We start from the raw sequence: 64512 nt of genomic DNA, 5'->3' as shown, positions 1-64512 counted from the left end.
ACTTAGTACCTATGTATCCTTGGGTGAGTCACTTACTCTTCCGGCCTTCAATTTCCTCATCTGTAAAAACTGAAGTAGATGGCCTTTGAAGTCCCTTCCAGCTTTAGACTTATACTCCTATGATCTCAAAACAGAAATGACCATTAAGAGACTCCTAGCCCTCTGGATACAAAGGCTAGCAATATGTTACTAAGAAAATACATTACTTTATAAGGAGAAATTTCTTTTCATTGACCCTTCAAAAAGCATAAGTCCCATGGTGCACCTCAGCACTTAATTTATACAACTAGGGTACATTCTTTCCAAACCACTATGTTATACCCCTGGATCTTAGCACTGTTTGCTTAAGATGATGTTCTTTTACATCTCTGACCTTTAAAGAGACATCATGGAAAGCAACTTTCATTGAAGCACAACATGATAGAAAAAACATAAGACCAAGAGTTATACCTTATATACAACAGACACTTAATGTAATAGATTCTAGTCCTAGCTCCACTACTAACTTAATTTTAGCAGGTTACTTTACATCCTTGGCCCTTAGTTTTTCAAGATTTCGGAACTAAATCAACTTTCAGGTTCTTTCTAGCTCTAAAACTTTAAAGTCTGATGCACTCAGGTGAAGGCAAAAGTTGCCTATTACTTCAGCTAAACTCCACATAAACTGTTATCACAATGATACCAGATTTCCAGAAAATAAAACTAAATTTAGATATTTGGTACTGAGTTTTCTTTTTAGAGCTTTATGATTGCTCCCTAATTTTTCTTAACATTAAACAATTACTTCCTTTCTTCATCTAAAAAAAATTTAATACTATGTACCATCTCTTTCTCTCTTTAGAAAGAATAATTCTACTCTTTATGTGCTAGTGGAAAGTTGGCAAGCAACTTATTAAAGGATATACTACAACAACATTGTAAAGACAAACAACACTGAAAAACTTGAGATCTGATTAACTGCAATGACCAACCACAATTCTGGAGAACCTATGATCAAACATGTCACCCTTCTTCTGACCAAGAAATGATGGATGCAGTGCTGATTGAGACAATTTTTTTGGACATGGCTAATGCAGGAATGTGCTTATGGAGGACATTATGCTGACTATATCAAGCTCTAAAATGTGGGCAGAGCTTCCTAAAAAAGATCTGTATTCACTCAAAAGAGTTTGGCTTGTCTATCCCCATGAAACCAATAGGTAAATAATCTCTACTGCCCAGATCTGAAAGTACATAATCTAGTCCCCTGCTACCTTTCCTGCTTTATTATACCTTCCTCTCTAACATACTCTTCTACCCACTGACACTGGCCTCCTTGTTGTCCCATGAACAAGATACTTTATCACTTAGCTCTGGGTATTTTCTCTGGCTATCTCTCATGCCTAGAATATTCTCTTTCCTCATCTGTGCCTACTGCTTTCCAAGACTTCCTTCAAGACCCAACTAAAATCCTGTCTTTCACAGAAAGTCTCACTCCCTCTTAATCATAGTGCCTCCCCTCTTTTAATTATTTCTTATTTGTCCTGTATATAGCTTTTTTGTACATATCTGTTTGTTTATTGTCTTTCCCTTTAGACTGTGAGCTCCTTGAGGGCAGGGACTGTTTTGTTTTTTGTTTGCTTCTTTTTGTATCCCCAGTGCTTAGCATAGTATCTGGCAAATACAAGGCACTTAGTAAATGTTCACTGACTAACTGATATTTGGATGTATACTCTATACTCCAACAGCATACATCTTCGAAAGGCAGTACTGATGGAGAATAAGCTGGCCCAGAGTTGAACAGGAGAAAGAAAAACACAGTGAATTGCTTTCAGGAAGTTGTAAAATTCTTTTACTAACCACAAGCTTCCCTTAGAAGCAAAGGGCCATGTTTTCAATACTAACATTTTATCAGTGTTGCTGGAGGACAATGAAAGTTCAATACCACTGTCTCTGAAGGACTAAAGATGAGCATCACAGAGATGTGGATTATGGCTTAGAAGGTTAACATCTAACAGGGAAAAAAATCTTTGCATCAAGTTTTACTATTAGGGTCTCATTTCCAAGGAATAGAGGAATTGATTCAAACTTATAAGAACTATTCCCCAATTTTAAAATGATCAAAGCAGATTTTTATTTATTTTATTTTATTTTTTATTTATTTCTTTTCAAAGCAGATTTTTAAGGAAGAAATTCGAGCTATCAAGTCACGTAAAAAAGCTAATCATTGGGACAGGAGGTGGTGCAGTGAATAGAGTACAGGCCCTGAAGTCAGGAAGACCTGAATTCAATTCCAGCCTCAGACACTTGATACACTAACTGTGTGACCTTGGGCAAGTCACTTAACCCCCATTGCCCTACCTTCTCCCCTCTAAAAACAAACAAAAAAGCTAATCATTAATAAATGTAAATTAAAGCAACTGTGAGATTTTACTTCATGCCTATCAGACTGAAAAAGTTGATAAAAATGTGAAGTGAAAACTATTGTGCAAAAAGAAATGATGAATGGGACAGTTTCATTAAACCCAACAAGAAGTCATCAAGTAGGAGGCGTAACCAGTGGTGGAGAAAAGCCAAGAAATTGCCTATGTTCTCGGTTTCCCTCAAAAACAACATTAAATCAAGCCTTTAAAAGAATTCTGGAGTGACAGAACCTGCAAAAAGATGGAGTGAATTTTACAGGCCAGGACAACTTAGAAAGACTTCAGGAAAGGTCTGTCTCAGATAAAAGGGAAGTGCAGCCCAGTGTAGGCGATGTCTGGACTGGCACCTGGGCAAGCCAGCCGGAGACTCTTAGCCATAGCACAGAGCAGCAACTGAGGCCCTGCAGTCCTGGCTCAGTAGGCCAGCTGTGAGGCCCAGAGGCAAATTCCCAGCCTTGGACCCAGAGCACAATAGGCACAACTAGGCTGGGCCACCCTAGCACAGTGGCAAGCTGCTAGCACCAGAGGCCTTGGCTCAGAAAGCCAGTGAACAGGCCCCTGGCCCCAAGGAGAAGAAGCTTGGGACAGTGCCCTCTGGCATCCTAGGAGCAGAGCTCAACTTTGAGTCAAGAAACAGGCTAGAAAATGAACAAAAAAACAAAAAAGAGGCCTAACCATAGAAAGCTACTATGACAACAGAGGAGATCAAAAGACAAACTGAGAAGAAGACAACACAAATGTAGAAGAGGACAACAATGTAAAAATGCTTATATGCAAAGTCTCAAAGGGGAATATGAATTGGTCTCTAACCCAAAAAGTCCTCTTAGAAGAGCTCGAAAAGGATTTTAAAAATCAAATAAAAGAGGTAGAAGAAAAATTGGGAAAAGAAATGACAGTTATGCAAGACAATCAAGAAAAAAGAGTCAACTGTTTGGAAAAGGAAGCATAACAATTAACTGAAGAAAAGAACCCCTAAAAAAACCAGAACTGGCCAAATCGAAAAAAAAAATCCACTGAAGAAAACAACTCCTTAAAAAGTTGAACTGGCTAAATGGAAAAGGAGGTACAAAAGCTAACTGAAGAAAATAATTCCTTAAAAATTAGAATTGGGAAAGAGGAAGCTAATGACTCTATGAGACATCAAGAATCAGTCAAACAAAATCAAAAGAACGGAAACAAATAGAAGAAAATGTAAAATACCTCCCTAGAAAAACAACTAACCTGGAAAATACATCCAAGAGAGATAATTTAAGAATTATTGGACTTCCTGAAAGCCAACATGAAAAAAAAAAAAGAGCCTAGACAGTGTCTTTATAGAAATTATCAAGGAAAACTTCCCAGATATCCTAGAACCAGGGGATAAAATAGGAATTTACTTATCACCTCCTGAAAAAGATCCCAAAATGACTATCAAGTCAAGGGGAAAATACTGCAAGCAGCCAGAAAAAAATGTTTTAAATATCATGGACCCACAGTCAGGATTACACAGGACTTAGATGTTTATACATTAAAAGACGGGAGAGCTTGGAATATAATATTCTGGAAAGCAAAGGAGCTTGGATTACAGCCAAGAATCAACTACCCAGCAAAACTGAGCAAAATCTTCCAGGCAAAAGTGGACCTTCAATGAAATAGGTGATTTTCAAACTTTCCTGATGAAAAGACAAGAGCTTAGTAGAAAATCTGATCTTCAAATACAAGACTCAAGAGAAGCATAAAAAGGTAAACAGGCAAGAAAAAAAATGTATTATTCAATAAGATTCCAGGGATGAGGAACCTGAAGCCTCGTGGTCACATGTGGCCTTCTAGGTCCTTATGTGTGGCTTTTTGACTAAGTTTTACAGAACAAATCCTTTTATTAAAGGGATTTGTTCTGTGAAGTTTAGATTCAGTCAAAGGGCTGCACTTGAGGACCTAGAGGGTCACATGTGGCCTTAAGGCTGAAGGCTGCCCATCCCTGGAACTGTTAAACTGTTTACATCACTACATGGGAAGACCCTTAGGATTTCAGCCAGAACAAAACCAAATGCTATTTATACTCACTCTGAGCCATCAAAAGCCAAAAAATGACCAAGGGAGGCTTGGGCTTGGATTTATGTTGGCCAATCAATTGAGAGTCAGAGTGATTTGGATTTAAGGTATAGTCACATAGTTCAATTGGAATCCCAATGGGCTTTATCAAAACCTAGTTGGTTTTTTTTTCCAGTGCTGTATTTCAAGAAATCAAAAATAAAACTATGTGGGGCAAAAGGATTAATTGTCCTAGTTTTTTTTTTTTAACGATAAAATAAATAAGTAGGAAAGAGGAAACAAAAATATAGCTCACAAACCTCAAGATACCTTGTAAGGTTTCAGTGATTAAACTTTATAATCCTCTGGGCTGAGTCTCCGAAAGAGTTAATTATGATAAATGTGAATGGGATGAACTCTCCCATAAAACAGAAGCAGGGACCAGAGTGGAATTAAAAATCAAAATCTTACAATATGTTATTTACAAGAAACACATTTGAAGCAGAGAGACACACACAGACTAAAGTAAAAAGCTGGAGCAGAATATATTATGCTTCAGTGGAAGTAAAAAAAAAAAAAAGCAAGCGTAGCATTCCTGATCTCAGACAAAGTAAAAGCAAAAACAGATCTAATAAGAGAGACAAGGAAACTATATCTTGCTAAAATGTACCATAGACAATAAAGAGATATCAATACTAAACATATATGCACCAAATGGTATAGCATCCAAATTCTTAGAGGAGAAGTTAAGGGAGTTACAGGAAGAAATAGACAGCAAAACTATACTAGTGGGGGACCTCAACAGCCTCTACTTGGAACAAAATAAATTTAACCACAAAATAAAGAAGAAGTTAAGCAAACAGAATTTTAGAGAACTTAGACATGATAGACCTCTGGAGAAAACTGAGTGGGGTTAGAAAGGAATATGCCTTTTTAACCATGCACTAAGGCATAAAAACCTCACAATCAAATGTAGAAAGGAAGAAATAATAAATGCATTCTTTTCAGATTATGATGCAACAAAAATTACATGTAATAAAGGGTCATGGAAAGAAAGATTAAAAATTAATTGGAAACTAAATAAGCCAAGAGAATGAGTGGGTTAAACAACAAATCACAGAAACAATCAATGACAACAATGAAACACCATACCAAAACTTACGGGATGCGGCCAAAGCAGTACTTAGGGGAAATTTTATATGTCTAAATGCTTCCATGAATAAAACAGAGAAAGAACAGATCAATGAATTGGACATGCAATTAAAAAAAACCAACACTACAAAAAGAACAAATTAAAAATTCCCAATTAAACACCAAATTAGAAACTTTGAAAATCAAAGGAGAGATTAATAAAATTGAAAGAAAACTATTGACCTAATAAATAAAACTAAGAGCTGGTTTTATGAAAAAAAAAAAAAAACCCCAATAGAATAGATAAACTTTTGGTTAATTTGATTTTTAAAAAGAAAGAAGAAAACCAAATTACTAGTATCAAAAATGAAAAGGGTGAATTTACTACCAATGAAGAGGAAATTAAAGTAATAATTAGGAGGTATTTTGCCCAATAAATCTGACAATCCAAATGAAATGGATATTTACGAAAATATAAATTGCCCAGATTAACAGAAAAAGAAACACTGAACAATCCATCAATGAACTCCCTAAGAAAAAAATCTCCAGGACTAGATGGATTTACAAGTGAATTCTACCAAACATTTAAAGATTAATCTCAATATTATATAAACTATTTAGGAAAATAGGTGAAGAATGAGTCCTACCAAATTCCTTTTATGACACAAATATGGTGTGTGGGACCTAAACCAGGAAAAGATATAACAGAGAAAGAAAATTATAGACCAATTTCCCTAATGAATATTGACACAAAAATTTTAAATAAAATATTAGCAAAGAGGTTACAGCAATTTATCACCAGGATAATACAATCAAGGGAGGATTTATACCAGGAATGTGGGGCAGATTCAATATTAACTATCAGCATAACTGACCATATCAATAACAAAACCAACAGAAATCATATAATTACCTCAACTGATGCAGACAAAACTTTTGACAAAATACAGCACTCATTTCTAATAAAAGCACTAGTGGTGGAGGAGCCAAGATGGATGCTGGAAAGCAGGGACTCGCTTAAGCTCTCCCCCAAATCTCTCCAAACACCTGTAAAAATTGCTCTGAACAAATTCTAGAGCTGCGGAACCCACAAAATAGCAGAGGAAAGTAGGTCTCCAGCCCAGGACAGCCTGGATAGTTGCTGGGAAGGGTATATCACATTGTGCTGGGAGTGGAGTGCAGCCCAGCATGGGCTGTGCCAGGACAGACCAGACTGGGAGCCCAGCGGAACAGGCTGTATTGCCCTGAATCACTGAGCTTTAGCAGTTAGCAGACTTCTCAACGCACAAATGCCAAAGACCATGGAGCAGGTTAGTGGATAAACTGCTGGATGGGGGTGAGAGTGGTCTGGCCCCAGTCCTGGGTATGGCAGAGGTGGTGCGGCAGTAGCAGTGGCAGCAGCAGGGAGCTCCTGTGGCTACTTCCAGAGCTCCAGCATCAGCTGCTTACAGAGTCCCTGGCCCACATGGTGGGAGGAATCAAGCTGTGGATTGGAACAGGAGTTCAGGGAGATCTTTGCTGGTGCAGAGGCAGGGTTCTCTTGCTTTGCCCTGCTTGGATCTGGGTCATGGTCCTGGCTAGTGGTTTTTGGGGGAGGAGGAGTGCTGCTGTGGCAGAGCTTGTGGTGATGGAGGAGTAGAACTAGCTCTGAAAACAGCAGCACAGCCAATAAAGCTTGAGACAAAGTACTCTCTACAAAAAGTCATACCCTGACAAAAAGCTCAAAGGTCAAGTAGTTGGCTGGGAACATGACCAGGCAGCACAAAAGGACTCAGATTCTAGAATCTTTTTTTTTGGTGACAAAGAAGATCAAAACATACACCCAGAAGAAGTCAACAAAGTCATAGAGCCTACATCAAAAGCCTCCAAGAAAAATATTAATTGGTCTCAGGTCATGGAAGAGCCCAAAAAGGATTTGGAAAAGCCAGTAAGAGAAGTAGAGGAAAAATTGGGAAGAAAAATGAGAGTGATGCAAGAAAAACAAGTCAACGTCTTTCTAAAGGAGACCAAAGAAATACTGAAGAAAATAACACCTTAAAAAATAGACTAACCCAAACATCAAAAGAGTTCCAAAAAGCCAACGAGGAGAAGAATGCCTTGAAAGGCAGAATTAGCCAAATGGAAAAGGAGGTCCAAAAGACCACTGAAGAAAATACTACCTTAAAAATTAGATTGGAGCAAGTGGAAGGCAGTGACTTTATGAGAAATCAAGATATTATAAAACAGAACCAAAGGAATGAAAAAATGGAAGACAATGTGAAATATCTCATTGGAAAAACCACTGACCTGGAAAATAGATCCAGGAGAGATAATTTTTATTTTAATTGGGGGGGGGGGTTGGGCAGGGCAATTGGGGTTAAGTGACTTGTCCAAGGTCGCACAGCTAGTACATGTGTCAAGTGTCTGAGACTGGATTTGAACTCAGGTCCTCCTAACTCCAGGGCCGGTGCTCTACCCACTGCGCCACCTGGCTGCCCCAGGAGAGATAATTTAAAAATTATTGGACCACCTGAAAGCCATGATCAAAAAAAGAGCCTAGACATCATCTTTCAAGAAATTATAAAGGAAAACTGCCCTGATATTCTAGAGCCAGAGGGTAAAATAGAAATTGAAAGAATCCAACGATCACCTCTTGAAAAAGATCCCAAAAAGAAAACTCCTAGGAATATTGTCACCCAATTCCAGAGTTCCCAGGTCAAGGAGAAAATACTGCAAGCAGCCAGAAAGAAACAATTTGAGTATTGTGGAAACACAATCAGGATAACACAAGATCTAGCAGCTTCTACATTAAGGGATCAAAGGGCTTGGAACATGATATTCCAGAAGTCAGAGATGCTAGGATTAAAACCAAGAATCACCTATCCAGCAAAACTGAGTATAATGCTCCAAGGCAAAATATGGATTTTCAATAAAGTAGAGGACTTCCAAGCTTTCTCAGTAAAAAGACCAGAGCTGAATAAAAAATTTGATTTTCAAACACAAGAACCAAGAGAAGCATGAAAAGGTAAACAAGAAAGAGAAATCATACGGGACTTACTAAATTTGAACTGTTTTATTTACATTCCTACATGGAAAGCTGATGTTTGTAATTCATGAGACCTTTCTCAGTATTAGGGTAGTTGAAGGAAATATACATATATATAGACAGAGGGCACAGGGTGGGTTGAATATGAAGGGATGATATCTAAAAAATAAAATAAAATTAAGGGGTGAGAGAGGAATATATTGAGAGAGGGAGAAAGGGAGAGATAGAATGGGGTAAATTATCTCACATAAAACTGGCAAGAAAAAGCAGTTCTGTTGGAAGGGAAGAGGGGGCAGGTGAGGGGAATGAGTGAATCTTGCTCTCATCTCATTTGACTTGAGGAAGGAATAACATACATACTCAATTGGGTATCTTACTCCCCAGGAAAGTAAGGGGAAGGGGATAAAAAACGGGGAATGACAGAAGGGAGGGCAGATTGGGGGAGGAGGTAATCAAAAGCAAACACTTTTGAAAAGGGACAGGGTCAAGGGAGAAAACTGACTGAAGGGGGACAGATTAGGATGGATGGAAATATAGTTAGTTTTTCACAACATGATTATTGTGGAAGTGTTTTTGCATATGGATACATGTGTGACCTATGTTGAATTGCTTGCCTTCTTAGGGAGGGTGGGGGGGGGGAAGAGGGGAGAGAATTTGGAACTCAAAGTTCTAAAAGCAGATGTTCAAAAAAAAAAGTTGTTTTTGCATGCAACTGGGAAATAAGATATACAGGCAATGGGGTACAGAAATCTATCTTGCCCTACAAGTAAGTAAGGGGAAACGGGACTTGGTGGAGGGGGAGTGGGGCAACAGAAAGGAGGGCTGACTGGGGAACGGGGCAATCAGAATATATGCCATCTTGGAGTGGGGGGGAGGGTAGAAATGGGAAGAAAATTTTTAACTCAAAATCTTGTGGAAATTAATGTTGAAAACTGAAAATATTAAATAATAAAATATGAAAAAAAGAAAAAAACACTAGCAAACATAGGAATAAATGGAGCTTTCCTTAAAATGTTAAGTAGTATCTATCTAAAACCAAGCATTATATGTAATGGGAATAAGCTAGAAGCCTTCCCAATCAGGGTGAAGCAAGTATGTCCATTATCACCACTATTATTCAAGACTACACTAGAAATGTTAGCTTTAGGAATAAGACAAGAAAAAAAATTGAAGGAACTAGATAGGACGATGTTTAATATGGTTGCACACATGTATAACCTCTATCAGACTGCTTGCCATCTTTGGAAGGGCAGAGGGAAGGAAGGGTGAAAAATTTGGAACTCAAAATCTTATTAAAAATGAATACTGAAAACTATTTTACATGTAATTGGAAAAAGTAAAAATACTATTTACAAAAATGTCATCAAGTGTCAGAGTTTATGTTGATTTGCTCGGGAAAGTCTTCTTGAGTTCTTCATAGAATTTCTCTGCCAATTCATCTTGAAAAACCAATGTTGGTGAATAAGCTGCAATTATTTTCACAGTGGTCTTTTTATAAACTGTACTTTGTAATGACCAAAACCCTCCACAAAGTCTTCCTCCAATGGAGGTTATGTTGGATTCTTGTAAGCTGTGCCAGGAGAGCATAAGCTCTGTGAGGTATACCATGCTGGAAAGGTTTTGAGTATGTCAGCTGTAACAGATCTAGTCTGTTTTCCAAGACCCAATCTAGTTAATCACAGAAGCATGTTACCAGTAAGCTGGTTACCTGATGAATTCTTTTGGACATGAAACTCATGAAACAAAGAAAAATAAAAAAATTTCCTTGGCCCCTTTTTGATTCAGCAGTGATTGTGGTAGAGAAGCAGGAAAAGGGTCCTAAAGTCATACAGTTGTTGACCATTAAAAAACATCAATTTGGTACTCTAAATGTGAAGTCTCTGTTCAGTATGCTCAGTATAGTAGGGATATGAGATGATATTTTTGTCTGTATATAAAAGGACTAAATAGAAAGGCCTTGGCTATTTACTTTTTTTTTTGAGGGGGTTAAGTGACTTGCCCAAGGTCACACAGCTGGTAAGTGCATCAAGAGTCTGAGGGCAGATTTGAATTCAGGTCCTCCTGACTCCAGAACCAGTGCTCTACTCACTGCGCCACCTACCTGCCCTAGTCATTTACTACTTTAACCAATAGTTATTCAGTTCATAAGGATCAGCCAAGTAGATTCAAAACAGATTTGGCTTTCTAAAAATTCCTAATAGTTTAGTAGAAGTGATTTTAATTAAATTATCAATGCCAGCAGAGTAACTATAACATAATTGAATGATTAAATTAAAAAAAAAACACAGAAAATACCGAGGTTCATATTTCTTAGGCAATATCTGTCGCAAGTACTTTCTTGACTTTTCTATAGAGATCCTGACTGTGCTCTGGCCTCAGCCCAATTACTTAGGAAACAAAGGATAGTATCACTTCAGTTTTGCTTTATTTATTGTCTAGGATTCTTATCTTCCCTCAAGTCTTAATTCCCTTTCTTACATTAAAATGCCTTCAACTGGCTGTTATAATTTTAATATCACATCAATAATAACTTAGATTTATTTAGCTAACTGAAGCTCTTTCCCCATTTGAGAAATGATATAGAATCTGCTGCCTACCAGACTTATTATAAGGATCAAATGATACTTATGTGTGTGTGGAAATCTCTTTGAAAATTACAAAGTGCCATGATCTGTGTATTTATTTCAAAGTTACTACTCAGCTCTGGTCTTAAATCAGAAATGCTTAATAGTGCTCTTAAAGATGTTGATGTTTTTCCCAGTAGGATTATACTCAACTTGTTTCCTGGCTGTGTGGCTTTGGGCAAGTAAATCAAGCTCTCCTAGCCTCAATTTCCTTATCTATAAAATGGGGATAGCACTGACCTCACATGACCATTGTGAGGATCAAATGAGACATTTGTAAAGCACTTTGCAAACCTCAAAGTGTTATATAAATCCTAGCTATTGCTGTAAGCCTGTCTCTTTTGCCTTTTGAAATAATTGTAGTCTAAGGACTGCTAACATTTATTGGAGAAACTGCTAGGGCTTGTGTGATTGTGACTGTGGTTCCTTGGTTTTTCAACTCTTTTCCAGATGTTGAAGCTAATTTTTCTGCATACATAACTACATTATGTATGCATTTCTGCATTGCATAACTACAAAAAAACTTTATTACAAAAAAACAATTAGGTGTTTTCGAGATACTTAACCTTTGTCTGCCTCAGTATCCTCACGTGTAAAATGGAGATAACAATAAAACTTATTTCACAGGGATAACATGAGAATATTTGTGGATTTTGCTTATGATAATTCTTGGGACTTTTCCTTTTGGGCTTTTCAGAAGAAAGAGGATTCTTTCTAGTTTTACTCTGCCCTTTGGTTCTAATAGATCTTGGCAGTTTTAATGATTATTTCTTGAAGTTATAATTATCAGACTTTTTCCTTTAATGTAGTTTTCAGGTAGTCTTAAATTATCTCTCCTTAACCTATTTTTCAGGCTACTTTTTAAAAAATGCCAATTTTCTTCTTTAATCTTTTGATTTTGTTCTACTCTTTCTTGCTGCCTCAGGCAGACATTGATTTCTAATGGTCTGCTGTTCTCAGGGAGTTCATTACTTGGGTAAGGCTTACCACTTCCTCTTTTAAGTTTTCTATTCTCCCAATTCTTTCTTCCAGAGCTTCTATTTCATTTTCCAATTTGTTGTTTCATTTCTCCTAGGCATCCATTACATCCATGTAATCCTTATGGAAAATTCATTTTTTCCCTTTGAGTCACTGCTTGCAGTTGCTATATTATGATTTTTTCTTTCTCTTAGGAGTTCTTTAGAACTACAAAAAAACTTTATTACAAAAAAAAATTAGGTGTTTTCGAGATACTTAACCTTTGTCTGCCTCAGTATCCTCACGTGTAAAATGGAGATAACAATAAAACTTATTTCACAGGGATAACACGAGAATATTTGTAGAGCTACTTGTAAACCTTAAAGTACTACATAAATGTCAGCTATTTTTATTATTCGTTATTATTATTTCTCCAGCTTTAATTCCTGAATTGAGGCTTTGTGTTGGATGAAGATGTACTAGAGCAGTATATACAAAGTCTGGGTTGGAGGTAACAATTTTAAAGAGGTTGAGGGAGTGATTCTCAAGATATCTGAAAGAGAAAAAAAAGAAAAACACTAGGGAAAAACACTCAGATGTTAGCTTTTTAAAAAAGTCAATCAAGAATGCCAATAACTACAGATCCCTATGTCTTTTTCATTTGTATGAAATCTTCATGATAATGATGATGATAGATAACATTTATATAGTGTTTACTATATGCCCAGGCACTGTGCTAAGCACTCTCATTTTATCCTTACAATAACCCTGGGAGGTAGATGCTATTATTATCCCCATTTTACAGGGGAGGAAACTTAGGGAGACAGTGGTTAAGTGACTTGCTCAGGGATACCAGTATCTGAGGCTAGATCTGAACACAGGTCCAGTGCTCTATCCAGCGGCCAATTACTCACAAGAATAACTGACACACAGAGGGCAACCCTGATTAAAATATGACAAGGGAACAGGTAGGTTTTTGCAAATGACATTCTCTAATAGACTATATCTTTACGCTGTACATTTAAAAGGCACAAAACATAAAAATTTCATTGTGCTTATTTTTTTGCTGGCTATGAAAAAAACATTTGGTTTGGCAGAGCAAAAGACAGCCTCAAAGGTTTTCTGTCAAGGTGTTTTGCAAGCTTAAGTCAAAATCACAAAAGATTATTTAATAGACATAATAACAGAGAACTCTGTCCCATGACCTTCTGTCTCCTCAGCAAAGCATAATAAACAAGTCATAAAATCAGGAAAATATATGCTTCCTAAAGGTATTTGACACTTTTACAGCTGTCCTACAGTGAATCCAAATGCAAATGATTCCCCAAATGGTAAGATCCTCCAAATGCTTCTGTCTATAGATGACACTGCTGCTTACATCAAACCCCGCAACACTAGAATGTCTACTAAATAAGAACTATAATCAAAAGTTTACTGTAACTATTTATTAAAAAAAAGTCAAGTGGATGAAAAACACCTATTTCATAATACAATATGCAATTAATAATAACTCACATTTATATAGTGCTTTAACTTTATATAGTGCTTTGCTTAACTCAAAGCCAACCCTGTAAAGCAAGGCAAGGAAAAAGACTAAGAAGCTAATTAAGTGACCTGTCTATGGAAACACAGCTAAAAAAGACATTAAGTAGACTCAAAGTCAAGATTTGACTGAAAAGTCTAGCTCTACTGTGCTATGTTGCTTCTTGATAGAGCTAGCTTATCAATGTATTTTGTACAGATGCTGTAGACAGTGGTGACCTGGGCTTATAACTGAATAAGAGAGCTACAGTAGGCTGGATTGCGTTTTGGAAATTACAGTGATTTCAATGGCTCCAACCTTCTCATTGAAATAAAATGCCATCTTTAAACACCAGTATTCTTCTGGTAATTCCATATAGTTATGAATGATGAAATTTGACAATCTCTAAAGAATCCTAAGTCCCATACTCAAAGGGCAATGGAAAGAAGCAGAGTGGGCATATATAGCCACTGCATATAACTAACAAACTATTAGCAAAAATCAGTATGACTTGACCTCAAAATACAAATGGCCAGAAAAGCCCTGGGAAGTCACTCTCTGAGCCTCAGTTTCTTCATCTGTAAAGTAGAGACAATAATAGGGTTGTTGTGATGGTAAAATAAGGTATTTATAAAGTTCTTTGCAAACTTTAAAAGTGCTATATAAATCCTAGCTGCTATAATAATAATTATTATTCCATTCAAGGCATGATGAGGACATAGCTTAAGGTAGTGGTTATATGAATGAAGAGAAGGGAAGAGATGTTATGGAGGTCTTGACACAAGTCTTGACAACTTAATGAATGTAGGTGGTGAAGGAAAAAACAAGGCTAACACTAAAATTACAAACAGTGATCGGAAAATTGGTGGTGGCCTCAACAGCAACAAGTAAGTTTGGAAGAAGTTCAAGTTTAGGGAAAAAGAGGATGATATCAACTTTGGATATGTTGAGTTTGTAGCACTGATTGGGGCATCCACTACAGATGTCCACTAGTAAACTGGCAAAGCAGGATTGGTATTAGTGATACAGATTAGGGTTGTGTATATATAGATTTAAGGATCATCTGCACAGAGATGACAATCCACGGGAGCTGATGAGACCAGAGAGGTGGTTATCAAGAGCAAAAGGGAAGAGGGACCAAGATGGAGCACCGGAGGACCCTGACGGTTAGGGAGCAGGAGATAATTAATGATCCAACAAAAGAGAGAGAGTAGAAATAACCAGAAAGGCTGGGGAAAAAACCCAACTACTCCAAGTCAGTATCATAAAATCAAGGGAGGACAGAGTATATAGCAAGAAATAGTGGCCAATGATGTAAAAAACTGCAGAGAGGTCAAGAGGGATGAAAACTGTGTAAGGGCCATCAGATTTATTACTTCAGAAACTACTGGTAACCTTGGAGAGAGGTTTCCAAGTTAGAAACCAGACTGCAAGTTAGAAAGATGTAAGGAAGAGAAGACAACAACGATGACGACAGTGATAATAGCAGCTAGCATTGATACAATACTTTGAGGTTTGCGAAGAGCTTCATAAATATTACCTCATTCAATCCTCACAAACCTGTGAAGTAGGCAGTACTATTATTATCCCCATGTTATAGATGAGGAAACTGAAGGTAAGAGTGGTCAAGTGACTTACTCAGTTCACATAGACAGCAAATGTCTGAGGCAGAATCTGAACTCCAGCCTTATGATTCCAGGTCCTGCAGTCTAACTATTGTGCCATCTAGCTGCCTCCTCAGAAGAAGCCTCTTCTAGAGTATAGAGAGCTTCTTCCAGGACACTGGCAGTGGAAAAAAAGGTGTGACGTGAGTGGCTTAACAGGCCATAAGGGTCAAGTGAAAGATTTTTTTCTCCTTCATAAAAAGTTTATTGATGCCTATTGCTTTTATAGCATCTTCCAATATATTTCTTTTTCTCTCCTCTTCCTAGCTAACCTGGGAGTTATCCATAAAATAAAAAAAGAAACAACAACAAAACAGCTGAACAAAATCAACCAACACACGGGCTGTGTTTGGCAGCATATGTAGTACGCCACAGTCTATCTTAATGACAAGATGGAGGTGCATTTTCTCATCTCTTCTCAGGGGCCAAGTGTGGTCTTTACAATTACTCTGTGTTATTTCAAATGACATCACCACACTGTTCTTTCCATTTATGTTGCTGTTGTGGTCATTGTATATCATATTTTCCTGGTTCTGTTTACTTTAAATCACTTTATAAGTACTCCCACATTCTCTGAATTCCTCATATTCACTGTTTCTCATGGCGTAATAATATTTTGTTACATTCACATGCCACAATTTTATTACTCATTCCATTCAAGTGAAGTTTTGGGTTTTTTTGTATGGATCTGGGACTCCTGAGTGTATCTTTAGGAAGCCGGGAATATGAAATAGAGATGAGAGAAATGAGAGGCTGATTGAAAGGGCAAGCTCCTGAAAAAGATGGAAGAGGTGGGAGGTGAAAGAGAGAAGTGGAAGGACTAGCCTTCATCAGAGACTGTACAGCACCATGTAGAGGAATCAAGGTATGAGAGCCAGTTAGGGAATGGGAGAGAAAAGGGAGCTCATAAGAGGTAACCCATATTTTCTCAGTAAGTTAGGAGTCAAGGTTCATTCTCTGCAAAGATGGAGGGGGTGGTATGGGGGTTTTGAGGAGACAAGAGGTTTGGAACAGCTGTTGTGTGGGATGGGATAAGCCAGTTAGGAGAGAATAAGAAGACTGCCATACAACAGAAAGGGCCAGTTTGAATTGGATAATTTTTTAATTAGTATAAGATTAAGTCTGTAAGTTAACTTTGGCAGAATTGTCATTTTAACTGTATTAATTATATTGGGACAACTTAAGCATAGCAGTTGTTTCTGTTTTGGCCAGAAACCCTGAGGATGTTCCCCTCTCAAACTGATCTTTTTTTTTTTCTTGGACTAGGTAAAGAGGTAGTTCTCTGCCTCATTTCTTACCTAGCCTTAATCATTGAATGGGCATTGCCGCAGTCAAACTGACCTGTTGTAGACCTTAGCTTAAAAAGGCAAGGGTGTCCCACTATATCCGGGCAATCTCCAGTCATCCTGATCTATATCTTACCACTGGACCCAGATAGCTCTGGAGGAGAAAGTGAGGCTGGTGACTCGGCACTACCCTCCCTCATTTAAATCGGATTCACTTGCATGTCATGGCATCACCTCCCTAATATCATGGTCTTTTTCAAAAGCAAAGGACAAAAAACAACAACATTCCTCTAAGCTCTTTTTAAAAATTTAGGTAGCATTTTATAACCAAATCTATACAAATTATTAAGTGTGCTTTGGTAGACTGACTCCCAAATATATTATGCATTTGTAGTTATTTTGAATGAGATTTCCACTTCTATTTTTGCCTCCTGGACTCATTATTATGCAGAAATGCTATTGATTTCTGTGGGTTTATTTTGTAGCCTGAAACTCTGCTGAAGCTATTGTGTCAATTAGTTTCCTGATTCCCTAGGATTTTCTAAGTAGATCATCACTTTATCATGAAAGAGTTTAATCTCATCTTTTACCTGTCATCAGGAAACAGAGTTTTATCTCATCTTTTGCCTATCTTTATGCCTTTAATTTCTCTTTTTTTTGTCATTGTTATTGTCAGCCCGGTTGTGTGATTTCCTTCACGGGTATTCAGCAGCACTTGAGTAGGAGTAGAAAAAGTAGATGGTGGGAGTGACCAAGGGTTGGCATTTGGCAAGGAATTAGTAGTGAAAAGACAACATAACAAAGCATTCAGAGGGCAGAAGAAAATTTATAGTTTAACTGGTCAACTCTGTCCTACAGACGTAAGAAAGTCAGGCCAGAGCAATAGCGATGGAATTACTAGGTGAAGTAAGGACACAGAATAGCCTATAAGAAAAATGAGGCACTGGGAGATGAAAGAATAGAAATATTCTGGAAGAGAAATCTACACTTTCAATTAAAATTGACCCACTCCTTACCTTTCCTGAAGAAAAGTTTTCTACCACATAGAAAAATCCCTTTTTAATGATGACATAAGGTTAAGCTCAGTGTTTTCCCACTGTCTTCATTCCATTACATAGTCCATAGATGAGGTATGCTGTTATTGCAGAGGTATTCATCTTCAGAATAACCCAGCCAGAATGTCTCAGGGTTATAGAATCATAAAACTGGCACAGGTAGTAAGTATCCTGTAATACCACTCCCTCTGGCTACTCCCAATACTCAGAAATGTTTGAGGTCCAACTTCATGATTCAATGATTGTGTCTCCCTAACTACTTAAGAGAAAAAACTCAGAGCCATTCTCTAAAGCAGGTGTTCTTAACCTTTTGTTAGTCTGATGAAGCCTATGAATCCCTTCTCAGAGTAAGGTTTTTAAATGCACAAAATAATTAATGATGATGATGGCTTGCATTTATGTAGCACTTAAAGGTTCACAAAGTATTTTACATATATTATCCTCACAACAACCCTGGTGTTGTTGTGTTGTTATTACCCCATTTTACAGATGAGGAATCTGAAGCTGAGGGAGGTTAAATGATTTGCCCACGGTCACCCAGCTAGTTTATGTTTGAAGCAGGATTTAAACTCAGGTCCTGACTCCAGATTTTCAATGCTCTATCCACTGCATCTAGATGCCTCAAAAAAGCTAGCATTTACATAATGATTTTACATTTTAAGTATATTATCTCATTTGGTCCTCACAACAATATATTATTACTATCCTTATTTTACAGATGAAGAAACTTGAAACAGAGATTGAATGACTTTCCGAGGGCCACACAGTAATTGTCTGAGGCAGGATTTGAACTCAGGTCTTTTGAACTCCAAGTCCATCAATCTATCAACTGCATCTAGATACTGAACAAAGGAAACCCACTATATTAATTAATAAAATTACAAATATTAATTACAAAATCACAATTATCAAAATATTTTTAAAAGTCTGAGGATCTCAAGTTAGGAACTGCTGCTCTAAAGATTAAGGAGGATAAAGAAAGAAGAGGGTGACAAGTTTAAGTAACCCCCAAATTAAAATATTAGCAAAAAAGCATAATATTACATAAGCAAACAAAAATAACTTTCAGTAAGAACCTACTTACATTATTGTAATTGCAAAATGAAAGGCAGGATGGGGCAGCAGAGGACAGCCTTGGAGTAGGGGGAGTGGAGACAGGGATATTGGTTCAAGCCCTGATTCTGACCTACTCTTACTAGGTATATGACCTTGGACAAGTCACTTAGTTCCACACCCACTGTGGTCCTCCCTCCCCTCCTCCCCCCTTGAAGACTGGAAGTTGCAGATCTGCATCTGTACAGGATGATTTCATATCCACAGCTTCCCTGAACCCCAAGGAAATTGCAGGTCTGCCTCCTCTCATAATTATACTTAAAAATATACAGATCATAGAATGAAAGGGCAAAGCTATAAGGGACTTCAGAAGACATCTATCCCACTCTCTTTAATTTAACAGAGGAGGAAACTGAGGCCTATAAAGGTTGAATGATTTACCCTAGGTCACAGAGGTAGCAAGCATCAGAGCTGGGATTCCCCTGGTCAGGCCCACTGATTTTTCCACAGTATCACCAATTTCTTTGTAATCTGAAGACTACTTGGGCAAAGTTTAATTGAATAAATATTGTATATAGATGGAAGGTTTCAAGCTTTACAAGCATACGATTAGTTTCAGATATAGTTGTACTGTTTTATTTGGGGTATACTTTAGCTGAACAGTTTATAATAACCCCACTCCTCTTTTCCTAGAACTCCAGATCCTGTGCAACTAGGTAAATCATCTAAGATTCTCTAATGAGTTAGTAAGATTGCTAAGGGTGGAGGAAAACAGTTAAGTGTCAAAAAAAAAAGTCTCTTGAAGCTGCTTTTTAAAGTTTCTCCAAAGATAAATACTGTAGACCCTGTGTCATGGGATATTAAAGGTCTTGTATATTTGGAACTAGCATAAGGTAAGAGGGCACAGAACTCTCTCCTTGGGTATCCAAGGAAATCTAACCTTCAACATGTACTTACATAAGCATAAATGCTTTAAATCACCCTTCATCACTTCCTACATGGACTAATATACAACAACCTTCTAATTGGACTTTCCAGCTTCCAGTCTCTCCCTTCTCAAGTCCATCCTCCACACAATGACAAAATAATCTTCCTAAAACACAAGTCTGACTAAAAGTCTCTCCTCAGCTCAAGAATCTTCAGGGGCTTCCTATTGTCTATAGAATAAAATACAAACTCTTCAGCTTGGTATTTAAAATCCTTCACAATCTTAACTCCAGCCTACCTTTTCAGATACTGGGAACATTACCCCACCTGACACATGCCACCTTCCAGCCAAACTGGCCTACTTGCTGCCTTTTACTCAACTTGATACTTTCTCTTTGTCTTTCACTCTCTCCAGATCTCCATGTCTTTGCAAAGCAGTCCCTTATGCAAAGAATACACTCTTCACCTCCCCCTCTTAGAAAAGTGGCTACTAAGGTAGGGGCTATAACTTTACCCTAAAAGGTGCTATCCTTCCCACCCGGTGGCATCTTGTTCTCCCTATGATGACCAAATGTGGGGCTTGTTTCCCATATAACTAAACTTAGCTACTCTATCCCCTAACAGTTTCTGTCTCCCCTCTTCTGAGCCAGGCATAGTTCTTTCAGGACAGTTTTAACCTAACCACTACTACCTAGATAAGCAAAACAGAAGCTGCACAGGTGCTACTGGGAAAAATAAAATGCTCACCGTTCTCCAGATCACCTGGTGGCTCCACCCCTTTAGGAGGGCAGACTCTACACTCCAGGACAGTGACTCTGAGTAGGAACCTCCCCTTCCCCACTTTTCTTTTTGGGTGGAACAAAGTGAGCTTCATAGGAGAAGCCAGCATGCAGACTGTGTGACCTACAGTTTAGATCTCCACCAAAATCCACCATACCTCTTCCAAATTTCTCTATTTCTTTCAAGGGCACCACCATCCTTTCAGTTACCCAGGTTTACAATCATGGTGTTATAACCAAAGCCTCACTTTTGGGGGGGGGAGGCAGTTGGGGTTAAGTGACTTGCCCAGGGTCACACACCTAGTAAGTGTCAAGGGTCTGATGCCAAATTTGAACTCAGGTCCTCCTGACTCCAGGGCTGTTATTCACTGTGCCACCTAGCTGCCCAAACACCTCACTTTTACTCCCCCCACATATCCAATCAGTTGTCATGTCTTGGGTTTCTACACACACATTTTTTTTTCATCAGTCTCCTTTTCTCTATTCACACAGCCACCCAATTTCAGGCTCTCATCTCCTTTTGCCTGGACTACAGATAGGAATAGTCTCTTGTTCTCCCTGACTCAAACCCCTTTCCAATCCATCCTCCACATAGCTGCCTAAGTAATTTTCCTAAACTCCTCAACTCAAAATTCCAGTGGCTCCCTACTGATTTTAGGATCAAATATTATTCCATCTTTATCTCATCCATGGGCTGCTTGTGGCATGCCAAAGGATTTCCTCTACATACAAAGGATGTTTTCCTCTACATTTTTTGAAGGCTGCCTGAAATCCTTTGGCAGGCTCCACGTTATGCAAGCCTGCTTTAGTTCTTAACACATTATCTTGTACATAGTAGGAGATAAATAAATGCTTGTTGGATTGGACCAGACATTTGTGACACACCAAGAAGACATCTTCAATTCTGGCATGAACTGGGAAATAATGTTATAAACTAGTAAATGAAGCTTTTACTTTTTGCAGTTATATTCTGAAGGTCATGATTTAACATGATATGTCCATATCTGTATAATAAGCTATGTTACAACAGCACTGTACTATCTACGCCACTTGTGGTACTAATATACCACCATTATGGGATTTTGGTTTTACTATTGGTTTACTGGATTATTAGTTCTATGTGAGAAAGCAGACCAGAAAAAAGTCCCTAAAAAATGGAAGAAACTGGTATTTGTTTATGTATTGGTTAGGCAACAGAGGTGGAAAATTATGAAGTACAACAATTAAACAAATAAACAAGGAAGGGAAAAGAGACAACAATATCTAAAAGAGAAAACCCAGATACAAGTGAAAAAAGACACTACCAATTTTTTTGCACGGATTTTTTAGTATTCTGTTCAGCTACATACCCAAACCATTTGTCTTCAAGTGAAAGGGGAGAACTTGGGAGAATGTAATGTAACTGGCTAATTACTATACATTGCTAATAAGCTGGACCATGTTCCTAGTAAAGTACTTCAAAATGCAAAATTTAAAATCATTTAAGGACCTAAAAGCTCCTACTCCTAGAAATGACATATAAGCTGAACTTTTACATTCCTGCCACAGAAAGTGTCTGTAAAAGTGACATTTCATGTTTGGGATAGAGATGGACTAAGATGGAAAGGGACTTAATAAAGAGAACCATCACTTCATAATGAAAAAAATTTTAAAATACCAATCTAATGTGATAAATTTCAACTCCAAAGCTCTAATTTCAGTGCTGATGCTGCTATAGTTCCAAAATATTTTTCCCTCCTGCTCTTGCCCAGAAAGACAACAAACTACAGGCAACTGAGTTTTGTCTCTCCAAAATAATATATCAAATATGGCTATTTTGACTAGTTATTCTGGAATCCAAGTCTAGACAATGTCAGTAAATGGAATAATTTCTCAGTTAACCACATTTCCCAACTTTCTCACAACTGCAGAATTTGTTGGAACACTGGAAGGAAGGAAATGGTCTTTGTCTCTCCCTACTTCCCCCTTCATTCTTTTTCTTTCCCCCAAAGTCAAACCAGCTACGCATCTACAACTATTAATTCCTACCACCTTACAGAAAATACATATACTTTTCTATGCCTTTTCTTCTCATTATTTACTACTATTTCCACTTGGTCAAGAAAATCGGCAAAGAGTACTCAAGAAATCTAAGATGTCAGACACTTATTTTTTTTTTAAGTAAACCATCCAAAGGAAAATGTTAGATCTCAGGGAAGTAACGTGGTACAGTAGAAAGAGCACTGTCTTTGGAATATTGGGACTTGGATTTGAATTCTGGCTCTTCCTTTTACTACTTCCTCTGCAACTATGGGCAAGTCACTGTCTGGATCTTGATTTCTTCATTTGTAAAATTTGGGGGGTTGGAGGGAGGTCCTGAACTAGATGATCTCTAAGGTCCTTTTTGTTATATATTTATTTATTTGGCCTATCAGAAGTGGTTGGATAAATGAGTTAATGAGAGGAAAGAAAGAAACTTGGATTTAAATTTTGCTTATTTCTCTGACTGGATCAAGATCTGTCCATCCCTTGTACGCCACATCTTCTCCCCATTGTTGTTTCCTACACCTCTTATACTATAATTCCATTAAGATCCCTTCTCTAATTACTCCAAGAGGGAGGCATGAGCAAAAGTCTACCTGTCCTTGATAAATCAAGGTAATACCTCATATTACTTCTTTTGGGGTAGGCAAAAAAAAAAAAACAAACCCTAGCTTTTTTCTCCCAACTCCTCTTCTAGTGATCCACTCAATTCAGGATCTGTCCTTGGTACTCCGACTTTCCTTTAATCTAGCAGAGCTCATCTAGTAAGATTATTTTATTTATCGATTCCAGACTAATTACTCCCAAACGTACATCTTCAATATTAAACAATCACCAGTGCTCCAGTCCCATATTTCCAACTACCTAAATATTTACTCTTGGAAGTTCCTCACCAAACCGAACCAAAAGGGAGTGGAAAAAAATGTTTGACCAGGAGTTAGGAAATTGTAATTCCAACTCTATTAATTAGCTTTGTGGCAAAGAATTGGAAATGAAGGGGATGCCCAACAATTGGGGAATGGCTGAACAAGTTGCGGTATATGAAGGTAATGAAATACTATTGTGCTAGAAGAAATTGGGAAGATACTGAACGTCCTAATAACCTGGAAAAACTTACACGTATAATGCTGAGTGAGCGGAGCAGAGCTAGGAGAACATCATACACAACCATATAAACATTTTTAAAGGAAAAAAATGTTCAGCAAAACATTAAAAAAATGTAGTATCAAACAACCAAAAAATATTTATTGTGTCTACTATGTGGTAGGTGCTGTGCTAAGTACTATTTCTTTTACTATGCTTAATGAAGACGTTGCTTCCAAGTTACCTACTGAGTTTCTGTCAACATGTATGGGCATCTCCCAGGGGAATTAAGCATTTCTTATTCAGACCAAGAAAGAAACATTGTACATCTGGTTATCTAACTTCATAAACTTTTCAATCTGCCTTTTTTTTCCAAAAGCAATGGAACAAACTGAATTGGTTTTGACAATATTTGGGCTAAAAAGAAGGAAAGGACAGCAACATTTTCACAGAGTCCTAGTTAGAAGGGACCTAGTTAGAAGCTTCTGGTTTAACTTCTTTGCCCGATGCAGGATTTCCTCTTATTATATCTGCCAGCCCGACGCCTTTGGTGTAAAAGGCCCGGGAGTTGATAACATTTTTTTTCCACTATCTGATATTTTAAGATCCTCTTGCAGTAGAAAAACAAAGTACCTCAACAGGAGGGTGGTGTTATGGAAAGAGAATTGGACTGGAGTCAGAGTACCAGGGGTTGTATCCCGGACCTCCACCAGTGACCAGTTACTCACCTCTCGGTTTAACCACCCGTAAAATAAGGGAGTTGAACTAGATGGTCCCTTCCGTTTCTCCATCCTATGATCTATGCCTATCTAGAAGCGCGGTTGGGAATTATGTTTATTCGGGGAAGTTGTGCCTGTGTGTGACTATAAGAATATCCTCATTTCGGGAGGAGGGAGACGAGAATTTGGAGGTGAGGTTAACAACTTCATACAGAGTAGAGAACCAGTTGATGTGTTTTCCTGTTTGATTGCGGGGTGGAAAAGCAGAAAAACTGGGAAATGAGGTCTGAGGAGAGGACACGGGAAGGGAGGCAGGGCTGGCACCCCGGACCCGACTCAAGGGGCCCTCAGGTATCCAGGAGGGGAAGAACTGGCGACATCCCCGGGCAGTCCCAGTTACAGACAAAGGGGCGGGGAGTTTGTGAGCCCAGAGAAGGCTTCCCGAAGGTATCCCCGAGCGTCTGTGGGCGGGAGGGTCGGCGCCGAGAGGTTGCGGTTCCTCAGGGGTCCGCGGGCTGGCGCCCTCGCCGGGAGGGAGAAGGGGTCCCCGAGGAACGTTGGCGAGGGTCGCCAGGGAGGGAGCGGGGGTGGGGAGCTGTTTTTAAGTGGGACTGTCCTCCAACAAGTAGTGCCGAGAAAGCAGTCTCAGAGGATGGGAACTCCGGGCCCCAGAGGGCGAGCGATGCTGAGGCGACCACCGGCGCACTTCCCCTGCCAGTCCCCAAAACCGACTCACCCGAGTCGCCTCAGTCCGTCCGTCAGCCCGCTGCTGCCGCCGCCGCCGTTCTCCAGCTGCTGCTACCGGCCCGCGCAGCCGCACTGAGCGCTGGGCGATCCCACGTGACAGAACGGCCACCGGGTCGGCTCCACCCACCACCCGCCTCATTCTTTCCCACGTGACTCTCTGGAGCTCCCCTTCATACCCCCGCACCACCCCCACACCGCCTATAGTAGCCTTCGTTCCCTTCCCCCCCCGCCCCCCCACAGATAAAATGGCGGCGTCCGCGAGGAGTGTGCTGAGGTTCTCGGCCTGTCATACCGGCCGCATTTGGGGGCGGCACTTCTTCCTCGTAGCCAAATGCCTGTGTTCCGCTACTGCCGCGGTTCGGCCTTCGAGTGCTCAGCAGCTAGCGGAGAAGGTGCGAGCCCAGAAGCAAGAACAAAAAGCGAAGGAGAGGGAGGTGAGGGCGCCGAGACTACGATTCCCAGGAGGCAGTGCGCGCACCTAGCGGGAGCAGAGGCGGGGGGAGGTGGGGGGCGGTGACCCACAGGGTTCCGGGATCCGGGATCGGGGGTTGGGGTGCTGTGGCTCAGTTGGCGGCTCTCAGTGGATTGGCCTCGGCCGCTGTTGGGCCTGGCTCTGGTGCTTTAGCACCTGGCGGTCCCTTCTCCGTTTCTTTTTATTTTTAAAAGTAATTTAATTGTTATTTACCCGGAGGCACTGCCTTGGGGTATAAAGAGCTGTAGCCTTGGATTCAGGAAGACCTGGGTTCCAGGTCGGCGGTGGTCACACGCTGACTGGGTGACCGCGGGCTGGTCGCGTCACTTCTTGGTGCTCTAGGCAACTCTTTTAACATTAAGTTACCGAGTTCTCTATCCTGATAAAATCCTACAGGGTGTTCCTAAAGTCTGGACACATAGGAAATGTGGAGTTATTGCATCGAGTTCACGTCAATCTTGCAAAGCACATCAACCTTTGCATCACAAATGATGGAAATCATATCGAAGGTGTTATTTGTTAATATTCCAATTAAATAAAATGTTGTTGAAAATTTCATTCATTTCATTTCTTGAAAATACGCATTTTTGGCTATGTGTCCAGACTTTAGGAACACCCTGTAAGTCACTACCCCTAAACATACCTACAAACATGCCAAGAAACATGTTTAAAATGAAAAATTTTAATGAAATCAAATTTCATTTGAAGTGCAAATGAAAAATAAAACCATAATATCCAAACTATATTTTAATTTCAAAAACATATTATTGATAACATTTGGACCAGAAGGGAGGAAATGTATTTTATACATTTTGTTTTGACACAGCAGATAATTCCCAACAAACACCCAATCAAATCCCTGTTTAAAACATATCCAAGAAAACGGTTTGATCACCCTTTGTTAACAGAGCGGATGACTGTCTTGGGCTTTGATAGTATGGAACTAACACTGACCATCCTATGTTTTATTGCCTCTCTGTAATGATTTTACTTACTTTGGTTTAGTTGGTTGGTATGCTGTTGTGCTGCTATGAGTCCTATCTGTCACATCATACAAGTTTTGCTTGCCATGTTTCTCTGACCTTTTCCTTATGGGATAGCAGCATTCCATTACATTTGAATTGGTTTCAGAATCACACATTGATTTACCTGAGTTTGCTCACCCATTTGTCAATTGTTGGGCTCAAATTTTCTTCTAGTTTTTTCTTAACTTAGTGCTGTCATGAACATTTTCAACATATGGTTCTTTTCTTATTGTCAGTCACCTTTTGGGGCTATACCACCAGTAGTGGCATTTCTGGATCACAGGGTATGCACAATTTGGTAATTTTCTTGTGTAATTCCAAAATGTTTTCCAAAACTGTCAAACTAATTCACAGCTCTACCAGAAATAGGGTGCCTCTCTTCCATCAAGGAGTTTTCATTCAATCAATAAACATTTATTAAGTGCCAATATATGTGCCAGTTATCATGCTAAGCACTGGGGATATAAAAAAGGCAAAAGACAGTTCTTGTCCTCAAGGAGCTTGCAGTCTAAGGGAGGAGAGAACAGGATAAATAGGAAATAATAATTACTAGAGGAAAGGCATTAGAATGAGATTTCACATCTTACACATTTTTGCTAGCTAAATGGGTGTTCCATTCTGATGAAGACATCTTCCATGTATACTTCCATACTTCAGAGGATTTGTGATCCCTATGTAAGTACTCCCTCAAACGACACTGATCCCAACCCATCCATGCACTCTCATTCCACATAATTCTTAACCATCTCCTCTCATAAATCCTCCACAAGAGGTCCACTCAAGATGTTCAGAGCCTTCTTCTAAGTCTCTTGATATTGGCCTGTTAGCTACTCATCTGTTAGCCCATCACTATCTTTTTGTTCCACTAATACGTCTCTTTGACCTTGATTTCCTCTATAAAACGAGAGGGTTAGACTACATCTTAGGGGCCGAACATGTGACCACAGCACTCCCTAAGGCAGCAGGAACTAGATTAAAATGTAGTTCCTACCAGATGGTTTTCTAAATCAATATGTGGCCCTCAGGGATCCTTATATACAATTTAGTGGTTCCCATTTCTTCCCATAAATCCTCCACAAGGGAACTACTCAAGATGCTAACCCTTCTAAATATCTTGACAGTAGCCTGTTAGCTACCCATCCTGTTGCCAGTATTGCTTTGATAAACCCCAACCATAGGTTATTCCCATCTTCTACTTCCTTTGTTCCTATTCATGTGCTGCTAAATGGAGCTATGGAAAAGTCATGAAACTATGGTGCCTGGGTCACAAATTTAAATTTCACAATCTCAAATGCCTTCACTGCAGTGAGGCAGTCTCTTTTAAACCCCCCTAACCAATTCATTGTTCTACCCAACCAACAGTGACTGTTACAGACCTTTTCATCCATCTTCAAGTCCAACATAAGCATCCCTCCCCCACCCTCTCAGGGTTATACTTCACTAAAAAAATTGAGGCCATTCATCAAGAGCTTCCTCTTTTCATTTCTTCATTTCAGACATCTTCTACTACCTCCTCTTTCGCCCTTGTCTCACATGGAGATGTAGCCTTTCCACTTGCCAAGGCAAATCTCTCCACATAGACCCTTGATCCCATCCCCTCCTGTTTTCTCCAGCAGATTGTCCCCCTCTGTCATCCCCACATTTTCTTTAATCTTCCATTTTTTTCCAACCTATGGGCTCCTCCTCCTCTGCCTACAGAACACATTCAAATTTCCTGCATCTTTAAAAAAAACTCCCATTTGATATGACCATCTCTACTAGCTACCATCTTACATCTAAGCCCTTCTTGGCTAAACTTAAGAAAGTTGTCTATTGTAAGTGCTTCTGCTTCCTCTTCTCTTACTTCCTCCGTGTTTTGGCTTTTGACCTCATTCAACTTAAAGTTTCAAAATTATTAATGATAACTTTTAAAAAAATTTCGGCTGGGTCCCCCTATCTTGCCTGGATTGAAAGTATAGTGGCCACTCGAGGGCCTGACCTCACTATTGATCAGCACAGAAGCTTTAACCCACTGTTTTCAGCCTGAGCCAGTTTGCACCTTCAAGCTGTCTTTGGCTCCTTGTTCCTGAGAACTTATTGTAATGATGAAGGGCTTAGTGTAGACATCCAATCAGCTTTTGTCTTCCTGAAGTTCAGAACTCTGGAACTCAGGCAATCCACCAGCCTCAACCTCCTTTGTAGCCCTGATTATTATCATGTGCCACCATATTCCCGTACCAGTGATATCTTAATTGCCAACTCTAACTAGATTTTCATACATTTTGACCTTTCTGTGCTTTTAACACTGTTGATAATCCTCTCCCCCAAATATTCTCCCCTTTCTAGGGTTTTTTTTTCCCACAGTGCTCTCTTCTCTTCATATCATTTGATTGCTCTTTCTTAGTCTTTGCTAGTTCTTTATCCAGATCATGCCCACTAACCCCTAGTGTTCCCCAAGAGTCTGTCCTGGGCCCTCCTTTCTTCTCCCTGCTTATTATCTCACTTGGTACTCTCATAAGTTCCCCTGGGTTCAGTTATCATTTTTAAACAGATAATTCTCAGGTGCATATATCTAGTCTTAGTCTCTTTCCTGAGTTCTAGTCCCATTTCACTGGCTTCCTTTGGATATCTTAAACAGGATGTCCTATAAGCATCTCAAACTCAATATATCCAAAACCTACTCCAGACTCTCTCCACTTCCTGACTTTCTCATTGCCATTGTACTCCCAGTCACCCAGACTCACAGTCTCAGTGTCATCCTCAGTTCCTCATTCATACTTATCCCACACATGCAACTTATTGTAAACTCTTGTCATTTCTACTTTCACATCTTTTGTATATATGTTGTTCTCTCTGCTCCCACAGCTCCAACTTGTGCAGATCCTCAAAACCTCATACCTGAACTATTCTAATAACCTCTTCCCATGCTAATCCTGCCTCTATTAAGCTGACAAAGTAGTTTTCCTAAAGCACAAGTCCGACATGTCAGCGCCTTACTTAGTAAGCTCTGGTAGTTCCATATTTACTTTCAGGGTCAAATGTTAATTGCACTGTTGGGCTTTTAAAGCCCTTCACAGCTTGGCCTCTACCTACCTTTCCAGCCTTCTTACGTTTTACTTCTGTTTATGTAGTCTATAATCTAGCTACACTGGGCCACTTGCTGCTTCTTATACACAACACTCTATCTCCCAGTTCCATGACTTTTCCCTGGTTCTCCCCGTGCCTGGTACGCTTTACTATGGGGATTAAAATTGTCCAACCTACAATAAAAGAGACTGAGGCAGACCTCTGAGCCAGTGGTACTTTATTAAAGGGTTTATGGTTCTCTCTAATGAAGTGGACCTCATATCTTCCTCACTATCTGAGATGCCCCTTTCTTCTGAGACCTTGTTTTTATAGGATTGGATACCCAAATATGCAAAAGAGGCAAAAGAGTGCCCAAAATGACATATTAGCAGTGCAGGGGGGCAGGTTACAGGTTGGGTGAAGTATGAGGCATCTCCACTGACTAAATGGTCATGAGATGGTCATGAGATGGTCACCTGTTGGTGATGGACAAGAGATAATGGTCTGGAGGTATTGGAATTTCTAAAGCATCAAGGCATCCCGCCCATGCTGGGTTTGGACATGGAATTTGAATAAAACAGATTGGAGATATCTTTGTTAGCATTTTCGTGGTGGTGCAAGGGAAGCTCATGACTTGGTAAACAAGTGGTGGATGTCACATTAAAGTTTGAGGCCCATTATAAGAACCTATCTATCCCCATATGGTTTATGTAGAATATCAAACTGATTGGAATAGAGTAGGGGTACAAATGAATTATTTCTCACATTCCCTTTTACTTCCTGGCTTCCTTGGCCTTCTTTAAGTTCAAATTCTGTCTTCTGCAAGAGGCTTTTCCCATCGCCTCACTACTAGTGCCTTCTCTGTGAGATTACCTTCATTCATACTGTATATATCTCCTATGTACGTAGTTATTTATCTCACCCATCAGTGTGTGAACTCCTTAAGGCAGGGGCCATGTCTTCTTTCCTTATCCCCAGTGCGTAGCACAGTGCTTGGCTCTTAGTAAGGACTGAATAAATGCTTTTTGACTGACTGATTTAATTTATGTGGTTTATTAAGCTCAGATGTCACTTCCTATGTGATGCCTACTCTGATTCCTCACCACCCCCCCACCTTAGTTTGTGTCTTTCTCTCTTGCTTTATATTTACTTATAGTGCAGTCTTTGTGGAAAAGGGGCCTGCCATCCCCCCAGCCAACCATTGCCACAGGCAGGCAGTTAAACACAAGAGCCACCATCCAAGTTCTGCCATCCTCACTACCACCAATACCTCCTGCCACTGATAGGGCAGGGAACCCAACCTAGCCAAAGCAGCAAGGCAGTCTTGAAGAAGAGATAAGAGATGGCATGTTCCAGGCATGTCAGACTACTACCATGACCTCAGGTATGGTTCCTCCTAGACTCTTGTAGAATTAATCTGATCAAAGATCTTCCCCACCTATTCAATAGGGCTCTGGTGGGCCTAAGTGGGAAGGCCTGATTATATCTTTGTTCCTAAGAAGGCCCCAAACCCCTACTTAGTAGGTGCTAAGCTGATGTAGGTGTGAAGCCCTCAGGGCCCTAAGGGGAGTTGCTAAGACTAGAGCCAGTGGTATGTGCGCTGAGTTCTTGCCAATCAGATGACAGGTAGAACTGTATAAAAAGAATGCCCAGAACTGGGAGCAACACAACAGAACTGGGAACAGCGGAGCAGAGAGTGGCAGGATTCAAAAGCAGAGAGCCAGCATCGAGAGTGCAGAGCAGAGACTGCTGAACAAGAGAATTGTGGAGATCAAGGGACTCAGAGTTAGTAGAGCTGCAGGAGAGAGTGCTGAGTGGAGAATTAGGATTCGTGAGTGATCTTGTTATAGGGAAGCCCTGCCATGGAGGGGAAGCTACAATATGGCTTGGTTCCTTGCTATAATATTTTGTTATAATTTCTTTGTTACAATAGTGAAGTGGGCATACTGGTTTTGGAATATTATTGCTACAATATCAAATTGGGGGCATTGGTCCTCGAATCTGATCCTCTGGAGTCTAAATAAATGCTATGCTTCCTCTACCTTCTACCTAGAGAATTCCTTATACTTCGTGATTCCGAGCTATTCAGGCATGCCCATGGTCCTCTCAGGTCATGAATTTTGCCTTACTACTATAACTCTGGTGGAGAAAGCCCAGCCTTAGAGGCCCAGGAGTGGCAGTGTCCTTCAGAGTACTGGTCCTGTTTCTGGTCTAGTCTCCACAGCCATTATAGAAGGGAGAAAAGAGATCTCCTAATACCAGCCACCTGCCAATTGCTATTGTCAGGCAGGTAAACCTGAGGCTCCTGGAATAGCAATGCCACCATATTACCAGCCCTTCTTTGTGCCTAGCTCCCACTGCCATCAGGGAGCAGCCCCTAGACAACAAAATGCAGAAAAGAAAATTCTTCTGGCCAAAGGCCTTGACACTATGAAATATTTCAACATCAGAAAGGAATATGGTTTAATCAATACAACTGATACAAAGGAGATGCATTAACATTTGCTTTCCTACTGTGCCTTAAAGACCACCAGGCCTTTCCATCTGACCTGCAGCTTTGCCCCTCCATGTTAGAATGTAAGCTCCTTGAGAACAGGAACTGTCTTTGTAGCCCCAGCTCTTAGCATATACTTTGTATATATTAAGTGCATAATATGTTTTTTCATTTATATTCATTCTTTAAGAATTTTTCTACTTCCTTGTCCTCCACAATTGATGTTGAGTCATAAATTTCACAGTTATTCTCATAGTGGTCTTATTGCAGATTCTTATGTGCACTGCAATACAAGGTGGCCAAATGTCTCATGAATGTTTCTTGTTACTCTGGGATATATGATAAAACATTATGGCCCACTCTTTTATTTGCCTCTTCAAGGAGAACCTATGAGCCAGCCTTCCATTTAGATGCAACTTCCTTCTGTCATCTGGTTTCATTTATGGTGAAAATGTCAAAATTCAGAGGATTTAGTTCCTCCAGTGGTATGTTCACATGTCCATCATTAGTTACAGATCTCATAATTTTAGAGTACCAGCTTAGGGATGCTTGAGAAATGAAACTCCTGTATATAGAATAGGATTTTGTTGCAGTTATTTGTTAGTATCTTTCTATATTTAGTTGTATTTTTTAGTATTTGTCATTTCTCATGGTATAATTATATCCAATTATTTTGATCTACCACAATATATTTAGCCATTTTCCAATTATTGGATATATGTCCTAGTCCCAATTCTTCCCTAAGTCATGATGGGGACTGTTAAGGCCATTGTGAGTGATATCTTTTTTTTCTCTCACAGGTGCCTAGAGACCCTGTTCAGAGGAGAGTGCACGAGCTGAAACGGTATACGCAGCAACTACAGAATGTCCACCCCAATGTGTTATCTAAGGCACTAAAGAGAGGGATCCTACATCAAGACAAGAACCTTGTTGTCATTAACAAGCCATATGGCCTACCTGTGCACGGTAAGGATCAAAGAAGGAAAAGATGAGCTGAATTGAATTGTCGATATACCAACTATATATAAAGCTCTGTGCTACGTGTTGCAGATACAAAAATAGAAAAATGGTACAGTTCATACCCACAACTCTCCACTCAGCACTCTCTCCTGCAGCTCTACTAACTCTGAGTCCCTTGATCTCCACAATTCTCTTGTTCAGCAGTCTCCGCTCTGCACTCTCAATGCTGGCTCTCTGCTTTTGAATCCTGCCACTCTCTGCTCCGCTGTTCCCAGTTCTGTTGTGTTGCTCCCAGTTCTGGGCATTCTTTCTATACAGTCCTACCTGTCATCTGATTGGCCAAACGTGTTTTGGCCAAATCTGAGTGAAAGAACACTGGCACACTTTCAGGTAGAAGGAACAGAGAAGGCCTCATGGAGGAAATGCCTATAATTATTATAGGTAGAAAGGGGCTTAGAAAAAATCAGAGGAGGCAGAGCCTAGATAGCAGAGTAGAAAAGCACTCAGTTGGGCTCTTCCAAGATTTTCCTTGAAACAACTTTAAAAGAACAACTTAAATCAGATTTTAGAGTGGCAGAGCCAATGAAAGGTCAGTGAGACGTTTTTCCAACTCAAGGCAACTTAGAAGGTCAGAAAGAGAGATCTGTGACATGAGGATGGAGGCCAGTCTGAAGGCAATATGAATGAAACACTAGTGGTGGTGACAGAAGGAGCAGCAGCTTCAGGAGCTCTCAAGCCAGAGATAGGGTACCCAGCAATTGTTCAATAAGAGATTATAGCAGACCCCTGTGCTAGCGCTGGAAACAGGACTAGACACTGGTTGGCCTGTACCCACTTCTAGGTCATAGTTCAAGGGTGGAGAGGAGTACCTTCAGTCAAGAGGGAGCCCTGAGGAATGGTATCAGTTTTGGTCAGAATGGATCAGGGACCCTAAGGAACAGTGTCACTTCTGGTTCCAAGGAATCAAGGACCCTGAGGAACAGTACTATTTTTGGTCTCAAGGGAACAGGGGCCCTGAGGAGCAATATCGATTGCAATCTCAAAGCATCAGGGGCCCTTCTTGGGTAAGGACCAGAATGAGTACCAGTGATCACCCTTTTTTCCAGATCATGCCACCTTGGAAACACTAAAAACTTCCAGACCCCCAAAACTGGCTCTGAAAACAGCAATGTGAAAAAGCCTGAAGCTCGAGACAGTGTCCCTTCCCCTGTGAAGGAAGGTGGCCTAGCAGTACCAGATTTCAAACTATATTACAAAGCAGTAATCATCAAAACAATCCGTTATCGGCTAAGAAATAGAGTGGTGGGTCAATGGAATAGATTAGGTACGTAAGACATTGTAGTAAATAACCATGGTAATCTAGTGTTTGATAAATCCAAAGACCCCAGCTTTTGGGACAAGAACTCACTATTTGACAAAAATTGCTGAGAAATCTAGAAAGCAGTTTGACAGAAACTAGGTATAGACCAACATCTCACACTGTATATCAAAATAATGTAAAAATGGGTACAGTTATCCCTTCCACATCTTGGGGGATTAAGGGCACAGTGCCCCTGAGATCTGGAAAATCCAGTAAAATTTTTTGGCCCTCCCTTTGTGCCAGAGAAGAAATCTGGATTTTTTCTTTTTATTTTATGGGGTGTTTATGGTACCTTGCTATAAAATTTGGGTTAAGTATTTGGTTATAAGCTCTGTGTTGTCTGTTGGATTTTGCATGTAGTCTGTGGCTTCTACAATACTGCCCAAAACTTCCCATTTAATTTCCTACACTGACCCATGATATGTGATGTGGAAGGGATAAACTGTATGTAATTTAAACATAAAGGGTGATATCATAAACAGATTTGGGGAGTATGGAAAATTTTGCCTGCCAGATCTATGGAAAAGGGAAGAGTTTATAAGTAAATGAGATAGAGACAGGGTCATGGGAAGTAAAATGGATAATTTTTATTACACTAAATTAAAATGCTTTTGCATGAACAAAACTAATTCAGTCAAAATTAGAAGGAAAACAGGGGAAAAATTTTTACAGCAAATTTCTCAAATATATAGGGAACTGAACCAAATTTATAAAAAGTAAGAGCCCATTAACAAATGGTCGAAGAATACAGTTTTCAGAAGAACAAATCAAAGCTATTAATAGTCACATGAAAAAGTGCTCTAAATCACTTCTGATAGAGAAATGCAAATTAAAACAACTTTGAGGTACTGCTTCACACCTATTAGATTGGCTAATTGACAGATGCTAGAGAGAAGGTGGAAAAATTAGGACACTAATCCACTGTTGGTAGAATTGTAAACTAGTCCAACCATTTTGGAGAACAATTTGGAACTATACCCAAAGGGCTATAAAATTGTGTGTACCACTACTAGGTCTATATGTATGCCAAAGAGATGAAAGAAAAGGGAAAAGAACCTATTTGCACAAAAATATTTACAGCAGTTTTTTTTCATTGTTGTTGTTGTGGTAAGGAATTGGAAATTGAGGGGATGCCCATCAGTTGGGGAATGGCTGAACAGGTTGTGGTATATGATTGTGATGGAATACTGTTGTTCTATAAGAAATGATGAGCAGGAGCAGGATGGTTTCAGAAAAACCTAGGAAGACATATAAACTGATGCAAAGTGAAGTGAGCAGAACCAGGAGAACATTGTACATAGTAACAGCAATATTGTAAGATGATCAGCTGTGAATGACTTAGCTATTCTCAGCAATACAATGATTCAAAACAATTCCAGTGGACTTATGGTAGAAAATGCTATCCACCTTCAGAGAAATAACTGATGGATTCTGAATGTAAATTGAAGCATACTTTTAAAAAATTTTCTTTATTTTTCATTTCTTTTTTGTCTGTATTTTCTTTTGCAAAATGGCTAACATGGAAAAATATTTTGCACAACTTCACATGTATAATTGATATTTTAAAATTTCTTATCTTTTTAAGGAAGGGGAGGGGAAGGAAGAAAGGAGAGAGAGTTTGGAACTCAAAATTTTAAAAAATCGATGTTTAAAATATTTTACATGTAATTAGGAAATATTTAATGAAATAAATAAAACCATATTAAAAGAAAGAAATAACCAGAGGCAGCTAGGTGGCACAGTAGATAGAGCGCTGGATCTGGAGTCAGGAAGAACTAAGTTCAGTTCTGATCTCAGACACTTATTGACAGTGTGACCTTGGGCAAGACACTAAACCTCTCTTTTCTCAGTTTCCTGAAAAAATGAGGATAAAAATAGCCATATACCCCCCAGGGTTGTTGTGAGGATTAAATGAAACATTACTTATAATGTGCTTAGCACAGCGTCTGGCACATAGTAGATGCCATATAAATTCTAGGTATTGTTATTATTATTATTATTATTATAATACTTCACTAATTTTACAAAGAGGGATCTTTAGGCCCAGAGAGGTGAACTGATTTGCTATACGGCACATCATATCTTTTTTTTTTTTTTTTTTTTTTTTTTGAAAAACTGGCCCGTTTTAATCACTTTTTAAAAAAATTCTAAAATTTAGAACAGGTCTCATTTCTTTGACCTTTTTCACTTGACTACAATTCAGTTACATCCAAGCAACATTTCTATAATGAGAAAAGGAATAGACAGCCTCCTATGCAGCAGCAGAAAATCAGATAGAAACACATGAAGGTGCAAGTTAAATAAAGACCCTTCTGTAAGTCACAGCTCATCCATACAGGCAAAATAAAAAGTTTGTTCATTTCACAGTTAGAAAGGTTAATTAACATCTCCCTTGTGAGAGGAGGCATTAGTTTGCAATGCAGGCCCCAAAGTTTTGTGAAGAGATCAGTCACTTTGGATGCCAGAGCATGTGCAGGAGCTTTCTTAAGACTGAAAAGAAGTCGGTTTTGTTTTGTTGGAAGAGGTTCCTTTAGCAAGAGGAGGATGAAAGGAAAGAAAGTATCTGGGGGTGCTTGACTTTCAAAGTTTGACCTCGGGTAATAGGGAAATAATACTTAATGACTCTCCTTAATGACTAGCAAAAGGATCATATTAAAAATATTGTCAAATGTTTACTTTCACCCCAGGTCAAAGTCTGTCAAACCCCAAACACACAAAGGAATACATACAATCAGAATTACAACTCTCCTTAAGGTTCCCAGAAGCTCCACACTCACTCTGACCCTCTTTTTTTCTGCATGGTTAAGAAGCAAAGGACATTGTTACATTAGCGACCACATTTGTTAATATCAGTTTATCAGGGCTCGTCCACCTGCCCCATGCTCAGGAACTCAGTTCCAGCTCTCTGTCTGCCCCTATCTTAGCATGTTATATGCTACCATGGAAACTTAAAAGGGAAAAAAATATTTACTCCAAGATTTATTTATTACATTTCTAAAGCGCCTTTCCTCCTTGGAGCCCAACCACTGGAGCAGAACGTTAGGGACTGCTGTGCTTTCCTGCATGAGCCCCCATCCTCTGGGGATTCTGAGAAGGATAGTGGATGGGTCCTGGAGCTTGCATGAAGGGAGGTGGTGGTCCCATAGGGTGGAACATGTGTGGTCCAAAACCTGGTGGGGGAGGAGGTGCGATCCCAGGAGGAGGGGGCAGGGCAATATTGACCACTGCTGGAGGACCACTGGGAGGGAGATTAAAATAATTGGCAGAGGCTGCTTCTTCAGCTGCTGGAGGAGGAGGAAGAGCTCCAGGAAGTCCTGGGACAGGTTCCAGCTTAATTCCAGAGTCTGTGGTTCCTTCTTTTTCCTTTTCTTTTCCTCTGGCTGCCTGAGATCTGAGATCTGTCTCACTAATTGTATCTCCCAAGCCACCAAGATAGAGAGTGGTAATGGTCTTATCATCGGGAGGGTCCAGGCAAGGCATCGTTGAAGCCCGTTTTAGCAGCTTATCTGCCACAGGATCATTAATACCGTAGTATCCATCTTTGATGTTCTGATGAGCAAGAGGATCATCAGGGTCTGTAGGCTTCTCATGCCTGTATGGACACTCCTCTCCTCTTTTACATTCTCCTTTCACCTAGAAGGAACAAATGTGAGGACGATTCCGCTTGTAGTAAGGGGTCGTCCGAGTCAATTTGAGCAGCATGTCACTGGTAGCTGTGGCCTTCCCAAGGACACCAACTGGCCGAGTTCCGTCAGAGTTAGAAATCTCTCGTTCAACATTCTGGGTGTAGTATTCTTTGTTCACATCAGACTTAGGCATGTCATCCTTAAAGGACAGCCCTGCATCATGGACCTGGATAGGTAAGCTTTGCATTCTTTTCCATACTTTTCTTTGGTCATCCTGATGTAGGGGTTTTCTCCAAGGCATGTCTGACACAGAATAGGGAAGTCCGCATCCTCCCAGTTCTGCCTGTTGTAGGTGTTGGAGCCCAGAGATGTCGCCATCTTGGAAGTGGCGGCAGCCACAGCGCTGCCGGCGGAAGTAGGAGCCGCAGCGCCGGCCCCTGGGGCGGGGCCGCGACCGGGCACATCATATCTTACCAGTCTGGCAACAGAACCCACATTTCCTGGTACCCTATCTCTAACTCTACCTCAATGATTTTAAGATAGCCCTGAAACCTGTCTTGTGATTGTAGGATTCTCCTAGGGGTTAGAGCAACAATTGAGAATATCCATTACAACTGTGTATCAGACAGAGTTGCCTCACCAATCAGCTTTGAGCCAGTCAGCATCAATTAATTGAATGCCTACCTTGTATAATTACTGACTATGAGTAGTACAGGATGCTCACAATCTAATGGGAGAAGCTGGGATATGTAGGTGTACATACACAAAGACACATGAAAAACATGTACAAAAGATGTGTGGGCAAGCCTCACTTAGCAAGAGGCAGCCAGATATCTGCAGCAAGTCGCTTTGTATCCATGTACTTTGTTCCTTCATGTGTGGAATGTGGGGGCTGGACCAGAAGACCTCTAAAGTCCTTTCCAGCTCTGAATTCTAGTATTTTTTTTTTTTTGGATTTAGTGTAGAGGGTTTGAATGAGTGAACAGATTTATTCATTAAATCAGGAAACACTAATTAAGCACTTGCTGTATGCTAGGCATTGTGTCAGTTGCTAGGGACACAGAGATGAAAACTATAGCCCCTGCCTTCAGGGAGCTTACATTTTTTATGGGCAGACACAATTCTATATACATAAAGAACTAAATACAAAACATATACAGAATAATTTTGGGGGAAAGTCCCTGGCATCTGGGTGGATCAGGAAAGGGGGATTACACCTGAGCTGAGCTTTGAAGGATCTGAATGGTGGAGGTGAGGAGAATCTTCCAGGAGTAGGGATAGAAGCGTGGACACTGGAGGCAGAAGGCCCTTAGTGAGGAACAGAAAATAAGCCAGTTTGATTGCAGTGTAGATGGGGTGAGGGAGAGTAATGTGCAATAATCTTTGACAAGTGGGCTGGAGCCAAATAGTAAAGGACTTCAAAAGCTGCTAGGAGTTTGTACCTTATTCCAATGACAGAATGGCCTACTGAAACTTCCCAAGGCGGGGAGTGACAGGGTCAGATCCGTGCTTTGGGTATGAAAATTTGCAGCTCTATGGAGAATGGATTGGAGAGACTTGTTAGAAGCCTATTGCAGGCAGAGGTGATGAGGTCCAGAACTAGGATGGTAGCCGTGTGAATGGAGAAAAGGGGAAACATGTCAGATATTGTGGCCTTTGTGACTAAACTCCTTGAAAAGGCCAACTGTAATAGGTGCTTCCCCCTTCTCTCACTCTCTTGTTAACATTTTACAATCCAGCTTCTGACCTCATTATTCATTGAAACTGCTCTCTCCAAGGTTACTAATAATCTCCTAATTGACTAATCGAATGTCTTTCTCTCTATTCTCATTCTTCTTGACCTTTCTGTATGTAGCCTTTGACATGTTGATCATCCTCTTCTCCTTGAACTCTCTTCTCTCAAGATTTTTGAGACACTACCCTCTCTCAGTTCTCCTGCCTATCAGAACTTCTTTTCATTACCTTTTGCTGGATGCTTATTTAGTCACATCCTCTAACCGTAGGAGTCACGCAAGGCTCTGTCCTGGACTCTCTCCTTCTTCTGTTCTACTTCATTTAGTGATCTCATCAGCTCCCATGAATTTAATTATCATCCATATGCTAATGATTCTCACATATACCTATCCTGCTCTAACCTTTTTGTTGACCTCCAGTCTTACATATCCAACTACCTTTCAGACATCTCGAACTGGAGGTCCAGTAGACATCTTAAACTCATGTCTAAAACTGAGCTCATCTTTCCTCCTAAACACTCTCCCCTTCCAAATTTCCCTAGTATTGTTGAGGGCAACACCATCCTCCCACTCTCCCAGGCTCAAAACCTAGTTGTTATTCTCAGCTCCTCACTGTCTGTCACTCCCTAGATCCAATCTCGATTTCACCTTTGCAGCATCTCTCAAGCATATCCCACTTCTCTCCACTGCCACTGCCACCACTATGGTGCAGGCCTTTATCACTTCATGCCTAGACTACTGTAGTAGCCTGTTGGTGAATCTGCTGCTTCAAGCCTTTCCCCACTCCAGTCCATCCTCCATTCAGACACAAAAGTGATTTTCCTATAGGTCCAACTTATCATTCCCCTACTCAGTAAACTCTAGTGGCTCCCTATCACCTCCAGAATCAAATACAAACTCTGGCATTCAGAGCCCTTCACAACCTAATTCCCCTCTACATTTTCAGTTTTCTTATACCTTACTTCCTGCCAATTACCCTTTGATCCATTGACATAGGCCTCCTAGCTGTTCCATGAACAAGATACTCTGCCTCTCAGATTCTGGCATTTTCTCTGGTTGTCCTCCATGTCTGTAATATTCGCCCTTCTCATCTCTGCCTCCTGGCTTTCTTCAGGTTCCAACTAAAATTACACCTTCTCTAAGAAGCCTGTCCCAAGCCCTCTTAATTCTAGTGCCTTCCATCTGTTAATTATTTTCTGTTTATCCTATATATAGCTTGTTTTTACATATTTGTTTGCTGCTTGTCTTCCCCACCAGATTATGAGTTCCTTGAGGGCAGGGATTTTTTTTTTTTGCCTCTTTTTATATCCTCAGTGCTTAGAACAGTGCCTGGCATATAGTAGGTGCTAAGTAAGTACTTATTGACTGACTGGTATATTGTAGAATTACATTTGATAAACCATAGCAACTGATTGGATATGTGGGAGAGGGAAAAACTAAGATGACTTTGATGTTGCATAATTGGATGATTGGAAGGATGTTAGAACCTTAATGTAGAGGATTTAGGAAGAGGTAGCTTTGGGGAGAGAGTGGGGGACAGGAATTATTTCTGTTTTGGACATGTTGAGGTTGAGGTGCTTGTGGTGCTTCCAGATGAGGTGCTCAAGTTCTGGAGAAAGAGGCTAAGGCTAGATATATAAATCTGGGAGTTGTCTGCAGAGAGCTGATGGTTGAGCACATCAGTAGTGACTGATGAGGTTAGTTAGGAGTTAAAGGAAGTAAATTTGGAGTATTATTTTAAGAGTTGGGAAGGAGACTCATTCAAGTTTGGGTAAGGGATGGCAATAGCATAATGAAGGCTTAAAGCTAGAGAATAGTGTGCAAGCTTTGTATGGAGAGCAAAATGATGTTACATTTTTTGAGCAGGATTTGCAGATCTTCAGGCACCTTGAACATAGACACCCTCTTTCTCCCCCCGCCCCCAATAAAGACCCTGAGGTAAGAGCCCATAGGTAGCTTTAGGTAGAGTGAAGAGAATGCTACTTGTTCCTACTGGGATCCTTTGACAACTAAAGGCAACAAACTTTTTTTCCCCCCCTTCCAAGCAAGGTGTTATTTTTCTAGTAGAATCCTTTTTTTAGGTTCATTCTTCTTTGTTCTGCCCTCTTCATAGGTGGCCCAGGGGTCAAGAGCTGTATCACCGACATCCTGCCTATTTTGGCTAAGATGTTATATGGCAACAAAGCAGAGCCACTGCACCTCTGCCATCGCCTGGACAAGGAGACAACAGGGGTGATGGTGTTGGCACGGGACAAGGAGATGGCTCACGAAGTCCAAGACTTGTTTAAAACTCGGCAGGTGGCAAAGAAGTACTGGTAGGAGCCAACATTGGGATAGTTAACTCAGATGAAGGACTGACTTTTTGTTCATTTACTAAGTAAATATTTATTGAGCACCTCTTGTGTGCAAGACATTTTAGGCACAAAAGCATAAAATGTTCCTCTCCCCTCAAGGAGCTTATAGTCCACCACTATCATTGTCCAATACTCAGCTCCCCTTTCCACCCTCCCCTAAGAACCCTTCCTCAGAGAAATTAGTCTAAGAAAACAGGCTGATAGAGTGACTGATTCTGATAGCATATGCCTTCTAGGTTCCTTTCATAACCACAATATACCACCACCTCTCTAGCAAGAGAGATATTCCTTTCTGGTTAAGATTGGTTTGTACGTTGATCTGTCTTTTCATGTCTTTTAGTGTTGTTTTCCTTTACATGACTGTGGTTATTGTGCTTATTATTTTACTATATATCACTTCATCCAAGTTTTCCCCAGATTCCCTGAATTCTTCATATTCAATTCAAATAAATTTTTATCCTGCAATAATATCCATATATCATAGTTTGTTCATACATTCTCAAAACAGTGGGCACCTGATTTTTCTTCAGTTTTTCGCTACCACCAAAAGTGCAACTGTGATTAGTTTGGAATGAGTCCCTTCCCTTTATCAAAACAGGGTTTTAGGAGATTTGTCATGACTATGGTTTGCACCAGTCCTTACAGATGGATATAAGTTCCAGCAGATTTACACTCTTAATGAAGTACATTGGATGTACTGTTACACATTCATTGTCTTTCCTAGGACTTAGTCCTTACCCTTGAGCAGGGGGCTTTGACCTTTTTGTGTGTGTGTGATGGAACTCTTTGGCAGTCTGGTGAAGCCTATGGTACCCCTTCTCAGAATCATCTTTTTAAATAATTGAAGGAACTTCTAAAGAAGTTAGTGAGAATAAAGTTATATATTTTTCCCATCCAAGTTCACAGAACCCCCTGAAATCTATTGGTGGACCTCTTCTTAAGAAGCTCTAGCGCTCTAGAGGAACCTCCCCTTTGGAAAACAAACATCAGAAAGATAGTGGTTCTTGTCTGCCTGCAGTACATATAAAGCGATGGATTCCTTGGGATGAGACAGTGGTGGTGAAAAAGCCAATGCTATTTGAATCCTTTGTTCCGAGCAATACTTAGTTGACAGAAAACTCTTTTTCTGGAGGGAAGCCTAAGCTAACAAAGACAGGCAAACTGATGAGAGGGAAGCCTTATTCACCTACAATTAAGAGAGGATACTATGTAGGAACAGTCCTTTTTTGTTGTATTTCTGGCAAGGAAGGTGGAACTGGTCCCTCTAATCCTTCTGTCATCATCTTCCTCGTTAAAAAAAAAAAGCATTTATCAAATAGCCAGTTGTGATTGGCTTTGTGCTAGGTACCCTAAAGAGCAGGTAGATTTACGCTATAGGCTTCCCTCACCCTTCATCTTTGCTGGGAATTGTAATGCTTGTGTTCTGTCCCCTCCCCCCAGGGCCATCTGTGTGGGGGTCCCCATTCATTCAGCAGGGGTGATAGATATACCTATCATTGAGAAGGAGGTACAAGGCTCTCAGCAACACCATAAGGTAGGTAGGCTTCTTCTGTGTAGAGCTTTCTTTTCCTCCCATTTTCTCGAAGTCAACTCTTGGTCTCTGGCTTCAGATGACATTGGCTCCCAACTACCGCATGGAGAATGGGAAAACCATGAAGGTCCGTCCAAACAGGCATGCTCATGTTGCTGTGACTCAGTATCGGGTTCTAAGCAGCACTCTATCCTGCGCCCTCTTAGAGCTGCAGCCCATCACAGGTGAGTTCTTGCCATCCCAGAGTGAGTTAGCAAATCTATAATGTTTCAAAATGTCTTGGTGCAGTTGTGAGCAACTAAAGCTTTTTAGGCCTGTTATGGGACATTCCATACAGTGGATCAGTGAGCTCTCTCCAGTGCTCATTGTGAGAGTCTTCATGGGCATGGCTTTGTAAGTATTCTGACCAGTCTGTATCATTTCTTGGGTGTCCAGGGTGATTCAGTATGATTCAGCAAACATTTAATAAGTACCTCTAATTGCAAGGCATAGTCCTAGGCTTTGGGGGAGATGCGGGGTAAACGAGACACAGTCCTCAAGGTTTTTGCTATTTAGTAAAAAGATAGGACATATGCACCAATACTTTGAATGAGATGGATTATCTGGAGATCTGCTGTTTTTCTTTTTCCTCAATTATTCAGGGGTGAAGCATCAGCTTCGAGTCCACCTAGCCTTTGGATTGGGGTATCCAGTTCTTGGGGATCACAAATATTCTGACTGGAACAAGTTGGCACCCCAGGTAAGAGGGCCCTGGCTTCTTCCAATGCACCACAAAAAGGGAAAGAGAGATTGCTCTTTGCGCCCAGTGGGTCAAAACCCCAGAATAAGTCAGTGAGCAAAGGGATATCAAGTGCTCTTTTGGTATTTAATATTGGACTGAACATTTGGGGAATAGAACAGGCAGTCACAGCTCTTGGAGAGTTTATACTCAGAGAAGTTAGATGTTCAGACAGCAAAAGTATATTGTAAGTGTATGTCATAAAACTCCATAGGCCTCTAGAGCAAGGTGGGGCAAGGCAGGAAGAACTTGTATAGGGTTAATTAGGAGAGCCTTTCTGCTTCATTCATTGTTACCTTTAATTTTGGGTCTCTGAAAGTTAATAGTAACCTTTCTCACCACTGCTGAAAAGCCAAAGAATTCAGCAGGACTGGTAGAACCCATTCTTTCTGAAAGCCTCACAGCTGGGCAGGTAGCAAATGAAAGTTTCCCAAGGGTTATTATGACTTCTGGATATAAGGGCCTTGAGACAGTACCTAATCACTTCCCAGGTGTCATTTGGAAAAAAGAGGCCTAACAATTGTTCTGTTTCCTAGGAATGTTTTAAGAGTGGTATCCTCAGAACAGAGGCTCTCAGGGCTGTTTGAGCATGTGTTTCCTTCATCCTTTTTCATGGGCCTCTCTTTCCCTTATATAGAAGCTGTCTGTTGGCATCCTGAAGAAACTGGGTCTGGAAAAGGCAAAGACCCGCTACCTTCCTCTTCACTTGCATGCCCAGCAGCTTATCCTACCTCCCCTGGGCTCTGAGAGTCAAGAACTTAACTTGGATTGCAAGCTCCCGAAGTTCTTCATGCATTCTTTATCACGTCTAGGACTGGAAATCCCTGAGAAAGACTGAGACTAAAGTAAGGTACTGAAGAGAACACAGTATGGAACAACTGGACAATTTTTCACTGGGTCCTTTGGCTTTGCACTCTTGAAGCCAGTATTCTGTGAAGCAAGAGCGTTCAAGAGATGACTCTCAAGGAGGAGGTCTTCATCATCCTCCAAGTACTTTTGACTTTGACGTTGGAGCTGCTGGCTGAGTTGGCTTTCTGTGGAATTAGAATCCAGTATCCAAACGTACATAAGATAGGATGGGCTGAAGAATCTCAGTTGTTTCAGGTTCTCTTATGTAAAACAAAGCTTACTTTCTGATAAGGTCAGCAGGTTGTATAGATGCTTGTTTTGAGGGTCTGTGTTACCCCCTCACTTCACTGGAACGGAAGAACCCAGTCAAGCTAGGCAGACTGGTGTAAATGGAGAGAATTAAATATACGTAGTCCCCAAGGACAGAAACAAGAACTAACAACTATAGTCTCCCTGCAATAAAATTCTTTTTTAAACTATGTGCTATTTGCCAGGTAAGTTCTTATGTTTGAATTCCCATCATGGTTTATCCTGTGTCTGCTGTGCTGGGCAAACAGGTTTCAAACAGCCTCTCAAGTGTCCCCCTCATGTGCCATCCTCTAGAAGGACCTCTTAAGGGTCGCATACTTCCCCATTCCTGCAATAAGGAAGTTGCCCTTACCAGATTCCCAGGTTACCGTGATGGCTATTAGGGCGTACCATTTAAGGCCTTAATTATAAGCATCATGGTCTTTTCTTCTGGCAGCTCCATCCTTGCTGTCCTTCAGGCTGTGAGCCCTAGGTCTTTCTCTTTCTGATCATCTGAATTGTTCCAATGCAAGGCCTGTTGTCTTACAGCCCTGCCTTCTTTGTCTTTGGTATTTGCTGTACTGTTTTGCATTCCTTCCATAAAGAGGCAGTGAAAGAAAATGCAGGAATGGCTCCTATAATGCTCCCCAAAATTTGCAACAGAGCTGAGGTCGCTCACTCATCCTGTAGGGTTTGTTTGACTGCATGAACTATTTTGAAAGGTGTCTCTCTTCAAGGGATCAGTCACCCCTCTCTTCTTGTAATCTCCTACTCTTTCCTTAACATTGCTCAAATTATCTGCTACTTTGGGCTTTCCTTACACACAGAAAGATAGAGGGATTATGGCTTCTTATGAAGGGTGGGAGGGTGGTGGAGAGAGCTGTTTCAGTAGCGATCATGAGCTGTAGGACTCAGGAAAAGGGGGAATATTGGCTGTTCTGTTAAGGAATTTTGAGGAAGCAAGGGGAAAGGGGTGACCTGGGAGTTCTGTGGGGTTCAAGGAGCAGTGGTAGGAATTTTTCAAATGAGTTAATAGGTGTAAAAGAACTTAACTGTGCAGTGCTAAGGTGGTATTGCTGCTTATGCCAAATCTTCATTGTGCCTGTGCAAATATGTAGTTATGCAGGTATTTCTATTTCTTTTTTTCCTTGATTGGATCTGATTTGGAAGCCAGATATCCCCTCTATGTCTGAAGAAAGAAAACAGCCATCTTGAACTCCTCTAGGCATGGAAATTCTCTTGGCTTCTATATTCGTTCAGTCCTAGCTATAGTCAGCTTATTTCTTGTAGCCAAATATACCTCAGATTACTTTTGGCTGAATCAAGGGATGGAGGAGTGGTAGCATAATGGGGGGAAAGGAGCCCCAGTGCGGCTGTTACTTATTCCCTGTGTGCTGCTAACACACATCTTTCTGAGCCCCCTTCTTCACTGTTTCCATGGTGCCCATTGCCGTAGTGCATAATTGCTCAGAGGGAAGGGGGTTTTCATTTTACTAATATACTTTCACATTTGCTTAATTCCTGACCATATTTGGGGTATCTTAGACAAAACCTGTATTCTTCTGAATAAAAGCACTGCAGTGTGAGACCCGGGGGCACAGAAATAGGCATCCTATGAGAAAGAGAGAGCAGCATTAAAGAGCAGAGAAAACAGTAGATGATGAAGTGGAGTCAGGCTGACAGAGCATGATAGGGAAGTGAGGAAGGAAAACCCCTAAGTCAGGGAGATAAGTGATTGGAAGCACTTGGGAAACTGCTGGGCATAACAGAACAATGATGAATGTTTACATAGAGCTTGGTAGTTTGCAAAATGTCTTATGTATATGATCTCCCATGAGCCTCACAACTCTATAGGTACTACAGGCATTATGCAGGTATATATTCATATAGCATGTTAAGTTTAGCTTTACGTATGTTACCCCTTTGATCCTCACAACAACCCTGTGAGGTGGGGGCTATCATCACTATTCCCAGTTTACAGATGAAGAAACTGAAGCCAAGGTGAGGGAAAGTGACTTTGACAGAATCACACAGCTTAGTGTTTAAGGCAGGATTTTAATTAAGGTTTTCCTGATTCTGAGGCCAACATTCTATCCACTAGGCTAAAGCCTTGGTCACTAGTAAGAATCATAAGAGATTTAGACTTGGCTCTCTAACTTTTAAATTTGGCCATTTGGAAGAATTGACTTACGCTGATGCCTCGCTGTGGCATGGAGGTGACTGATTCTTGAACGAGGTCTGGCATATCTTCCCAAGGGGAATGGTGTCAAGTGTAGCCCCTGTGATGGGCTCTAGGCCATTCTTCTGAGAACCTGGACACCAAATCTGGAGAGGCTCATCACCAGGGAATTTGCCACCAGGTGTGGATTTTTTTTTTTTTTTTTTAGTCCTAGCAATTCACAAAGACTGCCTACTAAGGCTTCTGTAGTGGGGTTGAATTATGTAATGGTTGGAGGACTCATGCCAATACAATCTCGTATCCTAAAAAAATTAATCAAATAATGTCAGCATAACCCAAACTTAGAGGTCAAGATGAATATTGCTCTTCACAATGGTCTGCATGGGAGGCTTATCATTTATTCAGGTGGAATTTCCATTTTGGAATTAGCTTTTGAAATAGGTCCTCCCCACCCAAAAAAAATCTGCCTTTACTTTTACTTTGTCATAAATGTGCAAGTTGAAGCATCTGGGTGGGTCTCACTTTCCTAATCTATAGAATGAGAGAGTTGAACTAAATGATCTCTCAAGACCCATCCGTCTCTAGATCCTATGATCCTACAGGTTGGGAGGAGAAAGAAAACCTCATCAAAGAGAAAGCAGTAGCCTCAGGGAATCCGATGGGGTTCTGATCTAAGAAAGTAGAGGCCCGGCCACAGAGGAACTCACTAGGGTCAACCCAACTTCCAAATTACACAGAAATAGATTAGTGAGTTCTAGCTAATCTAAATTGGGATTGAGGTCATACTCTCATTCGGTTTGGGATTTTTTGTATAATGGACAGCTCAGTGGCTCTGGGTGGAACTTACAGAATGATGAAAAATTTTAGGTGAGGACCTCAATCTTACCTTAAGATGATGTGTGATTTTTCTACCCTTTATTGTTTGCATGTGTTACAGGGAGAGGACAGTGGAATGAGACTCAGGAGACATGATTTCTAGTCCTGGCTTCGCCATCAGATTGCTTAGAGACCTAAGGGCAGGTTTTCAACCTCTCTGGCCCTCAGTTTCCTCATTTCTAAGTTTAGTGCATAGAATAGGGTGATTTCTTAGGTCCTTTTCAGCTCTAACATTCCATGATTCTAAATCATTTTATTTGTCAAGAAGCACTGAGATAACTGCATGCTGCTTCCCTACCATGTGCCCTGCCTGTAGGCTACAATCCCAAGCATCACAGTTTCTATAGCAACACCTACTGTTCCCTACACAAGTGGTAGGGAAACATAGGAAAACCCACTCTTTTCACTTTTATACATCCAACTGTGGATCAGATTTCCAGTGTCATATATACCCACACCTTCGTGTGCATTCATACTCATGGCACACATACATCTTACATGTCTACACAGCTATAATTACTCATGCCCTAGACATGTATAACCTCATGCATGCTGGACCTTCTGCCTGCCCTTTTCCACCTCTAAGTGATTCATAGCTTCCACTGTCTCTTACATCTCAGACACCTCATGCCTCCCTATGAGAGAAGAAATAGAAGGTTAATGACAAATTGCAAATGAATAGTACAGATTATTAGCATTCCTGTTCTCCATAATTCCCTCCCAAATGACGGTGCTCTTGGTATTTAGGTGTGAGTGGTGCCTCTGTCTCTATCAAGCACATATGTTTGTACAATCAAAAACCCATGTATGTGGTTGGTGGGCTGTGTGAAATCGGCTATAAGCTTTGGGGCAGCCACCAGGGGGCAGCAGTACTCCGTGCTGTCTCTCTTTGCCGATCAAGCTAACCAAGAGAGATGTCAAGTCTGTTGGATCCCAGACCAGTGTCTTGGCTCTGCTACTCTTAACTACCAGACATCCTTGTCTGGGGCTTTTCTAGCATTTCCAGCCCCACAGTCTCTGATGCCTTAACTGTTTTGGGGCAGGGCTAATGAGGTTTTCATGTTCTCTGAGGAGAGAGGAAGGCTGAAGTCATGGGTCTAAGGCCCACTCTGGTCTTCATCCTTATTATTTCTGTTGTTATGGGGGTATATCCAGGCCTGCAGCCTCAGACCATCACAAGAGGCTCCAAAACCAGAGAACCCAGCCTGGGAATGCGATTTCTCTTTCCAGGGTGGCATAGATGCTGCTATGTCTGAGGCAAGATTCAGATCAGGCTTCCATCAAGGTTCCCCATTGCCTTTGTTTAGTGCTTAAAAGACCTTTAATCAGCTGGTCCTCCTGGCTTGACAGGTCTTTTCTCCTCATATGGTCCAGTCCCATTCATTTGGGTCCAGCCAAGTAAAACTTGCTCACTATTTGCTTCCTATCCCTCCAACTTACCCACTTCCCCGCATACACCACTGGACTTTTGGTCTAGCTTGGAATAGCCTTCCCTCACCATTTTGGAACCATGTCTGTCTCCTTTAAACTCAACTCAGGGGTTACTTTTGAAGTCTTATTAGCTGTGTGTCCTTGGGCAAGTCAGTTAACCTCTTTTAGGTGTTCTCCTGTTTAAAATGAGGCAATTGGGTTCTAAAGGTCCCTTCGAGCATTAAATCTGTGACACTTTGACTAGCAGCCAGTTGGCTCAGTGGATAGTGTTAGGCCTGGAGTGAAGAAGACCTCATTAAAATCTGGCCTCAGATACTTACTAGGTTTGTGACCCTGGGCTAGTGGTCACTTAACCTCTTTTTGCCTCAGCTTCCTCAAGTATAAAAGGGAGATGATCATAGCATCTGCCTCACAGGATTGTTGTGAGAATCAAATGAGATGAGGTTTATAAAAGCACTTAGCACATTAACTGGAAAGAGGAGGTGCTTAATAAATAATTATTTCTTCTTTATTCCCTTACGCTTCTACGATCTTTACTGACTCACTGTACCATGTTCCAGTTTTCCTGTTCTCCTGCCTTCCTTCTTGCATAACCTCTTTTCTTTATGGTGCATGGTAGTGTTTTCCCCAGCAATTCAAGTGCTTAGTATTTATGTGTGCATATATGCTCTGGTTTTAGAAAAGCCTGAATCAGAAAATCTAAAGTCATATGATTAAAGGATAATAATTTATATTTTAGAAGAGACTGTCCAGGAGTATATTTAAAATATGATTCAGTCTTTAAAACTTTAAACTTATATGACCTTTCAAGGACATGCCTATTTTATAAAACGATGGATGCTTATATATGTATGTGTGTATATGCATATATATATGTGTGTATGTGTGTATATATATGTATATATCAAAAGAGGGAGTCAACTCTGCATGGTTGTTGTTGGTTGTTTCTGTGGTTACATATTGTGGAAGTGAATTTATATGTGTGCCTTCCAGACCACATCTGGGGTATTGCGTTTATCTGGGTGCAAATTCTAGGAAAGATGTTGACATCCACCTACTACATGATGTCGCTGGAAGAGTGCAGCCAAGCTGGTGAAGCAGCTATATAGTTCATGCCATCTTAGGATCATTTGAAGAAACTAAGGTTGTTTAGCTTAGGGAAGAGAAGAGGCATGGAAATGATAGCTGCTTTCAGATATTTAAAGGGAAAGGAACCTTAATACACATTTGCCGAATTTAACTGTCAAAATTGTTCTGTGAGTGCCCAAAAGGACAAAATTAGGACCAATTGGTAGAAGTTCTAGGGAGGTAGATTTTGACTTAACAAAGAAAAAAAAATTCCCAACAATTAGAGCTAATTGTATATATCTCATTACTGGAGGTGTTCAAGCAGAAATTGGGTGATCACTTGTTGGTGATGATGTATAGGAGATTCATGTTTAAGGTAGAGAGGTTCCTTCTTAATTCTTAAATGCTATAATTTAATGTAATTATTAGTGCTATATCTTCTTCTTTCTTCCCTTATTCCTGCCCTGGCCCTAACCTCTGGGCCCCTCAGTTAGTCTGTTAGTTTACTAAAGGCAGAGAATGCTACATCCCTTTTTTCTTCCTGTAGTATTTAGACCAATGCTTACACATGGATATCCCATCAGTGAAGTTGATTTAATTATATTATTCCATTTCTGAGATTGAGGGAGTGTTTAAAATATTTTCCCTCTTCCTCCTCCATTTGCCTCCCTTTCCCATTTATTTTAACCCATAATCAGACCCTTTGTCAGAATAACAATAAAAATTCATGTTTACATAGCTCTTTAAGGTTTACAAAGCACTTTCTCCTCACAACAACTCTGGGCTAGGTAGTACAAATGTTAACTATTTTACAGATGAAGAAGCTAAGGCTCAGAAGGTGGAGAGGATGGTTCAGGCCAAAGGGGAGGGAGAAAAGTGTGTGTTGTTATTAAGGGAAAGCAGCCTAAGAAGAAGAAACAGCATGGTCCTATTGGTCCATTCTTCATGGTTTCCCAAACCCTAACCTGTCAGAACTCTCCCTAGAGGAGAGCTTCTTGACCTTTTCCAAGTCATGGACCGCTTTAAGGCACGATGGTGAGGCCCATGCACACCTTCTCAGAATAACATTTTGTTATCTACATTCATAATTGAAGGATATGCTTAATTTCACTTAGAGGTTAGTGAAAATAAAGAAGTTATTTTTTTTCCCATCCAAGTTCAATGACCCCCACCCCTTGAAACCTATTCCATAGATCCCCAGTTAAGGATGCTTGCCTTAGAAAATCCAGGAGGATGCAAGAGCAGGGCAGGCAAGACCCGAAAACAATAGGGTACATGTAGATATTCCTGCCCTGGAACTTGGTGGGAGTGGAATTAAAGTTCTGCCTGAGCCCCCTTTCAGCAGTCAGGAAGCTATTACCATCTGTCCATCAGCAGCCACCGAGGCCCTAGGAATGGTAGCTCTTGCTCAATTTAAGGGGTGGAGCATGGGGAAGGGTCCCCACTTTGATCTGAGCAGCAGGGGTCAGGAAAGGAGCAGGACACTGGGGCCAAGGGGAGGGGGTTCTGGAGACAATCTCCTCTTCCATCTCAGACCTCTGATGGGGGAGACGCCAGTTTGTCTTCCTCACCCCTTTTATCTTCCTGTCTTTTCTGGCCAGTTTTCCCTCAGTCCCAGCCTCTGGGCCCCACCAAGTACACCAGCCTTACCCCTTGTCTAGCTGCTCCAACCTACTTCCAGGCTGCCTTCCCCATCACCTTCTCTTTCCAGGGACATCACTGCCCTGAGCCTGGTTCTGACGACAGCTGGAGCTCTAGGGAAAGGGAGGGGAGGTTTGGAGAGTAGAGAGACTGGTGATCAATGGAGATGGGGGTGGAGTGAAGAGAGGGAGCTGAGACTGGGGCTGGAGCCGAGGCCCGAAGATAGTTCTTCCTCATTTTTCAGTTGATTTTAGGGAGCTTTATAATGATTATATAACACCCTATACGGACATTTAGTGATGGGAGAAAACACACAGAGACCAAGGGAGAAGACAAAAGGATCGAGAGTAAGGGAAAGCCAGTGTGAGAGCCCCTTGCTGTGGGGAGCCCCCCTGCTAGATGCCTTCCCTGCTGGCATCCTCAGTGTTCCACATTCTTCCCCTTCATACACCGGGGCCTCTCTGCATCCAGGACCCTGAACGGCTGCCAGCTCAGCTCAGCCCAGCCATGAGTCTGGCCTTTTTCCTGTCTAGAGTTACAGAATTTTCCAGAAGAGTTTTCTTCTGGAGTTATAAACCAGGTTTGCCCTGCACGCACCTACTTCCTCCACCTCCTCCCCTCTCCTCTTCCTCACATGTGTTCCCCACCCCCCACCCTACCCCTTACACTGAGATGTCAAGCAAAAGTACAAAGGAAGACCAAGACTCTCAGAGGGCCAGTCAGGGCCTTAAAGTCCTGCCCTGGAAATGAGAAGTGGAGGAGGCTTTCTGGTATTAGCTCAGATGTCTTATGTTCCAGGTATCTTAAAGCCCAGTAAAGTACTAGAGTGATTTCCCCTGTGCCTCTGTTCCCTTCTGTGGACCCAGTATTGGGTGAGACAGCTAGGACAAGACCCTATGTCTGGGAAAGGCAAAGGAGAGGAAGAGAAAGGGGTGAAAAATTCTCTCATTTTACAGATGGGGAGACTGAGGTCAAGGTCTCAGCTTAAGGAGCTCTGCAGTGGTTAAGAGGCTGAGGAGCTAAAGTAGGGAGTCTCTCATCCTTCTGGCCTACAGAGTTCTTCTGGGTGTAGGATGGAGATTCCTGTCCCCTAAATGCATTGTCTATCACAACTGGTCTTAGAGCAAGGATTCAGGAGACAATGCAGGCCTCCCACCAAAACGTCCCCTTTGCAAAAGGAAGTCTCCAGTATTGATCAGGGACTTGGGGAAGGGGAAGGAAGGGATTGAGAAGAAAAGAGATAGGAGGTCATTGGTTGGTTACTGTTCTAAGAGTCTTAGATTTAGAGCTGGAAGGGACTTTGGAGGCCATTTAATCTAGCCTTCTCATTTTACAGATGGGGAAACTGAGACTTAAAGGGATGTGACTTGACAGAAGTCACACAGCCAATAAATGACAGAGCTAGGATTCGAACCCAGGACCTCTGGGCAGCTAGGTGGTGCAGAGTCAGAAAGATCTGAGGTCAGATATTGCTTTAGACACTAGATGTGTGACCCTGAGCAAGTCACTTAATGCTGCCTCATTTTCCTCAGCTGTAAAATGGGGATAATAGCACCCTGGGTTATCATGAAGATCAGACGAGATGCTTAGCACGATGTTTGGCACATAGTAGGTGGTTCATAATTCCCCCTTTCTTCCAAATCCAGTATTCTTTACACCTTCCTGCCTTCTTCACCCAACAGCTCCATGGGGGGAGGGGGTGTAAATCCAATGTGGGAAGTTTTTGGACTTATTGTCCCAGTTTGAGAGTAACCGACAGGGAGAAATCTTGACTCTTTGTGTCAGCTCTGCTGCCCATTGGATGGGATCACAGGGCTAAAGAAGAGTGTTGGCCCTGTGTCCATATCCGTGTCTCAAGGGGAAGAGGGAGACCACATCAGTAGCTCCCTTTCTTCCTCCTCCTCCCTCCAAACAAGGCCCATCGCTGCCTGGCATCACTCATCCCGGGGCAATTTATCTGCCATCAGGGGCTGTTATCTGGCTTAGGGGAAGGGGAATTGAGGGGGAATGGAGAGGTCAGAGTTGGAAGGACAGTTGAGAGAGGGAATTGGGGGTTATAGGAGGGTGGGGGAGAGAGAAACACAGGTGTCTTTGTTTCTCAAGGGCAGGCTGATAGAGAAACCACCTCTCTGCCCTGCCTGGTCAGCAGCTTCAGGCAAGCTCTTTACTTAGGCCCTGCCCCTGCCCCTGCCCCATGCCCTCCCCCAAGCACCTGCAGGCAGCTCAGTGTCTGGAGAACTGAATTAAGTTGTCCTCACCTCTCCCAATACTAATAAGGCCCCCAGGGCCTGTGACAAGAGCTGTCAGTGCTGCTATCAGCTCTAGCAATCTATTGGAGAGGCCAAGCAGCTCAGGACACCTGGGAGAGATGCCAGATAAAAAGAGAAGGGATCTGGGGGCTCCTTAGGAGAATGAAAGAAAACCAATTTAGAGTGCAGGAGCAAGGGACAGAGAACTTAGTCTTTATAGGGAGGCTCCTCATGAGAAGCATGACACCTGAATTCTCTTCTTGCTATTGATTGATTATGGTCAGTTGTGTCTCCTTCCTGACAGCAGGACTGGGAAGACAAGATGGTGCCTTGAGACCATTTGGGACTAAATAGATGGAAGTAAGTGCCAGGGATTCTGGCCTAGTGCCTCCTCGTCCCTGCCCACTCATCTGAAACCCTCATCTGGTATAATGCCAACCCATGCAATGTTTGCCAGGAGGTCAGTTTCCCAGTCTGATATGCCAGGGACTACATAGGAATTCAGTCCAGCTGGTGGGAGCCATTCCCATGGATGGGGTGAACCAGGTGGCTTTCACTAGGGAACTTGCTAGTATTACAGGGGGATCTTAGCCCCTGTGGAGAATGCTGGGAGCCAAAACTGTTGCCAACGTGAGCCTCATCCTTCTTTTCCTCATTCTCCACTGCCATCTAGAGATGGGCAAGGGAACAGTTCAGCCCTGCAGACCCATCCCCAAGTGCTCTTGAGACTTTCTCCATCAAAGATCTCTGCTTCAGGAAACTGCCTGACAAAGACAGTGAACCCAGGCATGGGCCATTGAACTGACTTCATTGAGCCCAACCCAGCCGACTTCAAAACCATGAAGCCGGGTAATAGCAGAAGCCTGACAGCTGCAGCAGCTGTATTCAGCCTCTCTCCCCAAAGTGCATATTTATTAGCATTATATGGGCATTATCTCAGCAGTAAAACGGCACATCTGGAACTGTTCTCTGACTCCTTTAATTGCCTCATTATTTTCCCAAAGAACAGCCCCCTATCACCCCCTTCCCCTTGGGCCCCTAGGGACTGTCCAGAAGTCAGCCTGAATCCCTTACCCCTGGTCGTGGATCCAGACACTCGACACTGAGGTGGTAAAGAAAGGCTTTATTTTTCTGGCATTGCAATCCCTCAATAGGGGTTCAGAGCTCTGAAATGGATCTTCTTTTGCCCCCGTAAGCTTCTGCGCCTTAAGAAGGGTCAAAACCCAAAGAGGAAGACAACAGGAGAGTTTTCCCTGCATTGGGGTGTGATGCAATGCAGACTTTTCTCCAGGGCATTCTATCAGCCAATCAATAGGTATTAGATGGACATTGAAGAGAGGCAAATTTAGACATGATATTAGGAAAGACTTCCTAACAATTAGAGCCGTACAAAAATGAAATAGTCTCCCTCAGGTTTCCCTCATTGAAAGCAGTTGAGTAGAGAGACTGGACACTACTTCAGAGATGCTCTAGAGGGGATTTTGGGTCCTGTATATATATGTTGAATTAAATGACCTAGAAGTCCGTTCCAATGAGTGGAAGGCACAACTCCTCTTTCCAAAAGGAGGTTGGAGGTTAGGCTGCAGGCAAGTATGGGATGAGATAGGAGACACACAGTCAAATGGGAGGCCCCACTTTAATATTCCTCTTCCCTTGGAAGGGTGGAGATTGGGCAGGAAAGAGCACAGCAGGGGTTAGAAATCAGACCTGCAAGGCAAGAGAAAGAAGTCTTGTTCAGCACCAGCTTTCCCTCTTCCCTCAAGGGACAGGCACAGGAGATGGAAGACCTGAGGTCAAAGGGAAGGTTGCCTCTCTTTGTACCAGAGGTTCTCTGCATCCTAGATGGGAGATCAAGTTGGCATCAGGAGGTAAAGTTGCCTTGTGCTGGCACAGATGGAAGTTGTTGCTTTGTGGCAAATGAAAGACTAAAGCCAACCCCTTGCTGCCTTCCCTCAAGGGATCTAGCAGGAGATGGAAGGTACAAGGCATGAAGTCAGAGGAAGGATCGTACCCTTCATACCTGAGTGATTCGGAACCCCAGCAAGTCATCATCCAAATCCCTTTCCTCACCCCACCCCACCCCCCACCCAGTTCCTTATTCCTATCCCCCTCAACCCTTCCACTTCAAAGTTTTAACCAGATACCATCTAGCCCTTCCACTGTGCTCCATGGAATGCCTGTTCCATAGGCAACAAACTTCTCTTCATTCTAAATCTTTTCCTCTCTCTCTCATTCCATGTACTAGCTATTACTGAAATCTGGCTCCCCCTTGATGACGCAGCTTCCCTGGATACCCTTTCCAGTAGCTGCATGTCCACTTATTCCCCTTGGCTCCCTGGTCGAGGCAGGAGAATTGGAATACTTTTGTTCCTCATTGCCATTTCCAGGTTCTTCCTCTACCTCCATCATTTAGAAACCTCTCTTCCTTTGAGGTTCCTGCTATTCAAATCTACCAACCAATCAAAATCCTTGTCTGTTGTCTACAGACCTCCAGGTCACTCCCTTTCCTTCCTCAATGATTTTGGTCCATGACTCAAAATTTTTCTCTTTTCCTCATCTTCCCTGATATTAGAGCAGCACATGTATTGACTCTCCCTAACCACTCATTCGCTCAACCTACTCATTTCCCATCACCTATTCTTCCACCCCCATTTCAGCCATGCACAGAAATGGTCATATCCTTGATCTTGCCATCACCCACAAGAATTCCAAATTCTCTCATCCAACCATAACCTATTGGTTTTCATCTCTCCCTCTATCTTCCCTTACAAAACCCTGCTTTTCATTGACACCATGAGCTTCAGTCCCTTGACCTCTCAATTCTCTTCCTGGCCATTTACCCCGCATTGGCCACTCTCCTCTTTTTCCCCATCTTGATCTTTAATTCAACTCTACACTATCTTCTTGTGTTGAATCTCTAGCCCCCTTAACACTTTGCCAGTCACACACAGCCAAGCCTCAGCCTTGAATCACTTCCATCGTATACTTCCTTTGCTCCTACATCCATGCTGCTAAATGAAAGTGGAGAAAAACATGCAACTCTTCTAACTGGGTGTACTACAAATATATGTTACACAACCTCAGTTGGGCCCTCATCACTGCTGGCATTCCTCCTATACCTTCCTTACCAACTCACTACCCCACTTTACAGCAGCATCCTAAAACCTCCTGTGCCTCCCCCTTTCTCCCACTCTCTTAGCTGAGAATCTTGCCTCATATTTTACAGAAAAAATTGAGGCCATTTGCCGTAAGCTCCCTCTTCTCCATTTCCAATCACTCAGATGCCTTCTGCCACTTTCTCCTCTTTCACCTCTGTCTCACATGATGTCTCACACCTTACCAAGGCTAACCCCTCTGCCTACTTAAGCAATCCCATTTCATCCTGTCTCCTCCAAAAGATTGCCCTCCTTTTATCCCTACTCTTTCATTTATTTTCAACTTTTCCCTCTCTACTGCCTCATTCCTTTCTGCTTACAAACATTCCCATGTCTTCCCCATCCTGAAAAAAACCCTCACTTGATTCTTACATCCTCACTATCATCCTATATCTCTTCTGCCCTTTCCAGCTAAGCTCCTCAAAAAGGCCATCTGCAATAGGGTACCTCCACTTTCTCTCCTCACTGTCTTCTTAACCCCTTATGATCTGGTTTCCAACCTTATCATTCTACCAAAACTACTCTCTCCAGTTAACAGTGATTTCTAATTTGACAAATCCAATGGCCTGATTAACTCAATCCTTATGCTCCTTGACCTCTCTGCAGCCTTTGATATTTGATCACCTTCTCTTCTCTTCTTTCTAGGTTTCCAGGACATCACTTCTTCCTGGTTCTCCTCCTACCTGACTGCTCTTTCTCAGTCTCCTTTGCTAGATCCTCTTCCAGATCATACCCTCTAACGATAGTCCGTCAGGGTCTGTCCTGGGCTTTCTTCTCCCTCTCTACTACTTCACTTGGTGACCTCATCAGCTCCCATGGATTTAATTACCAACTCTATGCTCATGATGCTCAAATTCCTGCCCCAATTTCTCTGCTGACCTTGTATCTTTCATCTCCAGCTGCCTTTCAGGCTTCTCAAGTAGGATGTCCAGTTAGATATCTTAAATTTAGCATGTCCAAAACAGAAGTTATCTTTCCCACAAAACCCTCCCCCCTTCCTACTTTCCATATCACTGTAGAGGGCAACACCATCCTCCCAGTCCCTCAGGCTCACAACACCAAGAGTCATCTTGGATTCCTCACTATCTCTTACCCCCATATCTAGTCTGTTGCTGATGCCTTATAATTCACCTTTGCAACATCTTTTATATACACCCCCTTCTTTCCTCTGACACTGCCATCCCTCTGATATAGGCCCTTATTACCTCGTGCAAGGATTATTGTAATAGTCCACTGGTGGATCTGCCTGCCTTAAGTCTCTCTCCATTCCAGTCCATCCTCCATTCAGCCACTGAAGTGATTTTCCTAAAGCTTAGATCTGATCATGTCCCCCTCTCCACCTTCTGCCCACCCCCACGCCCCTCAATAAACTCCAGTGGCTTCCTATTTCCTCCAGATCAAATAGAAAATGCTCATTTTGACATTCAAAGAAAGTCCTTCATAACCTAGCCCCCTCCTGCCTTTCCCATGCTCTCACAAAGCCTTACTCCCTGACGTGTACTTTTCAATCCAGTATCACTGGCCTCCTAGTTCTACAGCCAACACACTCTATCTCTTGGCTCCAGGAATTTTCTCTGGCTACCCCCCATGTCTGCATTGTTCTCCCTTCTCATCAACTCCTACTGACTTCCCTGGTTTCCATGTAGCCTTCCCCAATCCCTCTTACTTCTAATGTCTTCACTTTGCTAATTATTTCATTTTTATCCTGTATGTAGCTTTTTTATAAATATTTGTTGTCTCTCCCATTAGATTGTGAACTCCTTGTCTTCTGCCTCTTCTTGTATATTCAGCATTTAGCATAGTACCTGGTACATCATAGGCACTTAATGTTTATTGCTTGATTATTGAGTACTGATATTTTTAGCACTGTGCTAGATAATTTGAGAGTTATTAAGAGTTGTGTGAAATAAGGTCCCTGATATCGAGCACCAGTTGAGACAACAAAACCAAACCAATATACACCAAGCAATTACTTTTGCAACTGGTAAACTGAGGATAAGTATAATGAGTTGAGAGACAGGAAAGAAATCCATTTGTGCTAAACTAGTGTGGGAAGGCTCATGAAGAAAGGTAAGACTTGAATTGGGTCTTGATTGAGGAATACAGTTTAGTTAGCCAGAGGTAGTATGTGGGGAAAAGAGGAGAAAGAAATAGCTTGAGCAAAGGCATGTGCCCTTGTGGCAATGTGGATGGTTTGAGGATGCAGTAGCAGGGGAAACCTTCTGACTAGAACAGGCAATATATGTTGGGGGGAGTGATTGATAATAATAATACCAATTCACATTTAAAGAATGTTTCGAAGTTTACACAGAACTTTCCTGACAATAATCTTGTCAGGTAGATAGGACATCCCAGTGAGGTTGATCAATGAATTTCCCTTGACATATGTATCTAACCTGCTAATTAAAAACAAACAAACAAACCTTCATCTGCATATTTACACATATCTGCATGTGTGGGGCAGGCTTGCTGTTTATCTGATACCATAATGCCCAGAAATTTAGCAATTTTCTACTCATACCCAAATACTCTCAACTCCTGTAGTGTTAGGTTAGGCTTGCCCCAGCCTATAAAAACTCCTGGTTGAGGCCTGTGCAGTGTATTGGGGATTTTCTCTGTTTTCCAGTGAACAATACATGCAATGTTCTGTACCCTCTATTGCTTGGTTATAAATTCATGTATTGTGGAGGGCTTCTGGCAAGGTGGCTGAGTGAGCATGACTAAACTCAGGTCCCTTGCACCAATTCAAAACAATGATAAATACTGTGAATAAAAGAAAATAACAAGAAAAGGGAAAAGATACCTTCCTAAGGAAAACCTTGAAGGACAGCTGACAGAAAGAAGAAATAAGTAAGCTAAAAGGAAAACCAGGCATAGCAGCACACAGCTGACATCCTTCCAACTGGGCAGGCAGAGGACTGTGGCTCAGGAGTTCTGAGCTACAGTAGGAGAGACCAGACTAAGTTCAACATTAATAAGGTGAGCTATGGAAGCAGGGGAATTGGAGAGTGGTACACTAGGATTCCTAAGGAGGATTGAACTTACCAAGGTTGGAAATAGAGTCAGTTCAAAGCTCTTGTGCTGATCAGAGTGGTGTAGGGTCTGGGAGTGGCCCCAGAAGAAGTTACTTCCAAAGTAACAGAGATAGGAGACCAAGTCTGGAGAGATAAACAGAGGAATTATTGATCTCCTTGAAGAATATGAATAGTGGTTGAATACCCTCCTTCAGGAAATCATACAAGAAAATTGCCTACAAATATTAGAACCAGAAAGAGTGCAAATTGATGGAATCGGCTGAATAGTGACAGAGGATCCTGAATTTGACTCAGCCAGAAATGTAGTTGCCAAATTATACAGCTTCCGTGTCAAGGTTATAATCTTGATAGCAGCCAAGAGTAAGTAATTCACACATCAAAAACTACCAGTTCGAATCACAAAAGATTGTGAAAAGACAGTGAGAAATGAAAGAAAAGAGTGTATGTGATCACATTGGCCTGATTCACAAACAAGGAATGGATAAAGCAGAGAAAGAGAACTGTGGACCGAATCACTAATGAAAATTGTCAAAAAAAATATTGAGTAAAATAATGGCAAAGTGATTACAAAAGCATATCCCAAAAATGATTCGTTATAACCAAATTGGATTTATACTGGGAGTTTAAGTAAGGGTCAGCTGACATATTTTTGTTGCTTAGTTGTTTTCCAATCATGACTCTTTGTGACTCATTTGAGGTTTTCTTAGCAAAGATGCTAGAGTGGTTTGCAATTTCCTTCTCCAGTTCATTTTATAGATTAGGAAACCAAGGTAAACAGGTTTGAGTGACTTGCCCAGGGTCACACAGCTAGTAAGCCGAGGCCAGATATCATCATGTTAATAACAAAAACCACATGATTCTATCAATAGATGCAGAAAGAGCTTTCAACAAAATAACACTTTCATTTATGTTAAAGCACTAAGAAGCATGGGAATGAAAGATCCTTAAGTATGACCAAAGCATTTCCTTAATATGACCAAAGCATTTATTTAAAATAAAGAGCTAGTATTATTTCTAATGGGGATATACCAGCAACTTTCCTACTAATAAGAAGAGGAGAGCAAAGTTACTCGCTGTTGCCATTATTTTTCTTATTGCTAGATATGTTAGCAGTAAGACAAGAAAAAGAAATTGAGTATAAACATTATTTAAAAAGAGACAAAATTCTCATATGTTGTTGATGAGAAGCAACATCAAATGTTGTTAGAAAATCAACAAAAAATCAATCAGGGTAATTCATTGTCTTAGCCAAAATACAGAGTATCAAGATACAAAATAAATAAAAATCATCAGCATTTCTGCATATTATGTATATATACATATATATGCATACACACACATATGACAAGTGCCAGGTAGAAGACATAAAATGAGAAGTGATATTTAAAACAATAGCAGCAATAAAACAAACTGTCTGGGAGTTAACTTACAACATATATAAACAAAGCAAACACCCAGCCTCCTTTTTTAATAGAAAAAAAACTACTGAAGTATAAGATTGCAAGAACTACAAGTTGCAGTCACTGTTTAAAGCTGTTTTGCTTAACTTTTAAGGAGTTTTCCAATGGGTGGTATTCAATTGTGAATATGTGAGCAAGGTGGGGTTGTTCTTGTTGTTCAGTCATGTCCAACTTTCATGACCCCATTTGGGGTGTTCTTAGCAAAGATACTAGAGTGGTTTGCCATTTATTTCTCTAGCTCCTTTTACACAAAAGGAAACTGAGGCAAACAGGGTTAAGTGATTTGCCCAAGGTCACACATCTAGTAAATGTCTTAGGCCAGATTTAAACTCAGGAAAATGAGTCTTCCTGATTCCAAGCTCAGTGCCCTATCCACTAGGCCACCTAGCTGCCCATTGGGGTGGGGTACGATGCATCAAATAGTTTATCATGTAAAAAGAAAATCAGTGCATTTTTTCTAATGATCTTTTACTAAGAGCTTTGTATGAACAATATTATTGTGCTAGGTTCTATGGGAAATACAAAGATGAATAAGACATTGTCCCTGCTTTCCAAAGAAAACATTCTGTCAGATTTTCAAACTTTCTTCTTTCTGTCTTGTATGGGATAGATAAATTCGATGGATGTAATATTAGCTATTGTTTATCTCATACACTTGCTGCTGCTATGATTATAACCTTCAAATAGTCAATGTCATTTCCCTCATTGTCTGGCCAGGGTCTATTATAGGAAGTTTACTCAGCTAACTAACCAGTGATGCTACTCTAATAATAAGAAGAAAAATATTTCAAAAGCATGATATGAACTATGTTAACAGAGGTGAAAGCCTTTAGGAGGAATGCATTAACTCTGTTCCACAGTGGCCCCAGACATCTATTTACCAAGTGATTCATTGGCCTGAATGATATCTGGTCTTAAATCCCAGCTTATCCAAAGATGTCTCCACCTCCAGAAGCAAGCTAACTGGAGTCCTGGGACAGCTGTGCAGGAATCTCAGTTGAGCACTTTCCAAGAGACTACTAGCCAAGATGAGATAGCACCCACTTTGCAATGTCAAAGCTTCTTTTCAGTGCTGTGTGAAGAATATCGATTCATCAACAATATCAACATGTGATTTAGCAATATATTTATCTTTTAAAGTCCCTAATGATTTCTTTTTGCATTTGGAGATGTCTGCTCATTTCTTTATTTTTAAAAATGTTTTTATTAAATTTTTTGGTATTTATATTATATTAATTCCAAACTCTCCTTCACTGAATCCTCCTTTGTGACAAAGAAAAATAAATAAAAACATCCAGTAGTTATCCCATCTGCCCTAGTGGTCCTCTACCTCTTTGTATACCTCCATTTTTCTTCTCAAGGACCTTTATTGATTTTTCATTCCAGTCAAGTCAACTCAGAGTTTGACTTCTTTTTAGTGATTTTTTTCCATTTATATTGTTTTAGTTATTGTATATGTTTTCTCTTGGGTCTGTTTTGTGTCCCTCTGTATCAGTTCATGCAAATATTCCTACGTTTTCCTGAATTCCTCATGTTGTCCCTTACCGCACTTGTATGCCATATTTTTCAGCCGTTCCTTAATCAGTGGGTTCCCCCTTTTGTTTCAAGTTATTTGTTATCACTACAAAATGGAGTGTGTGTGACTGTTTTGGCATATATTGGACCTTTGTTTCCATCTTTGACTTCCTTGGGTGACATGTTCATTAGTGAGACCCAGTGTTGTTGGGAGACATTGATAGCATCCTCATCAAATGTACCAGTGATGCAAAGCTGGGGAAGGATAACTAATGTATTACATTTAAAGAAATTCTGATAGTCTAGGTAATTAAGTGAAATAGAATAAGGTAAAATTCAGTAGTGATCAATCAATAGACATTTATTAAGTCCCTACAATGTG

At 41.0% G+C, this 64512-nt stretch overlaps 1 protein-coding gene and 1 pseudogene across 1 annotated transcript; one reads left to right on the top strand and one right to left on the bottom strand.

Annotated features, from left to right (window-relative positions):
• Positions 1–25247: 25247 nt before the first annotated feature.
• RPUSD4 (RNA pseudouridine synthase D4) lies at positions 25248–45713 on the top strand. The gene is made up of 7 exons (XM_036747648.1): positions 25248–25440; positions 32843–33008; positions 41835–42036; positions 43516–43609; positions 43686–43830; positions 44248–44345; positions 45022–45713. Exons 1-7 carry the CDS (start codon positions 25252–25254, stop codon positions 45220–45222), a joined length of 1095 nt encoding a protein of 364 aa, XP_036603543.1. The 5' UTR covers positions 25248–25251; the 3' UTR covers positions 45223–45713.
• Positions 37332–38366, bottom strand: LOC118840144 (annotated as a pseudogene).
• Positions 45714–64512: the final 18799 nt, after the last annotated feature.

This window comes from Trichosurus vulpecula, chromosome 2, assembly GCF_011100635.1.
Source record: "Trichosurus vulpecula isolate mTriVul1 chromosome 2, mTriVul1.pri, whole genome shotgun sequence".
In the NCBI taxonomy this organism is placed as follows: Eukaryota; Metazoa; Chordata; class Mammalia; order Diprotodontia; family Phalangeridae; genus Trichosurus; species Trichosurus vulpecula.
Note: the sequence above shows the minus strand (reverse complement) of the source record. Positions and strands in the feature narration are given on the sequence as shown.

What these genes read in the sequence shown, in the direction of transcription:
- RPUSD4 (XM_036747648.1), top strand. Translation starts at nt 25,252, where the DNA reads ATGGCGGCGTCCGCGAGGAGTGTGCTGAGGTTCTCGGCCTGTCATACC. An exon ending in AAAAAGCGAAGGAGAGGGAG is followed by an intron (nt 25,441 to 32,842) that starts GTGAGGGCGCCG and finishes TTTCTCTCACAG; the next exon opens with GTGCCTAGAGACCCTGTTCA. An exon ending in ATATGGCCTACCTGTGCACG is followed by an intron (nt 33,009 to 41,834) that starts GTAAGGATCAAA and finishes CCCTCTTCATAG; the next exon opens with GTGGCCCAGGGGTCAAGAGC.